This window comes from Macrotis lagotis, chromosome 4, assembly GCF_037893015.1.
Source record: "Macrotis lagotis isolate mMagLag1 chromosome 4, bilby.v1.9.chrom.fasta, whole genome shotgun sequence".
Lineage (NCBI taxonomy): Eukaryota > Metazoa > Chordata > Mammalia > Peramelemorphia > Peramelidae > Macrotis > Macrotis lagotis.
In genome coordinates, this window is record NC_133661.1 from 90,288,457 (window position 1) to 90,360,545 (window position 72,089).

At 35.6% G+C, this 72,089-nt stretch overlaps 1 pseudogene; it reads left to right on the forward strand.

Moving 5' to 3' along the window:
- Positions 1–32,790: 32,790 nt before the first annotated feature.
- LOC141519945 (guanine nucleotide-binding protein G(I)/G(S)/G(O) subunit gamma-5 pseudogene) lies at positions 32,791–33,000 on the forward strand (annotated as a pseudogene).
- Positions 33,001–72,089: the final 39,089 nt, after the last annotated feature.

Below are 72,089 nucleotides of genomic sequence, written 5' to 3' on the forward strand. Positions count from 1 at the left end.
ATAATTCTAATGCACAAGTCTAGCTATGTTAGGCTCCTGTATAAGAGGCTACCTTCCCCCCACCCCCACCCCATTCACCCACCACTAACACTTTGTCCACTACCTTCAACTTCTGATCAGCTGGTACCAAAAAGCTGTAGCCCCTACTTTCCTCAGCAGTCAAAAATAACAAAGACCTAGAAAAGAAAATTTTTAACCACCAAAGACCTTGGCACATTCAAATGGCTCAGTATCAGAAATGCCTATGGTTTTATCAAGAGAAATGATAGGAAGAAAAATGCTTTACCATCTGTTTTCCTACTGCATACCAAGCACCATGAGACTATTCCTTCTGATTTAGTGTTAAAATCTTTGATGTGCATTGTCTCCTCAGTTAAAATGTGAGTTCCTTGAGAGCAGGGAATGCTTTCACTTTTTAAAAATTTTTTTTTGGATTTTTGCAAGGCAATAAGGTTAAGTGACTTGCCCAAGGTCACACAGCAAGGTAATTATCAAGTATCTGAGATCATGCTTCCACTCTCCTATTTGTACTCCTAATCTGAGCACAACATTTTATGTTTAATAAAGATTTAATACTGTTTTTTCCTTTTTATTCATTCATAGCTGATGGATAGAACCTCATGGAACTTCAAAGTTCTGGTAATGTTCACTCCAATGCCATAATAGTAGTAGTAGTAGTAGTAGTAGTAGTAGTAGTAGTAGTAGTAGTAGTAGTAGTAGTAGTAGTAGTAGTAGTAGTAGTAGTAATAGTAGTAGTAGTAGTAGTAGTAGTAGTAGTAGTAGTAGTAGGTCAGTAATGCAATTCAACAATCTGTTGTGTTGGTGTCCTATCACAGAGGAACTGACATGCCTGAGAACCATAAAATGAAAAGTCATAGCTAGGGGAGAGTGACTAGGCTGTCTTCTGGGGTACCATTTTAGAAGGAATCTCCTTTTCAAAGAAGAAATGCCTCTTTTCCAAAAAAAAACTACATCCCTTCCCCACTCCCCCACTTTCAAGGTAGTCATATTACAGGTATAAAGTGATTTAGAATCTTAGGGATTGCTAGATAGCAAAATGAATAGAAAGCCATACTTGGAATCAAGAAGGCTCATCTTTGTGAGTTCAAAAAAATCTGGCTCCAGACAGTTAATTGCTGAGTGATCTTGAACAAATTACTTAGCCCCATTTGCCTCAGTTTCTTCATCTGTTAAATGAGCTGGAGAAAGAAATGGCAACCACTCTAGTATCCTTGTCAAAAAAAAAAACCAACACCAAAAATTCACATGGAGTTATGAAGAGTTACACTGAAATGATTGAACAAAAAAATTGTAAACTTTAATAAAATACTTTATAGGCAAATTTTCCTTTTTGAGCATCATGTATCCCCTCACAAATCTGGAGGATCCTATGGGTTGTTTCTCAGATTAGTGTTTTTTTTTAAAGTTTAATATGAGAAACATAGACTTACAAAGGAAGTTAATGACAACCCCTCCCCCTTTCTAGGCTAATTTCAGGCATACGTTTTGAGAGAATTGATTGTCGAAACCCTTTCTGAGTTTGTATGTGATCTATGGAGGAATGGAGATTGTTGAAATCACACCAGTATAAAACTGGATGTCACACAGACAATCATCTGACAAGGACTTGGAAACCTATGCTTTGGATTTGAACCCATTAATAATGGCATATGATAAAATAAGGTTCCAAAGACACCAATCAGGTCAGCTCCTGAAACTAAGCAATGACACAGAAATGTAGGCTTTGGGGATCTAGTTACAAGAGTGTCCATGGACTCAGTTGCACATGCATGCATTGACACTTGATGCTTTAATTTCTATCAAAATAGCTACAGTCAGTTCTAAGCTGAACTTTCACTTTTGGAATTCAAGGGCATTCATCTTTTATTACTTTGAGAAAGGATTTCCTAATCTGTAAAAGTGTTGTTCAGCCAAAAAGTGAGATCTCAGGGTGTCAGTGGAGTAGAGATCAGAAGACTTGCAAAGAATGGAAACTGTGTCATTAGTCTATGCTGCTTTGGATCTCGAAGGATTGGAGCTTCAAAGAATTTGGATGTCCTTTAAAGTACCTATGGGAGCAAATCTTTACCTTTTCTCTAGTTTGACTTTGCAAGAAAACACATGCCCTTCTTTGAGAAAACTCAACATCAGAATCCTAACAATGGAGTGTAAGATCAATTATAAGCTTTAGATTAGGAAGGGACCCTGGAGGTCATCTAAAGTAATCCCTCATTTTACAGTGAGGCCTGGGTGGTTAAATAAATTTTGTTATTGTTTAGTCATTTCCAACTCCTTAAGGGAGATTTTCTTGGCAAAGATGCTGGGGTGGTTTAACATTTCCTCCTCCACTTCATTTTACAGATGAAGAAACTGAGGCAAATAGTGTTAGATGACTTACTTAGAGTAACGTAGTAGACATCTGATTTCAGACTTGAACTTAGGTCTTTCTGACTCCAAACCTGATGCTCTATCCACTGCACCACCTAGCTGCCCCATTATTTACCTAAGATCAGTTATGAGCAGAAATGGGACCTACCTGGATGTATCACATATTCATCTCAAACTTAACATGTCCAAAAGGTCACTTAGGTGGTACAGTGGATAGAACACTGGTCTTGGAGTCAGGAGGATGGGAGTTGGAATCCATACTCAGATTCTTGATGCTTACCAGCTGTGTGACTTTAGACAAGTCATATAACCTTGATTGCCTCACATCCAGGGCCATCTCCAGTTATCCTGATTCATATCCAATCCACTGGACCCCCAAATAGGACTCATTTTCTTCCTTCTCAAACCTCTCTCTCCCTATAACTTCCTTATGACTGCCTACAATCCTGCAGTCACACAGGTTCATAACCCAAGGTTACCCTTGACTCTTGCCTCAGTCAGTTGCCAAGTTCTGTTGATTCTCATTTCACAATATCTCTTCTTACCTTTCCCCTTTTCTCTGCTCACACAGCCACCACCCCCATTCAAACCTTCATCATCTATTTCAATGACTTCCTTTAGCATCTTAATACTTCCAGTCTCTTCCCTTTCCAATCTATCCTCTATAGAACTGTCAAATTGATATTCCTAAAGTACTGTTTGGACCAACATCACTCTCCTTCTCAAAATGTTTTAGTTTCTTTATATTACCTCTATAATATTTCAAAGGAAGGAAGGTTTCTGAACTCTCATCCCAACTAACAGCAGAGCAATTACAAGAATCACAAAGTACATAGACCTTGAACGTTTTCTACTGTTTCCTCATCAGTACCTTGGGAAAAAAAATTCTGTGGTTGCTTTGAAGGTAGGATCTATTTTCCATTTTTTTTGTCCTGGCACCTAGAAAAATGCTTAACCCACAATAACTTTTTTAAAAGAATGTATATTATGAGAAATAGAATTGAGTTGCATTGGAAGGGGCCTCGAGTATATCTAGTTTAATTCTTTCATTTTTTTTGATAAAAAAATAGTGGTATAGAGAAAATAAATAATTTGGTTTTCAGAGGATATTTCAGAAAACTATTTAATACTAAAAGGATATTGTATATTGGGGAAGATACTCCCAGTGAGCAATGGGATGTTTACCCTCAAAAACCAAAAGCTGGGCAGGGTGACACATTCCTAAAATCTCTGCTAGGGAGGAGGTTGAGATTGAAGGTTGGTGGATCTCTTGAGTTTGGGAGCTTTGAGCTACTGGTTTCTAGTCTCAGTCACATCATATATTGACTGATTGATCTTGGACTACAAGTTTACCTCTCCAGGATGGTTTTGTCATCTGTAAAATAAATTCCTGTGTATCTTTTTGGTCTCTATTGAAAATTATCATGAAGATCAGCAGAGATAATGTATATGAAAGATCTTTATCAACTATAAAGTAGGGGCCTTAATAGTCTCCTAGAATTATGATCCCTATCAATATTGATGTCCCCTCTAATGATGTGAACCCTCTATGTGTGACAATCCTGCGTAATTGTGGGTCCAGGTTTCCCCTTAGTTTTGCCTCAAGAACCCCATCCAGTAGAGTAGAGGCCTTCCCTGGCTTTCTATCTGCTAATGCTGACAAGCATGTAGGCTGTCAGTCATCCTGCACATTCTCTACTTGCCCCCCCTACTATTTTATTTTCAGACATTTCTTTGTGACTATTTTATATCTCTTCATCTTCATAATTCCTTATCTACACCATGTCCAAACCAGATCATTCCCACTGTTTTCCTTTATATAGTCCTTAATGTTAATCCTCTGGAGACTGTGATGTTCCAAGATTCACAGTCAGGATGGAAGAATAAAGGTATTAACAATAGGCATGTGCACAATAATAGGTCCTGGACTATAGATTTTTTTTTTTTGCTATGAGATTTTTAACTTTTTGTATTACTGAAAGTGTTCAATCTTTTCATTATTTTCTTCTATTTATTCAGCAACAGGGTTGTGCCAAAAAATCTCTGCATTTTTTTTTGTATCAATGCTCATTGCCCAGCTATGAAGTGAACTTCTCAGATGGTGCAAAAACTGCGAGGGGTGGGTACGGCATGGTGCTAAACAGCTCTCTCATAACTGCCAAAATGTTGCTTTTAATTTTAATTCATTCCCAGCTTTGGACTTGGCTTATGTACATGTGCCTGTAAAAGTACAGAAATATAGCCATCATAAAAAAACTCACAGACCCACAGTTACACACAACCCCACAGACACACACATACACACACACAGACACACCACCAGCACCACCACCACCAGCACCACCACCACCACCACTACCATTGCCACCACCATCACCACCACTCAGCATGGTATACTGATATTCAAAGAATATTTGAAAAAGGGAATAAATTCAAAAATTCTTAGAATGGAAAAATTGGGTCTGGATGCTGTTAAGGGACAAATGACCGCATCAGATTTTACTCAAAGTTAAGTTACCAGCAATGCTTGGGATAGTTTAGATGTAACCCTGTGGGAGGTAGAGGAATATATTAGATCAGCATTTCCCAGACTCTTTAGTTTGTGATTTTCTTGGAACATTTTGGAACAGAGAAGAAGACAAATTCAAGGCAGAGAGGAGGATAAATCTCCTAATTCCCTTTGCAGTGTTTGTCTTTGCAGCTAGTTATCTATATCTATTTATCTATTTATCTGTCTGTCTGTCTGTCTGTCTGTCTGTCTGCCTGCCTGCCTGCCTATCTATTCAGCTATTCCTTCCTACCTCCAGGTCTCTGGGCAGGAATTTTATACAGGGGACCCTAGAAATAATTATGAGGCACAAAATGCAGAATGCCTACTGGGCAAGCAGAAGTATAGATATCCAGGTGAGGACCAGTCATCACCAAATTTGACAATGCCTCCAGATTCTCAGCATTGCCTCTACCCTGCCTCCCCAGAGCCTTAATCTATAGATGGGATTGGTTTTCTCCTTTTCTATCTCTTCGGTAGTTTCTATGAATTTTGCTTTCCACTCTCTAGCCTCCTGGTCAATTTTAGCAAAAGAAAATGAAAGGGATAATATGTCACAGTGGAAAGGAATACTGGATTGGGAGTTAGATGACCTGGGTTCAAATCTGAGTTCTTCCACTTATTGTGGGACTTTTACAAAATCACTTAACCCCTCTGGGCCTCAACTTCATTTATAAAGAGCAGGTAGATGACTCAGTGGGTAGAGCACTGGATCTGGCATCAGGAAGACTCATCTTCCTGAATGCAAATCTGTCACCTAACACCTAACACCTAACACTCAGTTTCCTCATTTACAAAATGAAACAGAAAAGGAAAATGGCAAACTATTCCAGAATTTCTGCTAAGAAAACACCAAATAGGGTCTTGAAGAGTCAGATATGATTGAAAGACTCATTATAAAAATTAAAGAATTGAACTTGAAGGTTCTTTTCCACACGAATTCTACAATCCTTTAAAATATATTTTAAAAATTATTTATGACACCAATGAGGAAACAAGTAGACTAGAAAACCTCCAGAGTCCTTCTTTCCCCCAGTTATATGTTCTTTTTGATTTTTGTGATTGCTCTGAAGTTAGTTGGAATGAAAGCTCAAACACCTCTCTTTTGGTGGGATTTGTAATTAATCCCTTAATCAATTTTGGAATCATCTTTGGCTCTTCCTTCTCCCTCAATCTTCCACATACAAGTGCTTACCAAATTCTGTTGTTTCTCTCTGCCAACTAATCAAGTCGACCTCATCTCTTATCTACACTGTTGTAATAAGCTGGTAACTATCCTCCTAGTCTCTAAACTCCTTTCTCTAATCTAGCCTCTACACCAGCCATATTGATCTGGTGTTTCCAAGGCAACTGCAGGTAGGACTTGATATTTAATAAATCTAGTAGCTGTTTAGGGGTGAATTAATTAAATATTTGACTGAATATAGACCAAAAATGATGTTATAAATATCCAAATAGCCCTTGGCTGAAAAAGAAATCTTTCTAAGGCATAGCTATAGTGCTGGCTCAATCAAAAATTTTTGTTAACTCCCTCCCTATTGCTTCTAGCATGGAAATCAAACTCTTTAGTTTGGTATTTGAGACCATTCATTCAATGCTCTGGCTCCAAATTAAAGTTCCAAACTTCTTTAACATTATCCTTTTTTCTCATGCTGACTATGACTTATTCTCAAGTTTGGTTAGTAATGAGTGGCTATGAAGGGAAGTGAGATGCAATAATACAGGAAATGCAGATAATAACCAGATTGTGTAGGGTTTTAAGAACCAGGATGTGTAGGTTGTTATTTTATTCTAAAGTCAATTGGGAGCAACCAAAGACTTCTGAGAGGGAGAGAGGGGACAGGTGGTAACAAAGAAAGATCTATGTAATAGGATGATCAATTTGATAGCTATTTGTAAGATGGATTGAGGGAAGGATTGATTGGAATAAGGATGACTTATCAGGAAGCTACTGAAGTATTTCAGGTGAGGGATAATGAAGGTTTTATTTACATTGGTAACTGAATGAGTAGAGGAGACGAGAATGCTATGAGAAGTGTTAGAGAGGGAAGATTTTAAGGCCTAGAAACTGATTAGATATAGTAGAAGAAAAATGGGTAACATTAATATATGAGTTAAAGATCATGACTCTGAGGGGATAGAAAGATGATATTACCATTAATAGAAATGGGAATATTTAGATGAGGTTAGAGCTTGGGGATTTGGGACATTACATTTGAGATGTCTGTGAGATCCTCAGGAAGGATCTAGCAGGTAATTTGTCCTACAGAAGTGGAATACAGGAGAAAGATTAAGGTCTAACATTCTGGAGTATTCTACATTCATTTGATTCTTTAAGATATTTATTTTAAATAATTAATCATCTCTTCATAGCTCAATAGCATTTACATAGATTCTCAAAGCAATATATATAACACATATGTATGTGTATGTAGCTATCCATATCTACTGATAACTATGTGTATATCTTTATGAATATAGAGATATATAATAATTTGATCTCACATGCTATGAGGTAATTGCTATTCTTGTTTTACAGTGGAGAAAACTGAAGCACAGAGAAGTCAAACCCAGAGTCACATAAGGAATATCTAAGGCAAGATTTTATCTCAGGTCTTGCTGATTCCAAGTCTTATCCTTTCTAGGTGGCTCAGTGGATAGAGCACTGGTTTTGGATTCAGGAGGATGGGAGTTCGAATCCCACCTTGGACACGTACCACTTACTAGCTATGTGACCTTGGGCAAGTCACTTCACCCTGACTGCCTCACATCCAGGGCCATCTCCAGTCATCCTGTTTCATATCTGGTCACTGGACCCAGATGACTCTGGAGGAGAAAGTGAGGCTGGTGACTTAGCACAGTATCCTCTCACTCAAATCCAATTCATGTGCTTGTCATGGCATCACTTCCCTGATGTCTTCTTAGAAAATGAAGGACAAACATTATTACTGCACCATGTAGTTACTGTGCCAGTAACCCTGTGAAGAAGCCTTAAACTTATACTGATTAGTACATTTGTAATAATTTCCTGATGCCTAGCTGAGATGAAGAGACACCTATGGACTGGAGTTGGGGAGATGTGATAGGGAGGATGAGGAAATCCCATTGACATTAAAAGATATTAAAGAATAAATATCTTTCAATTAGGGAATGGCTTAATAAACTGTGGTATATGTATGTCATGGAATACTATTGTTCTATTAGATACCAGGAGGGATAGGAATTCAGGGAAGCCTGGAGGGATTTGCATGAACTGATGCTGAGTGAGGATGAGCAGAACCAGAAAAACATTGTACACCCTAACAGCACCTTGGGGGTGATGATCAACCTTGATGGACTCACTCATTCCATCAGTGCAACAATCAGGAGCAATTTGGGTCTGTCTGCAATGGAGAATACTATCTGTATCCAAAAAAGCACTGTGGAGTTTGAACAAAGACCAAGGACTATTATCTTTAACTTAGGAAAAAAAACTGATATCTTATTGTCTGATCTCGCTGTCTCTTACTTTATGTTTCTTCTTTAGGTTTGTGATCTCTCTCTTTTCATACTCAATTTGGATCAATGCATACCATGGAAACAATGTAAAGACTGGCAAATTGCTTTCTGTGGGGGTTGGGGGGAGGGAAGTAAGATTAGGGGGAAAATCATAAAACTCAAAATAAATAAAATCTTAAAAAAAATGAAACCCAGTTCTGAATCCTGAGAACATTTGAACAAGGAAAAAAAGATATTAAAAATAAATCGTGCCTATTTCACAGTTGAATAACAGGCTGTCCTATTGCTGACCTTCAGTAGGCTCAAGGGAATTTTGCCTTTCCCTAGAAAGCTACCAGGTTAGAAAAATTGCCAGAAAAATTGGTGGAATAGGAGGTGTTGTACAACAAAGTAATATGTCCATCAAAGCCATTCAGGGAACTCTTGAGCCCCATTTCTGATCCCTGTCTTGGTTGGAGGGAGTTTGTTTATAATTTGGTGCTTATGTATATCTATCAAGAGGAGGATGGTACAACTTTGAATTATTGATGTTCTTAGGAAAAGGTTGTGAAATGAAACGAGAACCCACTTTAAAGTTTTTTGGTATCCTTGATGTTGAAAAGGGAGATTGAATAATTGTCCAATTGGAAAATTTCTTCAAGATAGGGAATTTGCCATTTGATTCCCTCTCTTAAAGGTTTTTGAAAGACCTAAAGTCTTTAAAAGTTACAGAACAAAGCCTTTAAGGGTTTGGGTCTATGCAAGCCCACAAATGAAAATACAGAGTGAAATCTGATCAAGCCTAGCACTCTGGTAACAAGCTTACTCAGACCCAACAAGATTGCTATAGACTGGAAAATGTAATTTCAACAGGGCCTGAAGAGAAAGACTGCAATAAAGACTAGTTTGTTTTATTATCCATTTTTTTGAGGGGATAGGGAGAGGAGGCTTAGGAAGTATCTTAATGGATGAAATGGGAGATGGTTTTCGAAGACAGAATTTGATAAAAGAAAGCCAGCACAATTTCTCAGAAGTAAAGGTCATGCTTCTTTAATTTTCTGGAATTCATGAAGGTTTTATTGTAACTGTAGAAAAGCCGGAATTGGAGGACTATTAAGGTTTCTAGTTCTTGGTGTCCAAAGAGCATAAGTGATTAAGGCCACTTTGAGAGGATAACAAAACAACTTGGCCAACTGCTTTCCCCTTTTGTTCAGTTAATTAAGTGAAAAGATTGGTCCAATGGATGGATATTACTGTGGTGTTGGTGTTGAGAGCCTATTGCCTACTTATTGAAGAATCAGCACCAGATAGAGAAGACTGATTGAACACAAGGGCTCTTTTCCCAAGCAGGAGCTAGACTTAGAAAGGACTAAAGGATGAAATATTCAGGATATGGGAAAAAATCTGGATTTTTGCCTTTCACGAGTATTGTGAGTTTAATGACTTGCACTTTCCCAGAAGAGGGAGGTTGATTCTCCAGCAAACTCAATTTCTTTCCCTGTTTAAGGGGAAACCAAATTGAAAGTGGCACACCAAACCCCTGTATGTAGAAAGAGAATCTTAGATCCCATGTATCAGAAAAGAACTTAGAGACCATTTCATCCAACAAATGACTAAAATGTAAATTCCCTTAAAAACATTCTGGACAAAAGTGTCAGCCAGACTTTGCTTTAATAAGATCACTAGGAAGATCACTGATAATTGATGGTTTTGAAAACTTGCTTAAATCTATCTTGCTGTGTCTTCTACCTATTGATTCTAGTCAGAACAACTGTAATTCCTCATGTTCTAGTCCTTCAAATGTTTAAAGACACCTGTTGGGTTTCAGTGCTATTCTCCTCTCTCTACACAATCTTCTCTTCATTAGACTAAATCAGTCTTGACCCATTCAGATTTTTGTCCCAAACACTGATTATTTTACTTAACTATAGGAAAAGCTAATACAATTTGAAATACCTGTGGAATGTCATTTTTAGCTTTTAGTTGCTTTGATAGATCTTTTTAAAATATGGTTTTAGGTCTCCCTCCTTTGAGCACACTCCAGCTTGCTAATATCCTTCTTAACAGCCTCAGACCCATCCATTACTCAGGGAATGTCTTCACTAAGCATGTGAAGACTTCCTTGGCAGAATGGTGGATGAGAAAAATTTCCTCCAACAGCCATGAAGACTATGGAGTTCTTAGAGCTTGGACAGGTGTGGAGATGAAAAGGTCATCTATGGTAATAGATGTCATCTTAACTTTTGACTTGCCACTGGACTTCTCTGACTTCAGAAAAAACAGTGAGGTTGACAACTTTACATGTTCCTGCTTAACTTAAATCCAATTCAGTCTCAAGTCAGGACATTACCAATCACATTGTGATGGCATTGATCCACTTTGAAGACAAAGGACAAGCAATATCCTTCTATAAATGTGGTATTCAGAACTGATCAGGGAAGATTACAAATGCATTATTGCATATTTCATTCTGGACATTCTACCACACTCTAAATGAAGTTTAAGACTGAAAAAACTTTGGCAACCATATCACACTGTTGATTCATATGGAGTTGACTTCAACTTCACTTTAAAAGTCAATCATTTCTAATGATCTCTCTCCTTACTTGTAGTTGTGCAATTGAGTTTCTGAGATCAGTGTAGGAACTTTCACTTACCTATATTCAATTTTATATTACTGAATTTGTCCTTTAATGGCAGCTCAAGAAGGAATAGGTCTCTATTACAACTTAGATTGTAAGCCTGTGTGACAGTGAATATGGTAGTGCTTTTCACAGCAATAGGAAAGTTAGGAAATAGGAGGGGATAGGAAGAAGAGATAATAAGCTCAATTTTGGACATGTTAATTTTAAGAAGTATATTGTACATCCAATTAGAGATATCCAATAGGAAATTGGAGATGTATGACTAGAAGTCAGGAAAGAAGTTAAAACTGGATAAATAGAGCTAAGAATTATTGATAAAAAGATAATTGAATCCATGGGAGTTGATGAGATCACCAAGTGAAATGGTGTAGAGGGAGGAGAGAAGAAGGCTCTGAATAGAGTTTTAGAGTCTCTCCCATAGGAAATGGGCATGACCTGGAGGAAGATGTAGCAATGGAGACTGAGGAGAAGAGAACAAGGAGAGAATAGTGTCACAAAACCCTAAAGAGAAGAGAATCTCAAAAAAGAAGGTGATTTACAGAGTCAACAATTGCAGAAGCAGCAAGAAGGATGAAAATTAAGAAAAGACCACTAGCTTTGGCAACTAAGGTTGTTCGTTATTAACTTTGGAAGGGTTGACTTTTGATTGAATGAGGTCAGAAGCCAGACTGTAGAATTATCTTACATATTGAAAAAAGTGTATGTACAGATTGCTCTATAAACATTGCTTGAATTCAGCACAAATATAGTAGAATCCTCAGGAATGAAATCAACATCAGATTTCTACAGACTTAAAAGCTAATAGCAAAACTACAACAACAGCACAACAACAATAATAGTAAATGCTAATATTTATAAAGTGCTTTAGGGTAATCAAAATGTTTTATATTATATTACAATAATCTATCTATCTATCTATCTATCATCTATCTATCGGCACCATGAATAGAGTGTTGGATCTGATTTCAGACCTGTATTTAGACACTTATTGGATATATGAGCCTGGTTAAGTCACTTAACCTCTGCTGGCTTCAGTTTCCTCAATTGCAAAACAGATGATAATGGTATCTAGTTTTCAAGTTGTGAGGATTAAATGAGATATTTGTAAAGCTCTTAACATAATGTCTGTCATATAGTTGATTCCATATAAAAGCTTATTCCTGAAGGGTCAAAAGGTGAGGTCAGGAAACCTGCAGTTTAAGGAGGATAGAAATGGATGCAAATGGAATGTAAAACAGACTGGTCAGAACAGACTTCAGTAGTGGGTACTGGGGAAAGCATGCCTTTTATAAGGTATGGGATATAGGAAGCAGGGGGTAGGATTTTCATAGGGATTAAGAGCCATTTGGGACCTCCATGGAGGATGTGGATTGTTTGGGGTCACAAAGGTGAGATTAGGAGCTGTTCAGAATTTATATGGAGACTAAGATTCATTTTCTCAGGAAAGCATACTCAACAGGGTTTACTTGGGCAAGAGTAGAACCTAGACTTGAATCTAAATTCTAGCCTTTTGTTTCAATTATTTTGAATTTAGAGTCAGTTAGGAGGGAAAGGAACTGCACTTGCATTGGCCAAGGGAAAGCCCCTTGCCTCTAAAGACTATGGGAAACTAATTAGAGTATGATATCTGGGCAAGGAATGGACAGTTTTGCTAATCATACAAGGTTAGCGGTGGTGGCTTGCAATTTGGAAGGAGGGGGTAACAGGGTGTGGAACAACAATTAGCATTTTGATTTGAGACAGTCATTTTGCAATAATATTGTGTGAAAGGACCTAGAGAACCTTTGGATATTAAGGAATAATTAGAAGGACACGACCAAGGGATATTCACAAGGGTCATATGTATCAATGGTTTTATAGAACAAAGTAGATGACAAAAAAGAGGACAATCAAAAACGGAAGCACCAGGGCTACTTAGCAGACTATCAAAGGAAAGCATTTTCTTTTTTTTTAAACAGGAACAATTTAATTATTTGACTTAGACATCAAGAATCTCTAAATAACTTGTAAGAGCAACCAATACCTAGAATTGTAAGAGTAAAGAACATTTTACCAAGAAAAAAACAAAATTTGAACTGTGAACTATTCAATGTCATTATTGATAGGAATATCAAACAAACACTCACATGTACCCCAGAGAGGCAGATTGAATGGTCCAAGCAAGCATCTTTAGATTGCCAGAAAAATCAGAAGACAGTGGGAAACTTTAGAGCATACAAAACAAGGTAACTGCAAAAGGTAGAAGTCCTCAGAAAACACTGTTGGGGTGATGGGAAGTCTTGTTTCATGTATGTACTATCTAAAAAAGTTGGTGATTCCCTTATACCTAAATTGTGGGAGCCATCAAGCAGTCTAGATTGGTTTCTAGGGTCTGGAGCAAGAGTTGAGCCAAGTCAAGAGTTCTTCTGGATCTGACAGAGATGGAACTATCTGCCTTCTTATTTATTATTTTAACAATTTCTACAGTTGTTTTTTAAATATACGTTTCTTTTTGGTTTGTATTAAACAAAAAATTAAAATAGCACATAGAAAAACCAAGAAAACATTAAAAAGTGGCCAAAGATAGCCTTGGAATATAGAACTCCAACAAGGGGGGCGGGAAGAGAAAGGTAAAGAGAAAATCATTTGGAGATTATTATATTGCAAGATTAAACAGTGACATTAAAAAAAGAAGAAACAGTGACACTATAACCTAAATTTCAATATCTGCAAATATTAAGTATTTTCACTTCTTCCCAGTTGCTTTTCTTGCTAATTTCTGAGCTGCAACATTACCTCCATCTTTTGAATAAGCAGGTATATAATTCCACTCAACATTCATGCCTTGAGTCAGATTATCCAGTTTAATGAATTGCTCTCTGTGGACAACATCTTTATTTTTACTTGTTTTTCAGTCATTTCCTTTCCAGTTGTCAATCCACTCATTCATACCCTTGGTGACAAGTTGGCTGTCTGTGCACACTACGATGTTGTCCTTATTTTGGACCTTTGCTTGCTCAACCGCTTTGATTGCTGCTTCTAATGATGCACTTTGGTTTGTCTGTCGTCCAGAATACCTATCACTTATGTTTAGACCATGCTCTGATCTCCAGTGGACACCAATACCCCCTTGTGCCCCTTCTCTTCCATTATTTTTGCAGGTACCCTTGACATAGACAATGTTAGAGTCTGATCCTGGATGGGATTGCCCACAATAGCTTCCATGGACGCTAGTCTGCCCATCATAGTCACAGCTCCAGGGATTGGGTTTCCGACTCCTGTCTAATCTCAAGTGATCCTGACCTTCAGAAAAAGTCAAGCATTTTCTTTTTGAAGAAAATGTGAATGTCTTCAACTTGTGCTCTTTTCCATGATATACTCAGTCCAAAGTCCAGCCTATTGAAAGTTGATAATATGTGTACAACAAAGGAAACAAACAACAATAGCAATACAGGGCAGTATGGATAACTAGACTGTATTCCATGACTTCGATAGTTGAATCAAAGCATCTAGCATAATTTATATAATGGTTACCCAATCCAGGCAGCATTGGTCATATCAGTATGTATGGGAGCACTGCAGGATACCAGGGCATATTGTGCATGCATCCATGTCTTTCATTGGAAATTGGGACATGATTTCTTTTTTTTTTTTTTAGGTTTTTGCAAGGCAATGGGGCTAAGTGGCTTGCCCAAGGCCACACAGCTAGGTAATTAGTCAGATTTGAACTCAGGTACTCCTGACTCCAGGGCCTGGTGCTCTATCCACTGCACCACCTAGCCACCTGACACATTCCTTTTAAAAAAGTAAAGATTTTAAAAAGAAAGACCTTTGTAAAAGCACTATCCACTGCACCACCTAGCCGCCCCAAGTTGGGACATGATTAAAACAAAATCAAATTAGTTTTTGCTAACTCCACACATATACAGCAGGATCAATCATTCTTTATTGTTTTGGCTTTAGGAAACTATCACAGTTAACAGTCAGTCCTGCAAGAACAGATAGGAAACATTCCTTTGCAATGGAACACAATGGAGAAACTGAACCAGAAGGAAACTGTCTTGGACTGAGACTAAAGATTTTCCTTGTAGCCTGTTTTCATACACCTCCACCTCTGACAGTTTAGGTTTACATTTCTTCTGAGTAGTTTGTGACCTTAGCCTGTAGAAGTTCTTCTCAATGGTAGATTACTGACTTAATGATCCATCAGACAATACCTAAAGTCAGACCTTAAAAAAAATTTATCATAGTTCCAAATAGTAAAAATCTTATCAATTACATCTTAAGGCTAGATACAGTTGTTTTAACTCATGAGATGCTATAAGCAATAAAAATTTACCAGTTCAAACATGCATAAGAAATTTCACTTAAAATCCATCACTTGCTTTTTGTTTTCTTCTTCTGCAGTTTTAATTTGTCCTGGTATAAAGACCAAAATCATTAAAAATCATTTCTGTATTAGACAAGAACTTGCAGGTCTGCAACAATGCTAGGTTCGCTGTTTAGTAATTGCATGACTAAAGTTGGTTTATTTCCCAGGGCTAGCTGACCTTGCCTATTACTGAATCAACAGAGATCTCAGAGAAAGGAGTCAGGTAGTTATCCCTGGCAGCCCATCCATCTATCCTGTGGTGCTATTTTTTAACTTTTAGGTTTCACCATTATAGGAAGAATTCAAACAATTTACTTTTTCATAAGTGATAACACTCAGTTGTAGATATAATTTCCTCTTAAATTTATGCAAAGGTACCAAAATAAATCCAGACAGTTACAAAAGGCTGCTAAATAACATTGCTGATTTAAAAACATTTCTCCACTGATTTTTCTGTCTTTTAGTGTCTTTAAACAATAATAAGCTAAGAAATTAACAAATTTCAAATCCATTTGTTTACATTTATCACTGGAAATAACGTCAAATTAGATCTCTAAATTGACAACTTTTGATGATCCATGACTAGATGTTTCTAAAAATTTGTTTTTCTTTTCAAGATTTTCTTTGTAACTCTTTTAATAATTTAATGACTAATCTTTACATTTCTTAACTTAGGCATTCTTCTCATTTTCAACAGTGCAATTCTAATTTCCCAATGACGGGGATCTTTTTATGTTCTTAGGTGACCAAGAAACCCACTTATGGTATAGGTTACCAGGAAACTGTGTCAAGAAAATGACAGTTTGAATCTTGGCCTATTCCTGGGTCAACCAATTTTCAGCTTTTTCACCTTTTCTCAAGTCTAAAGGGAAAATTCTAGCTAACTCATGTTATTAGAATCAAAGATGAACCCTAGTAATATTGGTCTTATCATATATGACATGCAAATATAACAGTGATTTAGAAGATGTGTTAATCTGTAAATATTAGGGAAGATGATGGAAAGTTAAAAGTAGTATCAGCTTACAGAAACTAAAAGCAGAAAAGGAGAATGTAAGCCTACAGAAAGTTTGGCATGAAGTTGAAAACCAGCTCATTCCAAGAGCATATGTAAATGAACCTGGAATGAGGACAAATAGATGCAAAATTAAACAGATTTGTAAGCATTTCTATAACAAGCTATCTTCACCACTGATGACAGTGGAACCGTTCACCATATTTGGTCTCTCAACACCTCAGCTTTTGATGTGATACACATAAGAAGATAGGAAAGGGTAGAATGAGGGGGACTGGAGGACCAAAACAAGTACATACAAGAAATATGAGATAGAATTTTTATGAGATTTATATGAGAAGCAATTGTTAAAGCCCTGGCACATCATTTTTCAATATGAAGAGAAAGAAGAGAATACCCCATCCAAAAAAGGAATAAAAAGTTAGTTACAGTGTTTTTACCCCACAAAAACTTACTTTGAAATAAGTTCAGTAACCAACAGTTCCTATGCCTGCTTTCTCATCATTATTAAATCTTGATGAAAATGATCTATACACTTATCAAGTAATTGTAGATAAAAATGTGAGAAAGGAACAGACAAGATTCCTGGATTATTTTCTATAAAAGATCATATCTTTATAAACACAAGATATATAGGGAAAACAGAGAAAACAAGACTAGCTGTATTTATTATTTATCACTAGAAAGAAGAAGGAATCAGATAAAAATTAGACTTTAAACATCCTCTTTACAGTTTTCCATACTTAAGATTCTATTAGATTATTTAATAGATAAATTACAGAATTAATTTTGTTCAATGAGCCTCAGATCATCGGAGGCATCTAGGTAATGCAGTGAAAAGAGGACTTGGGTTTAAGAATACTTGAGTTCTAATCCAGCCATAGATACTTACCAGCTGTGAGATCCTGGAGAAGTCACTTAACTTTTAAAAAAAATTTATTTATTTAAAGTAATGGGATTAAGTGACTTGCCCAAGGTCACACAGTTAGGCAACTATTAAGTTTCTGAGGTCAAATTTGAACTCAATCCTCCTGACTCCAGGGTTGGTGCTCAATCCACTGCACCACCTAAGGTGTCCCTTAGTAAAATGAGGATTGTTATCATTATCTGCCTCCCAAGGTTGTTGTGAGGATAAAATGAGATAATAGTCATAAAGCATTTAGTGGAGTGTCTGATATAAATTAAACATGCCTAGCTATTATTACAACCCTCAATTTGAATGTAGGCATAAAAGATGTATGTTCACCAAAGGTGTTTAGTGCTGTCATGAAATCCAAATAGAAGAAATTCCCAATAGGGAAATCTTATCATAGATTTAGAATGTGAAGCTCTAAGATCAAAAGGTATAGTAAGAAAGCCCTAGATTTAAGGAGGATAGCAAAGGAGGCAAATGGAATGTAAAGCTATTTATTGAAGGAAGGAACAGTGGACTGGGTCAGAACGGATTCCAGCAACAGGTAGTGGGGAGAGTAAGGTATAGGATATAGGAAAGCATGGTGTGGTGATTTCCATAGTGATTGAGAGTCATTTGGGATCTCCATGGAGGATGTATATTGTTTGGGTTCACCAAAATGAGATTGGGAGTTATTTGGAGTTTCTATGCAGGTTAAAATTGGTTTCTCAGGAAATGATACTCAACAGGACTCACCTGGGCAAGAGTGAAGCCTAGGCTTAGATCTAATAATTCCCTTCCTTACTTCCTAGAGAGCCCATTCTCCTCCCCCAAAACCTGCATGGCTTACATAATATAGTATTTTTATGCTTCTGTTTCTTGCAACTTTTTTTTCCCCAGCTTTTACTTAGTCCAGAAATTTCTCCCCTTCATCATCTTCATTTGGTATAGATTCATCCATGAGAACAGTTCCTTGGAGAGTCAGGGTGAATATCAGTTCTTGGATCTTTTGGAACCCTTTAGAGCTGAGTTCTAATTCCACTTGACACTCAAGTCACCTGTGTGACCTTGGGGTGAAACATTTTTCTCTTTGTCTCTTTCTAATGTGTAAAAATTTAAAGTGTAGAAAGATTCTGATTTGATCAGTCACATAACTGGCCAATATTGAAACTCAGGTTCAGCAACTTCTCTACTCTACCAAGCTGCCATCTTTTCCAGGGGTGAGGAATGATGATATAGATTAGAAGCTCATGAACCGAAATTACAAAAAGACAAAAAGGCAGGTGGGTTGCATTCTGCACCAGTTGAGGGATGCTCATATCTCTGAATTCACAGATCCATCAAAGTATTGAATCTGACAATCTAATGTGGGATAAATCTCTAGCCCCAAACCCCCAAATATGAATCATTTACATGTACAAGGAAGAATGGAATTATTATTGTTATTATTACTATTGTATAAGACAGATGACTGAATGTCCAGGTGAACAGTCAGACATGTGTCTGAGATTAATCCTCTCAAAGATCTTGCCCAAGATTAAAATATTAGTCTGTAATGATCATGCCAGTAAAAATGTTATTTTACCACTATTTTCAATGCCTTTTCCCAAGTAAGAGGAGAAGAGACTCCTTTCCCTCAACTTGCTTTTTAAAAGAAGTTAACTGTCAAAGATTTGTATATTTAGAAATAGCCAAGGGCCACATAAAGTTAAGTAGTGGGCCAGGTCTGCCCCTGGGGCTATGGGTTTCCTACCCCTGCTAGGATATGTGAATATAATTACTCCAAACTGATGCTTTTCCCTGAGGCACAGCCTACCCTTGGTTTAACTACATAGGAAGCAACTCAGCCCAACTATAGGTAAAATTAGAACTCACTATTCAGCTTTTATTGGGCCTCATTTCTTTTCTATGTCAAAGCTATAAGGGGAGCCTAACAAAATCTTGGAAGGCTAGAAACTCAAAAAATGAAACCAGAGATAGATGAGAACTGTCGGCACTGTACTATTCCCTCAAATATCCAACTTTATAACAAGCTTTACAAAATGAATCCGATGAAAATGGTGTCACAATGCTGCCTTTCCAAGAAATTCTCAGTTGGAAGATCTTATGTGAGACTTAATTCTTCTTATTAGTGTAAGACTGAGAATCTTATTCCTTGTTGAATTGGGCCATCAGTTAAAAGATTTAGTTTGTGTTAGAGTTCAAATGCTGGTGCCCTTAGAATGAGACACTACACTAGGAATATTATCAAAGTTCAGTGGTTCTCAAACTTCCTGCAGTCTGACTTTCATTCCCTAAAAAAAAAAAAAGACTTTAAGGCAATTAGTGCAATAAATAAAATTTTCTAAAGCTTTCCTTGATAGTACCAAATAACAAGTTGATTTAAAAATGAAACTGAACCTTTGAAATAACTGCTCTTGTGGCATTTAGGGTGGTGCAGTGGATAGAGCACTGACCCTGGAGGCAAGAGGATCTGCGTTCAAATTCGACCTCAGATATATAATGCTTTTTGGGCAAGTCCAAGTCACTTATCCCCATTGCCTTGCAAAATATAAAAGAAAACAATAAAAAAAGGAATAACTGCTCTCCAGTGTCTGCTTAGGAGTGAATCCTTGATGACCCCTACAGTTTCTTCTTTTCTAAATCAGTCTTTTTATTTCCATTTCAGTAGAATTTTAAAGCCTCTCTAAAAATCAGATCTGTTCCAGTGCCTGCCTTCTTTTTATTATTTTCCATTTCTCTTATATATTACTTGCTTTGTATATAATTGTTTGCATGTTGGTTCTTATATTAGATTGTAAACTCCTTGAGGGTAGGAACTGGCTCAGCACTGTGTCTGGCACCTTATAGGGGTTTAATAAATGTTTATTGATAGACTGAATCTTCTCCCCTCTCCTAGCTATGTTTTTCCAGGGAATTAGTGGTAGAGGAAGTTGGGGTTGCGTAGCTGAATAGGTAAGATCAACTTTTAGTCAATGTGGAATTAAAGAGGAGCTAGAACCACTGTGTTTCGTTGACAAGAATATTATCAGTCCAACACATATCTAAATAAGAATTTTCTCTATAATATTTATAACAAATCATCTTTTAGTTTTGGTTTGAAAAGAGAGAAGGGAAGTTGTTAGCTCTGAAGGTAGCCCATTCTACTTCTGGGTAGGTCTGATTATTAGGAGATTTTTCTTTACATTGAACTAAAATCTGCCTCTCTGAAACTTCAGCCCATCATTTCATGATCCATTACATTGTGACTTTAGAATTAGAAGGAAGTTTAGAGGTTATAATGTCTAGCACTCTCATTTTAGAGAAGAAGGAAATTGAGAACCAGGGAAGAAAAGTGATTTATTTTCTACCCTCTGGAGTAAGCCCAGGCTAATTTATTCTTCTTCCTATGGAACAATCCTTCAAATACATGAAGACAACTATCTTGGTCCATCTATGTCTTCTCTCCCCTAATATCTTCATTTCCTTCTTCTATCACTTCTCATATGGCATGGCTTTGAGACCCTTCCTCATATGAATCACCTTTCTCTGGATATTCTCCAGATGATTTTTAGTTTAACCCATATCTAAATAAAAATTCTGTTGACTGACTGTGAGAGATTATAGTCAGACTATTACTTCTCATAGTTCTTTAAATTTACTGTAAAAAATATAGCTGAAAATTAAAAATGATATTCCAAGAGAGATATTTTCTTCTCTATTCCTTCCTAGTAATAATATTAATAAACATTTTGACCGCTTAGAACTTGAAGCTCAAGTGTTTGAAAAGTTCTTTACACAAATTATCTCATTTTACACTCACCACAACCCTGGGAAGTAAGTATTATTATCATCTTCATTTTGCAGAAGACAAGTAACTTGCTCATGGTCACACAACTAAAAACTTTCCAAGGTCAAATTGGAACTCAGGGTTTCCTGAGTCCAAGATCAGTACTCTATGCACTATACTATCTAGCTTCTTTAGTACTCTTTTATTTTTTGCAAGGCAATGAATGGGGTTAAGTGCCTTGTCCAAGGTCACGCAGCTTGGTAATTATTATGTGTCTAAGGTTGGATATGAACTCAGGTCCTCCTGATTCCAGGGCCGGTGCTCTATCTACTTTGCCATCTAGCTTCCCCTTTTTTAGTACTCTAAAGGAGATCATAAACACAGTAACTATATTTTCCAGGCTACAAAAAGAAAATCCAGGAGAGATGATTTAGCAAAGATTTTTTTTTTCTGATTTGTAAGACAGAATTTTTGAAATAAGTATTGTGTTAGAAAATCTTGGATATGTGGTTTTTTTTTGGTCACCTAATGGAAATGATAGAAAAGGAAGAAGAGAATAATGAACAAATAAAGGAAGAAAGTGGTAGATAATTGGTGCTGATGAAAAGAGATCATATATAGGAATGCAAATTCATGGAATAGCCAAAGGAAAAGATGGCAACTGGATTTCAGTTGACTAAATAAAGAACCAAGAATTATCAAGGCAGCTCCTGCCTCTCCTGTTTCTGATTCTAGATCAGGGTTATAAGCAACCTCAAAAGGAGGAGAACATGGTAGCTCTTTTGAATTCCTGCTTTAAACTGGTGTTTATTGGTAGAACTTTTTGATCAGAGCAGGCACTTAGGATAGGGCAATGACAGTTTTGGTGCTATTCAGATTAATATCCTGAGAACTGAAAGTCCTGCCTCATCCCAAATGGTTCAGTACAGAGACTAATGTTTGATTTGGCCTTTGTGCTAAGAAGACTATTTGACAAAGGTCTTGGAAGCATAAAAGAATAGCAGGCTTTCCACCAGCGGCATGCAACTCTTCATGGGTAGGGGATGGAAATGCAGTTGTAGGATCCCTTAGCAGTTACCAAAATGGAGAGCAGTGTAGGTGTACTTGCATGAACTACTTTGCAGAAATGGAAGGAATCTGTGAAAGACAGTGCCATAAAATTTGATCAGCATGATTTCCCCCTTTAACGTATTAAATTAGGTCCATTTTCTTTCTCTACTGGAATGAGGACTATCTGTGAGTTTGAGGAGTTTTAAAATGAGGTTTGATCAATTTCTCCCATTTATTTCAGTTCCTATGTTTGATGACAAATGCCTCCATATGTGAGTATTTATGTGGTAAGCCGGAATCTATATTGAAAAAAAGGAAAATGAGAAAGCTCAGATTTAATACTTTTGTGTTCAAGAGTTCTCTTTCTCTCTTTTTCTTTCTGTCTGTCTGTCTTTTAAAGTATATTATTCCCAGCTAGTTGGAAATGGAAAGGATTACTGCGGCCTTCCAAATTTGCCTCCCAGATTGGGCTGATGTTAAGACAGCTCTTACCAAGATTCCCCTTTTTGCATAGGAAAAGTCCCATCTCTGAAGTGTATTGGAATTTTTTTCAGGCATTCCAGGAAGGTGATTCACCTGCGTATCTATACTTTGGGGTCTTTAGGTACAGTTATTAGTCAAGAGGCAAAGATATGGCATTGCAATGTTTCCTTATTGGCTCATTTTTACCTAATAAAGGAAATACAGAGGTTCCTGGGCTCAAATAGGCACATATATGATTAGAATTGGTAAAAATGGAGAGAAAGGTTCTTACTTAGTTTCAGAGGTAAAAGCAAAGTAAACAACTAAAACTTAATACTATAGTATTTAATTAATATGAAAGTGAGTTTATCCAGAGAACTCTTACTCTTAAATTGTCTTTCCCCCAGAAATCCTCTCTTCTTCCAAACTTCATTTTTTAATGTTGTTGAAGTCACTGCCATTCTTCCAGCCTCCCAGGTTCACAATCTTGGCATTCTTCTCCACTTTTCACACTCTCTCATCCCACTTAGCCAATTAGTTGTCAGAGTTTGCTTTTTCTATTTTTGCATCACTTGTATTGGTCCTTTCTCTCCACCACACAGCTCCTACCCTTAGGCCCAGGCTTTCATCATCTCTTACCTGGACAACTGCTAAAATTTATAATCTCTTTACCCTAAGACTCTCAATACTACATTCCATTCTATACACTTTGGCCAAAGTGAATTTCCTTAAATATAGATTTTTGACTCCCTACTTAATCACCTCCAGAGGCTTCCTTTATTTTATTTCCTGTAAAATAAAATCTTGATCTGTCTCTTTGACTTTTAAAGTTCTCATAATATGATTCCAACCTATCCTTCTGACTTCACTGGTCATTATTTCCCCCTCTTGCTTCCTAAACTCCAGTCAAATTAGCTATTTGTCTTCTGTCATTGTACTGAATGTCCTCTGTTCATGGAATGCATTAATGCCTTGCCTCTGCCTCATAGAAATCCTCTCTTCCTTGAAAATGCAGCTCAAGTATCTTCTATTTGTTTGTTTGTTTGTTTAGATTTTTGCAAGGCAAATGGGGTTAAGTGGCTTGCCCAAGGCCACACAGCTAGGTAATTATTAAGTGTCTGAGGCTGGATTTGAATTTAGGTACTCCTGACTCCAGGGCCGGTGCTCTACCCACTACACCACCTGGCTGCCCCTCAAGTATCTTCTACACACAACTTTCTTGATTCCTCTCTACTATGACTATCACCTGTTAGTACCCTCCATCCCAAACTATGCTGTATTGAATGACTTTGCATTTATCCTTTTTATATTTATTATGTATAATATTTTATGTATGCTTTTTATCTTCCCTATAAGAAGATAACTCCTTGTCAGATGGATTGTTTCATTCACCCCTGTCTTTGTATTAGTCCACATTCCAGGTTTTAATTAAAGCTTGTTTATAGCTGATTATTCAGCATCCAGAATAAGACCATTCGTTTTTTGCTCAGAATGAGGATTAAAGGTCTGGGGGGGGGAGGTTAGAGAAGTTATGATTTTTCATATTGTTATTTTACATGGGAATGACAACTTAGATTCTAATGATGGAGAGGAAAGAATAAATTCCATGGCCTAAAGACTTTAAGAAGGGAAGAAAAGTCTTAATTCTCAAAATATTCATGTATAAATTTGTATATGCATCTATCTACTTCCCAGAAGGCAATATCAATTCATTTATATTATCCCGAGGGTGACACTTGTATTTTAAGTATATTTAAAGACTTCTAAGAAGCAAACAATTTTATAATAAGAATGGTCATGGAAAGTATTAACTAGACACCATAAATAAATCAAGGTAATTATAATTTAAGGGAACTCAAAACAGTTAATTGATGGTAATGTCTCTAATTGCCTTCATTTTTATTTATGAATTCAATTAACTTATCAATCAGTATTTATTAAGATTTATTCTATACAATGATACCACAATCTCTGAAGAATTAAAGTTGAGGGATTCCCAAAGGCCAACGGAAAGAAACATGATGGTCACAACCATCATATAGGTGAATCACATTACCAATGAATAATTAGACAAGAGAAATAGTGGAAGGATATCATGAAGCAGATGGATATTCCAAAACCATAAGTCAGCCATTTGACAAAAGTGAAAATTTGGATTAACAAATGTGATTAGGTTGGATCCCTGATATAGTCCATGTGTATATATATATATATATATATATATATATATATATATATATATATATGTGCAGTGTCAAGAGAAATGGAAGTAGGCCCCTACTATATTGGGTGGGTATTCCTGGAGTGGATTTAAGGGAATGCCATGGACAAGAATTGCCGAGGATTGTGATCTCTACCTTTGGAGGGAGTAAAGACGTGTGTGTGTGTGTGTGTGTGTGTGTGTGAAATCAAAGATCTATTCGAATATTATATTCTTCATACCATGGGTTTTAGAGATGCCAATGAATCCAGAAGGAACTTATATTCTAATTGAGGAAATTAACTCTAAAAATGAACATGCATCCTCCATGTGAGCAGAGGAAAAATATTTCTTGTACTTTACAAACTCTTACCACAGAGTTCCATAGAAGAGGAAAGGGGTAAAGAATAAATGTTTATATGGTGCCAAATATATTCCAGACAAATATTATCTTTATAAATATTATCTCATGTGATTTTCACAATCACCCTGTGAGGTAGATGCTGTTATTATCCCCATCTTACATTAGAGAAAACTAAGGCAAATAGGGTCACCTAGCTAGTACGTGTCTGAGATTGAATTTATTTAGACTTGGGTCTTTCTGACTCTGGTCCAGTGCTTTATCTATCAGCTAGTGGAGAAGGTATAGCTCTTACCTAGGATAGTTGGGAATAATTCAATAGAATAGGTGAGAGGATTTTGATTGCTAAGATTGCAAACCAGGTATCACAAGCAAGATAAAGGTGAAGTTACTCACTAACTTCTGCCAGTTGCCATTATCTAAAATCAGGACAATTTTGAGAATTTGTGCTATCTGACTTGAACATACATGGCATAGATAGAACTTGTCCAGGACTAGAGCATTAACTGCAGGGAATGTGTACAATTTGGGGGGAGGATAGGGTGAGTGGACTAAAAGGGTAATAAAATGAATTTTTTCCCTTAGTATTGCTGGGAATAGTAAGGGGAGTGAACAGTGAGAATACAGGTTTCTTATCCTTTCTCTGACCCATGATTTCTCCTCCACTTTCCTGTTATTTCTTATCAATGTAACCTGTGATCTAGTATAAGAGTAGAGATTGGCCCTGGGAATGTGCCTTTATCTTATTGTTCTTTCCTGTCTCTTCCTATTGCATCATATTTTTATATAACTCCTTTATTAATGATATTAAAAATCTGAGGAAAAGACATATATAATCTCATTTCTGAATGTATACTTCCTTCCTGTTTTCATGGAGCTTGAGTTCCCATATGACAAATCTCTGAGGTTTGATTAAATGACTTCTCAAACATATCTGCTGTCAAAATAAACTCACTGATTATGAATGTGAGTCTATCATCTTGGGCTTTCTGAGTCTCCTGGCATTCCGTTTCTCTTTTCTCAAGCAGTATTCGCTGTTCTCCATCTGATTGATCAATTTGGCAGTCACTATAGGTTATTTATATGACTGGGCCAACATTATGATTGATTCGGAGTTTCAAGTTTGGGTAAAAGCATTTTTTTTTCCTTTAAAATATCTGTTTTTAGAGTTTCTGTTATTTGGTGAGGTTGGGGAATGTGGTGCTCTGATAGATCCCCTTAAATAAAGTTTTTTAGTGCATGGTTTGGTGATTTTCAAAATATCAGAAGACAGAAAGTACATTAAACATTCAATCTGGGCTTGGTTAATTTTTATTTATAATAATAATTATTAATAATTGCTAAGATTTATATAGCACTTATGATTTTCCAGGTACTACACTAAGTGCTTTACAATTATCATTGATCCCTACAACAACCTTGTGAAGTAGGTATTATTAGTATTATTATCTCCATTTCACAAATGAAGGAACTGAAGCAAACAGAGGTTAACCGATTTGCTCATTCATACAGGTTAGTATGTCACATTTTAACTCAGGTCTTCCTCACTACAGGCTCTGGGGTCTATCCCCTGGACCACTCAACTGCCCTTGTAATTATTACTGATGTTCAGTTGTTTTAGTCATGTCTAACGCTTCATGATCCCACTTGATATTTTCTTGGTAAAGATATTGGAATATTTTACCATTTCCTTCTCTAGCTCATTGTGCAGATGAGGAAACCGAGACAAAGAAAGTTAAGTGATTTGGTCAGTGTTGCCCAGCTAAGAAGTGTTTGAGGCTGTGTTTGAACTCAGGAAAATGAGTCTTTCCTGATTCCAGGGCTAGCACTCTATACACTGGGTCATCTAAATGCCCTTTGCAATTATTTTTATCTTATTATTATTATTGTTAGAGTCATAGTTATTATCATTATCATCATCACTATCATCATCACCATCACTATCACCATCTATGTATCTGCTCATCAAACTCATCAGACCTTTTGAATACCTTTTGTGGGTATGTCTGGGCGAGTGAAAGCCGGTAGCAGCCTTTCCATAGCATTACTTAGGATTGAGTTTAGTATTATTCTTTCACAACATTTAGTTTTTTTACTATTTTCCTGTACTTTCCATTTACATTATTTGATTCAATTCATATTTAATTTGATAGGATTTACTTAATTCACTTTGAATCAGTTCATATGTCTTAAAGTATTTCACTGTAATCATCACGATTGTTTCTCATACTACAGTAATATGTAATACTAATCATGTACCACTTATTGCTTAGTCATTCTGTAGAACGAATGTTCTAGCCCTACTGTGTGTGAGCTCAAGCAAATTTGATAGACCTTGGGAAAAGGTGATAGAGGGAGAATTTGTGAAAGACACAAACAAAAATTGCTCAGGTTGAGAAATATTGGATGGGCCATATCTACCCTGGTAGAGAGAGGCTCCATACTTGTGGAGAGAATTCCCAAATAGTTGAGATCACAAATCCATTGATAAACTCAAGTATTCACAAGGTTCTTTAACATCCTATGCACCCAAAGACACACTCTTTGGAATAAATATACATATATACACATATATGTTCATGTATATATATACACATGTTCATGCATAGGTGTGTATACATGTATGTGCCTCTATATATAGACAAGAATAGATGCACAGAGAGAAAGATCAATAAATTAAATGGAAATTTTAAATAACTGGGCTCTATTTTACATATTTTATCAATTATCTGTGTCTGGGAGTTACCTTTAGTGGAATATTATCCTTTCTCTTCCTCTGCTCCTTCCCCTCCTCCCACACTATCTCCATTCTCTATTCTCCCTGAACGATGAGTCTTTTGGGTCAGAGAATGAAACCCAGGGGTAGCTTTCTGAAGATTTATGATTATTCCTCTTTTGAATCTTTATAATTGAAAGTCCTAAAATTTTAAAGATAAACTTAAAGGTAGTTTTGGATTTCTTTATTGGATTTTAAATGCTTTTTTCATCGTTTAGAAAAAATGCTAGAAGACCAAATTTTGGCATGTTTAATCATTGAAAATCCCAAAGGGAAGAAAAGAGAAATTTCTTTTACTATCCCTCATTGTGGAAGAGTCTGTCTTCTTAACTATTTTTATTACAGATGCAAGTAGCAAACAAAAAACAGCAACAAAAAGTTGCTCATCATTAAATTCGGAGAGACAATATCCCCCAAACATTGGCATGATAAAAATGTAGGTTTTCTTTTCTAAAAGTTTGCTTCCCTTTGAATGACTTGAACTTTTTTTCACAAGATCTAAAACTGGAAGGTATCTGAGAGTCTTTAGGATCAAAGATTTAGAACTAGTTAAGGAACTAAGCATTTATTTAGCATTTACTAAAGACCAGTCACTATATTGTCACTTAAAAATATTATTCCATCACATATGATGGAATAATAATTATAAAGAAATAACATTGACAAAGCATTAGCACAGTATCTGTCTAAATAGTAGGCATTATATACATTTTTATTTTTGTTATCTATTTTGATCTTTACTACAACTTAGTATTATCTCCCATGGTTGTAGTGATATTTATTTGTCTATATATTCTTTCTCTACATTATAGTATAAGTTCTTTGAAGAAAGGGACTGTATTGTTCTGTCTTTTTGTACTATAGGCCTTCCAAAGAAACTGGAACACAGTTGATTTTTAATTAATGCTTGTTGGAGAATTGTATGAGCCATCCTTGATTCCTCCCTTTTCTTTATCTTCCAAATCAAGTAGATTGCCAAATCCTGGCAATCCTCCAGTATTTCTGCACCATCTCATATTCATTACTTTCCACTCCTACAAACTTTTTAGCCTATTTGAGGCTCTCATTACCCCTGTGATGACCTATGGTATTAATCTATTAATGGATTTCCCTGTTTCCTGTCTCCTGGAGGGGCTTGTGTAAGCTTGATGAAATTCTGAGTTATAACTTGCAGGTTTAACCAAAATGGACAGTCATAGTGGAGAGTGTGACACTGGAGAAGGACAAGTTACTATGAAAAGAAAACGCGATGGACAGTATCAAATGATGAAAGATATGATAATAGATTATGAACCCTTCTGGTCAGAAGGTGTCTAAAATACTACTGGGGAAATCAACTTCAACTTCAAGTACCTCTTACCAATGAAGCAACTGGGCCAAAGCTGAAGGAAGTTCAACTTCAGTCTGATGCTGCAAAGATCTATATAGTATTAGGAAACTAGAATGCAGGATCCATAAACCAAGGCAAGCCAAATCTGATCAAACAGGAGATGGAAAGATTAAACATCAACATCTTGAATGTTGGTGAACACTAATAGATGGTAATGGATGAATTTAATTTAGTAAAATCCCTTAAAAGAAATGGAGTAACTCTAAGAGCCAATAAAAGAATGAGGAAAGCAGTACTGGGGTATAATTTCAAAAATGAGAAAATGATATTTGTCCAAATCCAAGGTAAACCATTCAATATCACAGTAATACAAGTCTATACTCCAACCACTAATACTAAAGGGACCAAAATTGATCAGTTTTATGAAGACCTACAATATCTTCTAGACATTATACACACACACACACACACACACAGACACACAGACACACACACACAACCATGTCATATTTATCATGAGGAATTGTAATGCAAGTAGAAATAAAAAGATAATTGAAATAACTAATAAATTTGGCTTTGGAGTAAAGCATGAAACAGGGGAGAGATTAATAGAGTTTTGTCAAGATAACTCTGATCATAGCAAATACTCTTTTTCAATAACCCAAAAGGTGCCTCTACATATGGACATCACCAGATGGTCAATATCAAAATCAGATTAATTATAAACTTTCCAGCTAAAAGTGGAGAAACTCTATTACAGTCAGTTTTAAGAAGAAATGGAGCAGACTATAGCTCAGATCATGAGCTTCTTATTGAAAAAGTTCAGACTTAAATTTAAGAAAGTAGAGAAAACTATCAGCCCATATAGATATGACTTAAATAATATTATTTATGAATATGAAATGGAAACAATGTATAGATTTAAGAAATTAGATTTGGTAGATAAAGTGCTTAAGAATTGTGAAAAAAGATTCGCAATGATGTACAGGAGGCAAAAACTAAAAGAAAGAAAGCAAAATGACTTTACAAATAACTGAGTAAAGAAGGAAAGCAAAAGGGAAGAGATTAAGGGAAAGATAAATTTAGCTGTATTCTGAATTCCAGATAAGATAAAAAAGATAAGAAAATTTTCTTAAATGAGCAATGCAAAGAAGAAAACAATAGAATGGGAGAGACTAGAGATTTCTTCAAGAAAATTAGATATATATCAAGGGAATGTTTCTTGCAAAAAATGGACTTGATAAAACACAGAAATGGTAGGAATTTAACAGAAGCAGAAAAGATTAAGAAGAGGTGGGAAGAATATACAAAAGAACTATAAAAGGAAGATCTTAACATTGCTGATAATCATAATTGTGTGGTTACTGATCTAGAACCAGACATTCTGGACAATGAAGTCAAGTGGACCTTAGGAAGCAGTACTAATAATAAGACCAGTGAAGATGAGAGAATTCCAGCTAAGCTATTTAAAACCCTAAAAGATGATGCTTTTAAAGTATTGTACTAAATATGCCAGCAGATTTCCAAAACTCAACAAGGCCCCTGGGATTGGAAAAAAGTCCATTTATGTACCAATTCTAAGAAAGGGTAATGCCTAGAAATGTCCAAATTACTGAGCAATTATGCTCATTTCACATGCCAAAAAGATTCTGCAAGTTAGGCTTCACCACTATGTAATCTGGGAATTATCAAAAGGGCAGAGAAGGTAGAGGAACTAAAGACCAAAATGCCATCATTTGTATAGTTTTGGAGAAAGCAAAGGAATTCCAGTGGGCGGGGGGGAAGCATTGACTTCTACCCTAAAGCTTTTACCTATATGGATCACATCAAAATGTGACAGGCCCTCAAAGAGAGATGAATATTAGACCATCTTATTTGTCTCCTGAGGAACCTGTATGCAGGTCAAGAAGTGACAGAACCAAACATGCAATAAATGGTTAGTTTAAAATTGGAAAAGGATTATGACAAGATTGTATTATTTATTTAACTTTATTTATTTAACATATGCAGAATAGATCACATGAAATGCCAGACTGGATGGATCAAAAGGTTGTTGGGAGAAATACCAACTACCTCAGACAAAGAAAAAAAAAGGAAGAAAAATTAAGCTTCTTGAAGGGGAAAGAGGAGAGAGTAAAATCTGGTTTGAAGTTTAACATCACAAAACCTAAGGTCATGGCAATTGGTCCTATCACTTTGTGACATATAGAAGGATAAGAAAGGAAATCTGATTTTATATTCCTGGACTCAAAAATCATTACAGATGGTGACCACAACTATAAATTTAAAAGATGCTTGCTCCTTGGAAGGAAAGCTATGGTTAACCTGGACAGCATATGAAAAGAAAACACCTTGCTGATAAAGATTTGAAAAGTCAAAGCTACAGTTTTTCTATAGTAGTAATGTATGGCTTTGTGAATTGGATTATAAGGAAAGCTGAGTGCCACACATTTGATGTTTGTGAATTATGATGCTACTGAAGATTTTGAGAGTCCTTTGGACATCTAGGAGATCAAATCAGTCAATACTTGAAGAAATTAATTCAGACTATTCATTGGAAGATCAAATATTGAAGTTGAAGCAGAGATCAAGATGGATTGATAATGTCATAGAAGCAACGAACATGATCTTGGACAGAGTTTGGGAGATAGTAGAGGAAAAGAAGGGTCTGGTCTGTTTTGATTCATGGCTTCATGAATTGGACCTTACTGGATGAGTGAATAACAAAATTTCTTGTGTCTGCTCTCTCTAGTTCTTCTTTCATGTAACTAACAAATGGTTATTTCCTAAAATTCAATTCTTACCAGGTCATACTATCCTCCTCTCCACTCCATCCCACCCCCATTGTTCAGTGATTCCCCATTGCCTTTAGGATAAAATATAGACTACTTGCTCTGGCATTTAAAACCATCCCCCCCTTCCTAGTCTAATTTAATTTATTTTTCTCTTTATAACAAAATGGTCAACTTCCCAGTTGTTCCCTTATTCTATTTCCAACTTTTCCCCAAATTATCTCCTATGTCTAGAATGTCTATTCTGCTGGTCACTGGCTCATGGGGTCCTTAATTTCTTCAAAGCAAAGCTCAGGGGCCACATTTGACAGAAAAAAAAAAAACTTCCATGATCTCTCTCTCTCCTCAGCCCTTCAGATAATTAGTACTCTCTGACTCTTAAAATTACTTTGAGGGCAGGTTCTGGTTTGTTTGGTCTTTGTATTTGGAGCAATTAGTACAGCACCTTACATCTAGTTGACCCTTAGTAAATGTTGATTAAATTAAATTGAATTGAACTGATTGTTTCTAGATTTTTTTTTGGTAATGTCCTAGGTGAATGGGATTTTCTTTTCTTAAATTTTGATTACTATATCTATTTTTTATTTCACCTTCATTTCCCAATGTATATCTTCCTTCTCCCTTGCCCTAAGAGCCTTCCCTTATAACAAAGAATTAGAAATAAAAGGGAGCAGTCAATGAAGGAGTGAGTTGATGTGACCAACCACTCAAGACAGACGTAGGCTCCTTGTACCATGTCTAACAAATCCAAAGTCATTGCCCTGAGATAGGTGCTACAATGTGTCCAGCTCAAGGCTGCGTTCCACTGCATGAAGATTTCTCATGCTTCTATTCACCTGAAGCAGTTTTGCTTGCAAAATGCCCAAAACAATCCCCTCCTGACTGGGGTATCATCCAGTACTTACTAATCTTTTCAGCCCCAAAAGGTCTATTCATTCCTATAGCAAGATGTTCTTAAGCTCCTTCAAAAGGATCTCTGAATCCAGTTGTCATTTGTGGATCTGTGATATGGTGTGATATGATGTTTTGTGATATGAACTGTGACAATTCAAAAGAGGGAGAGTTCTGAAGCCTGCACAAAAGTTTTATCTATGCATAACAATGTGCTAGGTTAATCATCCAAATTTCTACTTGTGTCAGATTTTCTTAGCTATCTGAATTTTCATCAATTGCTGCTAGGTATACTGGGAAGAATACAATATTCAGATGCAAATTAAAAATAAATCAAGGGAAAACAACAAGAAAATCTAAACAGTACAAAAATCTGGCAATATATATATATGCATATACAGTTATAGTTAGATAGATAGTTTTTTTTATCACATCCATAGTACTCCATTTCTGCAAAGAATGAAGCAGATACATTCTAATCTCTCTCTGTGTCTCTCTCTCCCCTAATCTCAGTGATTATAAATATAAAATGAATGCTCATTTTTCATGGGTTTTTTTGTTATTTGAACTGAAGTCTTTAAGACTCCCAGAACCTCTACCTTCCTTGCTCACTACTCCTCTAGATGCATTGTCTCCCTGTAAAGTAATGTAAGTTCTCTGAGGTTAGGACTATTTTTCATTTTTTTGTATTTGTGTCCTTAGCTCTTAGTACAAAGTACTTAATGAATATTTTTCATTTATTCATTGGAGAAGACTTCAGAGGCAACCTATCCCTAATGGAGAATGCTTCCAGCTACATACCCCTAGGCAAATGGTCCTCTCATCCTACCTTGGAGACTTTTAATGAGTGGAGATGCTGAGATAGCCCTTGAGTAGAACTCAGATGACTAGGTAGCTTTTCTTTGTATCACCTAAATTTTTTTTCTTTACCATTTGTTGCTTTTGCTCTCAGTATTACCTTTTATAATCAAGCAGAATAGCCCTTTCTGAAGTTCTACACAGTGAGGGGAGTATTTCTGTAGAATTACCATGAGCATCATGTGTCTAGACCTGGTTCTTATGACCTAGATTGATTCATACTATAGGATTTGCTCCAAAGCAATCCTTGATAGCATCGTTTATTTTCTCAACAAATTGCACAAGGAAGCAAGTCTACCTTGCCCTCTAGAAACTCCCTATTTTTTTTTTTACTGACACTCATGGTATTGATGATCTATTTAGCTGTAATGGTAATTGCATCAATCAGACTAACCCTGATCTTTGCCTACTTTTTATTGTTCTTCACAAGGAAAATAACATTTTTGGTGAAAAACATCTCAGATGCCTTACTCTAGGTTTTTCCTTTTCTGGCATTGGAACTGTATACTATTTTTTTTGTTGTTTTTTGTAAGGCAAATGGGGTTAAGTGGCTTGCCCAAGGCCACACAGCTAGGTAATTATTAAGTGTCTGAGGCTAGATTTGAACCCAGGTACTCTTGATTCCAGGGCCGGTGCTTTATCCATTGTGCCACCTAGCGGCCCCCTGTATACTATTTTTCTAAAACAAAACAAGTACTTATTTAACTCTCCCTTTCCCTATCTGCCATAAATGGGATGGGGGAGGTGTGGGAAGGGAAAACATTTATTAGACTTTGGGGCACATCTTACTGGGTATTTCCAAAGTGAATTCTCAATGACTCATCACATGTTTTCTTAAATATTCTCTTTCTCCTTTTCCCTCTCTTCCTCTCTCTTAGTATGGGACCACATGGGTATCTCTCTCTCTCTTCTCTCTCTCTCTCTCTCTCTCTCTCTCTCTCTCTCTCTCTCTCCCCCCTACTTTTTTCTCACTTTTTTTCCCTCTTCTCCCTTTCATTCTTTCTTCTTTTCTCAATATATCTACATGTGATGCAGCATGATCTAATGAAAAGAACTATGTCCTTGAAGTATACAAACTCAAGTCGCTTGCCAGTGGCATGACCTTGGGAAAATTCCTTAAGCTTTCTCAGTTTCACTTTCCTCCTCTGTAAAATAGGAATATAATAGAACTTATCTCACAAAGTTGTGAAGATCAAATGAGATATACATTTAAAGCACTTTCCAAACCTTAATGTGATATATGTATATGTGACATATAGCTATATACATCTATATAATGTGATATATATTTAACAAATATATATAATGACATATGTGACTATTATTATTGCACATATGCTTACAGTTTTATGATGCTTGTTCTTTGACTGAATGGCCTATTTAAAGACTGGAACAAAAATGTCAAGCTTACAGAAGTTCAGAAACTTTAAAAAGGCTTATGGGTATATTGACCTGGTTCATGAGGCAGTGATTAGTATAGTGAGGAGGGAGGATAATCTCCCAGAAGGAATACTGAATTTAGACTCAGAGAATCTGGGTTTGAATTGCAGCCCAGCCACCTACTGATTTGTGACTTTTGGCAAATCAATGATCTCTCTTAATTTGTTCATTGAGGGGGCTAGCTTAAATGACCTCAAAAATCCTTTCTGGATCTAAAGATATGATACTGTAACTTTTGAAATCCTTTATTATAGAAATTATAGAACCTCAGAATTGAACAACTATAATATATGATGGGAAAAGGACTGCATTAGGAATAAAGTGGCATTGTACAAATCCTGGCTATTGCTACTTACCACATTGCTTATACCTGGTCTTCTCTTCATCTTTTTGAGCCCCATTTTCCTCTTTATAAATGAAACTATTAGAAGGGTTACCATACTCATGTGCCCCCATCTGAAGAAGCCCATAAATACCTGGAGTCTATCTCTTGTCTCAGTAGCAGTATATAAATGCTGCCATCATCAATCATAATCATCATTTTCGATATTATTATTTAATATAATTCCAAATGATTTTGATTTGTTTACACTTAACAATTATCTTTCAATTCAATCTCTTCACCTCTTTGAACCTCACTAGTTTTTTTTTTTGTTTTTTTTTGTTTTGTTTTTACAAGGTAGTGGGGTTAAGAGGCTTGCCCAAGGCCACACAGCTAGGTAATTATTAAGTGTCTGAGGCTGGATTTGAACTCAGGTACTCCTGACTCCAGAGCCAGTATCCTATCCAATGCTTCACCTAGCCACCCCAAGAACCTCACTAGTCTTAATAAGAAGTCACCTTTAGTCAAAGGGTCACTTTTGGCAGTACACTTTGCAGAATCAGCTATTTTTATGTCTAACATAGACTTGTTGTGGGTTCAGGGTACCATAAGTTTTTGTATTCTTCTCAATATCTACAGGGCAACATTGTCCAAGGGATGTTAAGCCTGTTCTGTTTCTCTTTGCTAAGTTCACAAACACAACAATTTGGCTGTGAGATTCATACTTTCTTAAACATTCTACGTTGAATGGATTTTCTGAAGTTTTCCAACGTCTTTACTCTTAACCAGGAGAGTGAAAGAGAAGTTCTGTCTTGGATCATTTATATTTCTTTTATATGGATTTTAGAGTAGTCAGGTGACCTTTTTATTTTTTTGCCAAAAATGTTTTGTCAATTTTGCAACAGTCATTTCCAGATAGACCTCCAATTCTACTAGATAAATCCCCCCCTCCCTTTAACAATGACTGAATCTGAAAGTGTAGGCAAAATCCCACACTTGTAGGACCTTCGCTTTCTATGAGGTTATTTTCAAATGAGCCATTCTCTCTTCTTTATCAGTTTTGATCATTCTCCAGTACCACTCTATTCCATATAGACTTATAGACATCATGAAAATTACTGAATGAGAGAGGCTAAAAGTTTTAGAGTTTAAAAGGTCAGTGATGCTTGAGTCCAACTCACCTCATTTCATATGTGAAAACTGAGAGCCGACATTGTAAAAGAATTTCCTCAATTTCATGCAACTAATTCCTAGAACTAGTTCCTTGTCCATTATAACACATCTCTTCATGAGCATAATTCATTAAAAAGCTTATTAAGAACTTATGATATGTAAGGCTAGTGATGGGAGATACAATGACAAAAAGAAACAGTATCAACCCTCAAAGAGTTTATATAGAATAGCAAAACTGACTTTTAAAAACTCTCTTGAGAATGTGGTACTCTTCCTGCTCCCAGCCCTTTCCCCTCTCAACTTGTGTTCTATACAAATACAAGGAACTTTTCCATCCCCATTGGTTTTATTTTCATTTTTGAAGGGTTTACCTCCAGCGGATCATTTCCTATCCAGTTGTTTTAGGACAGCAATTCACTACATTAATAGAACATGAGCTAGTAATAATCACAGAGATTTTTAATACCAAACCTAGTAAATATCTAAAGCAGCCATCCCAGTGGGATATAAAGTACTCTTTGTTTCTCCTTGGCCTTATCTACAAGCACAATGTAATCTTGAGGCAGCACACCCACTCTTTACTGTTTTTCTTGGGTTGGGTAAACCTATGCATTAAAACCCTTATGAATTTACATGTTGGAGAGAGGTACATAGTTTAGAGGGGGGAGGAGGTAAGGAACTGCCACTGAGGCCAAGCTGGAAAAGCTCAGTGAGTTGGGCTGCTCTGTGTAACTCTTTGTTATTCCAGACTGTGGAGTGCTAGTCCCAAGCCACACCTAGGCAATGGGAAAGGTTTGCTTTGGCTGTACTCCATAAGTGCCCTTTTAAGGCTGTTTTGGTTGCAAATGCAGAGCTCTTTAAAAACTGCAGCCCAGAAAAAGCTGGGGCCACTAACCTTTACCTGGTCTGTGGATTTAGTTCTTCCTAAGAGGTCATTTGTCCTCAGGGAGTCAGACAGGGATTTTACCTGGGTAAATAGAGGTGTGGTCGTGGATTGCAGGTGAACAGGTGCATATGAATTGGGAGCTCTGGAATTTTTGTTTTTCTATTCTCTTTCTTTGCAGGTGATTTAGGCTCCTTTTATAGTATCTATACAGTGGATAGTGTTCTCCACTTTATTGAAAAAATATAGCTCTCATCAGTCAAATAATAATCACAAGCATTTACCTCATTTGTCACTTCCAACTCTTCTTCTGCCAGTCTCTCTCTCCCTTTTTCTGCAGTCAGCCCCAGTTTGTGGTTCTGTCTCCCCTTTCCCATCTCTTTACCTTTGCTCTAAAGTCAGACTCCCTCCCTGATATCCAGAAGTTCAAAGCAATCTGAATAGGACCCCAACCGGAGAGTTAACCCTCTGGGGCAAACCTCTCTTCTTAGGGATGGGCAAGGAAGAGATGAGAGGCAGTCACAGCCTCTACAGCACATGGTGACCCCACATGGTGACATGCCAACACTTCTGGATTTAAAGTCAAAAATTCTACTACTTACTTGTTCCTGAGATTTGGAGCAAGACAGTTAACTCCCCCCAGCCCAATTTTCCTAGTTGAAACATGAGGGTGACTGCTAAAGTCTCTCTCATAGAGACTTTATAGTCTAGAATCTCCCTAGCTTTAGTGTTTATCCTGGAAGGAAATGTAGGATTTGGATACTACTTTTGAATAAAATATTTCACTGACTAGTATGGATGGGAGGCTTAGATATCCCAGGGGAACTCTTGCTGAGAACCTCAGAATTTGAGGAACCAACATGCTGTGGGAGAAGGAAGGGAGGTGGGGGAGGCTGAGCACTGGAGAGTCCTCCACTCTTCTTGGAAAAGCTTTTATTTGGTCAGGTGTGTTCGAGAGTTGTGAAAGGAATACTTCATTGGGAAAAGAGTTGAGAGTCCTGCAGTGAGTAGGAGGTTAAACTAGGTATCCTCTCATGCCCCTTCCAACTCTTCGACCTCCTAGGAAGGAAAAATATGTATCTAAGGCACTGCCAAAACTCTATCTACACATCCACACAAACTGAGGCAGAAATGGAAACAATTATCCAAAATAACTGATGCACAAAAACAGACCCCTCCACTCAAAGACATTTGGGTTTCAATTAAATGTATATTTTATTCTGTTCTCAATGATCCAGGTCACATTCTCATTTGCCTCTCGTTTTGCAAGTGCAGACAGACCCAGGTTTTAGAAGATCAGAGAGCCTCTGGTAGGAGAGATAGGAAGCTCTTTGATCTTTCAGTCTCCTTACTGAGCAACCTTTTCTAATAAGATTCAGTCCTCCCTGGCTTCAATCCGATATCCCATCCCCCAATCAGGTCAGTGTTCTGGGTGGCTGGCTGTCTCACCCTAGCCTAGGAGCAGGACTGCTACACAGTCCAAAATTCCATCCAATTGACAAACTAACCATTTTGGAGTAAAGCAAACCCAGCTGTTTCCAGAACCATTTTATTTATCAAGATGACTCATTGATTCACAATAACTTCAAGCGCTATTTGCAAACTGTATTCTATTGATATGAATTCTTTTCTTTTTTTTAAATGTATGCCTGAATGTTTTCCTTTCTTTTTTTCTCTTTCTTTCCTTTCTTCCTTTTTCCTTTCTTTCTTTCTCCCTCTTCCTTCCTTCCTTGCTTCCTCCCCCTTCCTCAGATAATACAGAAAAGATCAAAAAAAGTGACTTGAAATAGATGTAGAAAACTCTGACCTCAAATATTTTCACATTGTTGAGGTTCCACTCTTCATTCAGAACAAGTGCATCAAAGTGCTTTTATATAATAAGGTTCAGAGAGCTGGGTTCCCTGGGAATGAAACAAGCTTCCTCACACATCATAGGAACTAGGCCCTTTTTCAAAGGAATGATCTGGTTAAGTTGCATAAATAGGAAAATTTTTGGTGATCCTATAGAATGTATAGTTAATAAAGAATGGAAATATCACAAAGGGGAAAACTGAGCATATGTTTCTGTCCTTGAACATGCCTGTGAATTGTATCAGGTCCTACCCTATTTTAGCATCCTGGACACCCCACCTGCCACTAAAACATAAACACATGCACACACAGACACAAATACTATTTTAATGATCACTTTCAATAAGATGTCTCTTTCAAGAAAAAAACCCCTTTTTTAAAGTAATTCTGTATCAGTATCAAAAGAGGAATGTAAGCAAGGCATTGGCTTGGCATCATCATGGAGGAGATACTGGGCAAAGTTCAGATGAAAGACTTTTCTGTGGTCATGTTATAACCCATTGGTACAATGTAAATTCCTTGAGGACAGGAATGGTTTTTTTGATCTAGTCTTTATAAGATGACTATCCTGGTGCCTTGTACATAAAACATGTATTTAGTAAATATTTATTGAGCTGAATTAAAGAAAGATTGCTTATAGATAGTTTTGATTCCTGTAATGTGCTAATTATAATGGGACTCAGAACTATTGGAAGGTTTCAATGGAACTTTTAACCACAAAAAATGAGTTACCCTAGCAATCCACTCATGGAAAACCAAATGAATAAATTCACATTGCCATAGATTATGTTATTCATTTATATTGACAGTATATAGGACAGATACTTCAGATAAACATTAAACTGAACATTGAATTAAATAGTAGAAAGGGAGTGAGTTTTATTGTGTATGAGAAGTTGCAAGGGACTTTCAAAAGGTCCCAAGCTCCTCCTTGCCATAAAAGGCCATATTTTTAGTGCCAATATTCCTCCAATGATGCAGTCTGGCTATTTAGAAAACAGAATAATGATTATAGGTGACCCATTGTTTGTTGTTTGTCCTTCATTCTCAAAGAAGACCATGACACCAGGGAGATGATGCCATGATATACAAGTGAGATGGATTTAAGTAAGTTTACAAAGTCACTAGCCTCACTTTTTCCTCTGTAGCCATCTGGGTCCAGTGGCCAGACATAGATCAGGATGACTGGAGATGGCCCTGGATGCAATGGGAGACTTTGATTTTTTTAAAGCTAGGTCTTTCCCAAAATGACCTAATAAGCCATGGAAAAAAAATTATGGTGGATAAATTTAAGACAGAGGCATATTGCCATTTATGACTTATCCATGGGAAATGTCAGAAAAGGACAGAGGCCAGTCATGTAGTGAAAATAAGGAATAAACAGATGGACAGCTAGAGCGTTGCATTGTTTTCCACAAAATATGAAAAGACCTAAAGGAAAGCTTTTAACATATTGAATGTTGGAAGATAATTTTGTTAATCATACTCCATCAATTTTAAAGAAACTTTGGCACATTCACCAAGTGCCTTTCATGCTCAGAAATCTTTTTCCAGGAAAGCAGTGATGACCTGTAATGGGAATATCTTGGGAAGACTGGATCATATTAGATGTTTCGTTTGTAACTGGTTCTGGTCTGATGATCATATGGTACATGGCCATTTTTTGGATTGACTTGTGGTTGTAAAAGGTGGCACCTTCAATAGGTCTTAAGGAAGCTCTCTTGGTTGTCTGTCTTGGTGGGTTTCTACTCTTAGTCCATCTCTTCTGTTAATGGGATCTGGTAAGAGATGATGTTCTAAGAGGGGAGAGATTTTGGACCCTCTCCCTTCGCATGTGGACCATGAATAAAGGCCTTGGTTTTTATTTGATTTAATGCTTATTCTTTTCTTTTAGGTGAAGGAATTCTAATTCTGAGACATTGAATTTTGAAAGGTTAGGGAAGCAAATCTGTATTCCCATAGTGTCAGTGCCAGAGAATACAGATATCATATTCACACCAGATTTGCAGTGAACACAAAACTAATGTACTGAAAACTAGGAGTGACTTTTGTGACTGATCCCAGAGATGTTTGAGATGAGGCTTTACCTGGCAGCAGGGTCATATTTGGTCAGCTTGGTAGAGGCACTGCAATGCAGAAACTATGTTAAGTCTGGATATACTCTCCTCACAGACCAAGCTGGGATAGGGGAGAGTGTGCTTTCCAAAGCTTTGGAGATGGGAAGGGGAAATATTTGTATTTTTGTTCTTGATACTCTTAGTAAATATCCCTTTGTAAAAATTAATTGATGTTAATTCATGAAACAGGAATGAGATGCTAGTTTTCTGGCAACTGACTCTCTCTTTCTCTCTCTCTCTCTGGCTCACTCTTGCTCTCTCTCTCTCTCTCTCTCTCTGTGTGTGTGTGTGTGTGTGTAAACCTTGCTGGAATGGGTATTCAGAACCAACAGCATTAGAAAAGAAATATGCCCCTCAGGGGGTTCCTCTTGGAACTCATGGAGTGAATGTAACTAGTTGGGAAGATTTATGTAAATGCATAGATAAGGAAGGAGAAAGCTTGACTGGATTGAGTTATTCTCCAGTGGAGAAAATGACCATAATGATGAAATCTCAGCTTCTTTATATTCAAGTTAGTCATTTCAAAAGAAATGACTTTTTTCTTTTGCGTGGAAATTTTTTCCTTTGAATAAAATTAAACAGAGACAGTTTCTAGATGAACCATAAGTGTCGAGGTCAGGAAATATTATTGTTGAAAGGGGTCATAGAAGTGTAAGACCCTGGACAATTTACTTAAGCACAATCTGTAAAATAAGAGGTTTGGGGTAGATAATATCTTAGGTCCCTTCCAACTCAAAATCCTCTAATTGCATGGTGCTATTTCTCACTACTAAAGAAGAATTAGGAGGGGTGAAAATTTCACCTTAGAAACAGACTTCTTTCTTTTTTAAAGCAAATTTTGCCAAATCTTTCCTAAATAAGCACAAAGAAAGATTTGCAGCATGTTAGGAGACTCCTCTTGTTGGGGCTATGGAAGGGCATAGAGAAGATAGAAAAAGAAAGTGAATTTTCACCTTGGGAGATAGTACTCATGAAATCAAATATCCATTAGAGTGTTGAAATATTTTCTAAGAAAGCAAGCTTTCTTTTTTGGGAAAGAACTTTCCTTTCTTTTCTGATAGTCAGAACCCCAAATCACTACCACAACCAAATAGGTACTTAATTAGCAACAATAATTTTTTTTGCAAGGCAATGAGGTTAAGTGACTTGCCCAAAGTCACACAGCTAGGTAATTATTAAGTATCTGAGGGTGGATTTGAACTCAGGTCCTCCTAGCTCCAAAGCTGGTGCTCAACAATAAAATTTGGTAACACAAATTTCCAGATTTGCTCAATGATCTTTTCCTCTCCTGGATGCAGGTTTGAGAAGGACAACCACAACACAGGCAGCAACATCTCTCCTCCCTGTCCAAAGATCTGAGGCAACCCCTCAGTCCAAAGATCTGAGAGAACTCCAATCAATGTCTTCAGGGCAAAACCAACACCATGTCCTGATGACCTGAAATTTACTTTTGTGCTGAAGTCTTGGCAAGAATGGGTTGAATTAAAGTCTCTAATCCATAACAGTTTGGCTCTTTTCAGGAATTCTATTATTTCCATATCAATTTTTAAAAATTTTCCTTTCCAAGGTTTATGTTATGATGAAGACTAGGAGAAAATTAGGGGGAAAAAACAAAACAAAACAAAGCTACTCTACTACCTGAAGAACTTTCCTTCTCAAAACCACACCTGACTAAAGTTTCTACAAAATGAGATAGATTCAGGACAGTTCTGCATTAGAGTTCAGGAAAAGGCTGACTGGTGGAAAGTCTTTCAAGCAGCCTGAGAGATCCAAGATGTGATTAGTGGTTAATGGGCCTTGAAAGACATCTTTATTTATAACTGCCACAGATCACTGTTGTCATGATATTGATCTTTCCCAATTTTCTATTTTGTCCTTTGAAATTCCCAGAACACAAGAGGTAAGTCTCTGCCTGCAAGGCATGAGTTTTTCAAACTCATTTCCTTTGGAGACTAATGTAGTATATATTTCATTACTATTATTTCGTTTACCTCTCTTTTAGGCCTAAGGCACAGAATAAATTAGGATAGGCAGCTTTAAAGGCAGATGACAGGAAAGAGTTTGGGGGAAAAAGTAAGAAATGTGTTTTAAACTTCTAAGAGATCACTAACACCATAATTAATCAATATATCAAGTATTAAGAATTTGTGATCAATAAAAAATGATCTGATAAAGAAAACACAGAGCCCGAATCTGTGATTTCATTGTCTAGAAAACCTCAGTTTTAAAAATAGATGATGATAATTGATCTTTTACATTAAAGAAGAATGGCTCAGCCTCAAAGCCCTATGTTTATGCTGACATCATTGAGTATGCTGGCTTTTTTTTTTTTGTAAGACTGGTCTGTTTGTGATGAGGATTGTCAACACAAGCTATTTTCTACAGACTTTCTACAGGAGATACTTGTCTTGACTTGAAATGATTTTTTGAAATGCATTGTTGGTTGGACATATATGATGCTGTTATGTTCAGCTGACTGATTTTCCATATTCTTTTGACGGTTTCATAAAGACCTTGGTTAAAGATTTAAAACTGTTTGCAAAGGTTATAAATGTAATGGGAATTTGGTGCCTGCTTAGATTATCGAACATAGTATCATCTAATAGGCATGAATAAAAATCTCCATTTCATAAATAATGTTGTAGATTTTAATTAATAGTCTCGAAGAAAAAAAGTATCATGTCCCTGAAGCTATATTTTGGAACTCTGTTTGTGTGTGTGTGTGTGTGTGTGTGTGTGTGTGTGTGTGTGTGTGTGAGAGAGAGAGAGAGAGAGAGAGAGAGAGAGAGAGAGAGAAACAAGAACATAGAAGGATAGAGCCACATGAGCTATCTATTTCTCCTAGCCACCTGCCTCATTAATCATTTTCCTCTTCTTTCGTCCCGGTCACTTCACATGCTATGGTATATAGCACTTTCTAATCTATTGTGCAACTGCTTGAAAGTTGTCCCTATGACTAAAATAAATGGATTCTGATGTAAAAAATGGCACACTTTACATTAAATGTCTAATTTCAGCTCTATTTTCAAAAAATATTTCAACTATGGGACAGTTTAATGATTCAAAGTATACAGATTTACATCAGCAGCTTCAACTTAAATTGCTGAATCTGACTAATACTGAAAGTTTTCTTTAAGACTTTTATCAGAATTTTTTTTAAAGTTTCAATCCTATAATTGGCTAAGAAGCTGTTTCAGCTCCTTCTTTCCTCTCCCAGTAAAAAGTATAGTGTATCGTGCTTCTGCTAAGTACTTTCTAACTTAAGAAGAATTTTCCTTAAAATTATACTGTATAGACAGTAAGTCTTCCATTTTGTTTTATAGGTGAGGAAACTGAGGTTCAGAAAAAATGCAAATCCTCATCCCAAATTGCAACTAAAACCCCAGGGAAACCATTTTTCCTCTCTGGATCTCAGTTTCTTGCTCATCTGGCAAATGAGATTGTATTAGATTACCTCTGAAGTCTCTTTTAACTCAGTCCTGTGGCTGGGCTCTATCTGTAACTTCCTTTTAAAAAATAAGGTCTTGTTAGATTTGGATATATTGCCTTAGAAGTTCTAAGAAAGAAGAATTTCAAGTGTCTCCTTGAGCCCTCACCACAGCTCTACAAGGTTGATCTGGGGCAAAGAGCAAAGTAACAACACAGAAGCAAATTGAAGCAACAGTATCTGAACCAAGTTCTTCTTCTCCAAAGTAGTGTTTTTACCTCATTAGTATATCTCAAAATAATGTTTTTGAGGCCTCATAGATGTGTGTGTGTGTGTGTATGTGTGTGTGTGTGTGTGTGTGTGTGTGTGTGCATGTGTGAGATAGGGTTGGAGGAAGAAAAGTGGGACAATTTTTTGCTTTCCAGAGTCATAGGATTCTGAACCACTGTTATCTCTTACATACATAGGTTTGTGAGGCATCTTTCATTAGGGTGGTTATCCCCCACAGAATTTTTGTTTTTATTTTTAAAGATGTTTGTTAAAAATTAATTCATAAATCTATTCATCAAACTAAAGAATCAACCATTTTTTAATTAAAAACTAAAATTTGCATAAACATGAATTTTTTTAAATGCCCTTGTTTTGCCATAGTAATGCTAAGGTGCATGCAAGGATATCATCAATGTAGACACTATTTTTAGCTAGATAATGAGCTAACCTGAATTGATCAAAGTAGAGTAAAGTACCATAATCTTCTTGTCCTAGAGAATGAGATGTCACTCATTAGATGTTAAAGAATTAAATTCCTCAATCAGATCTTTATAATTAGCTGACAAAGTTAATTCTTGCTCAAGGTACAAAATCATGAATGAGTTGACATATAGGCATTTGTACTGTTTAAATTGTTTTCTAACATGCCCTAATTTCAAAAAGGCTTTTGCAGATGAATAGTCTGTAGGTCTGGAACATAGAAGCTCAGGTTGATTCCTTTAGGACATCAAATCACCCTCTGCTGATGTCTGAAGTGGTACCTTTAGGTACAGATTCTCCATCATCTCTAAGCAAAGTGGCCCTAGTTTCTAGCTCAGTCAATGGATGAATGGTTATTAAGAAGATATTATAAACCAGGCTCTATACTAAGCATTGTTGATACAAAGAAAGGTAAAAATAATCTGTGTCCTCAGGGAGTTTCTAATGGGATGGGGATGGGGATAATGTCCAAAAACTAAATACATGTATGATATATGGCATCATGGTATCAAGATGGATAATAAAGAACAAAATGGGATAATGGTCGATCATTAGTGTCAAATTGGCAGTTGGGTAAAGTATAAAAGAGGATAAAGACTGAGGAAACACCATTAGGTTTGGCAAAACTAGCAGTTGTGTAGTGGGCAAGTTCAAAAGTCAGATTGCGGAACTTAACTCCAGAAGAAAACCAAATTAGGTGTTTAAATCAAAGTTACAAAAATTTTAAGAGTAATTTAAGTTATATCCCTCAAATCAAATAACTTTATTAAAGTAAAAAATATCTAAAAAGTTAAAGATTATGAAATGAGAATGAAATGAGAGTACTCCAATTTTATAAAATATGCATCAGATGTAGATGTCTTTATAAAGGATTTAACAGAACAATAGGTCTAGAATGATGTACTCAGCAGTTTTCCCATTACAGTCACAATTTTATAAGTCTCTTTTTCAAATTGATAGTCTATGATGGTAATCAATGTGTGTAGCTGTTTGTAAAATGAAGATATTCCCTCCACTTTTGTATCAAACTGATGCTAATAACAGGCATGTCATCAATATGAGTGGATAAGTGCAATATTTATCTGAACGGGCTGAGGGAAATCAATATATATCCTTCTCTATATGCATGCTCATACTCACTATTCTGGTCCACTTCTCATCAAAGTTAGAGTGATTCTGATTTTGACAGTAAGTCAATTGAACATTAGACTTTGAAGAACTTTAATGATTTTTATCATCATTCATAAAATATGATGCATCATATGAAGGACCAAGATGAACTTCAATTAATTTAGTCCATGGATAAGACTTTTATATTTGTGTCAGTTTGGTGAAATGCTTTGGAAATTTCTTGTGAAATTTAGAGAATGATGAAGTAGTTTTCATTTTATGGCACTGATGCCGAACTCCAATAGAAATGGGGACCACAAAACCAAACATAAAGGCCTCATATTAAGCTAGAAAATCATATATATATATTTATTTATTTTTGATTAATATATGAAAATGAAACTACATTTTAATTTTATTCAGGCTACACTTGGGAGTGTTGTGGGCCATATGTGACTCTCAGGTCATATGTTTGAAATCTGTCTTACAGAAATGACTTTCTGCTCTGTTTGTCCATCTTGTAATCAGTGTCTTCAACTGGGATAAGACTTTTTGTAGGGTCTTTTCCATTTTTTGAACATCTCACAGTACTTCCTTCCAAGAAGACATAAAGAATCTAAGTAATACCCAAAGAAAATCAGAAAGTTCTCTTTTCTTCACCTGAACTGCATAGCTTTGTTTAGACAAGATTCAATTAATGAACATGACAATCAACTATTTATAGATAATTTAACTGGTGTGTTTTAGGGTTTTGCAAGGCAAATGGGGTTATGTGGCTTGCCCAAGGCCACACAGCTAGGTAATTATTAAGTGTCTGAGACCGGATTTGAACCCAGGTACTCCTGACTCCAGGGCCGGTGCTTTATCCATTGCACCACCTAGCCGCCCCTAACTGTTTCTTTTTATACAATTAGATCTGCATGTATCTCTACACATAATTAATGTACCATCAAAGGTGACAGACATCACTAATGACCGTCAGTTTTAAGAATGCCAAGAATGTCATTTAAATGTCTCCAAGTAGACAGCATCAACTGTGAATAGTTTTTGAACAGACAAATATTCAGTGGGTTTATGTTTTTACATTGTCAAAATATAATGCCAGAAATGAAATTTGTTCATGGTGTCCATTGTCAGCATTGTTATTTGTTGCAACTGTTTTGCCAGTTTTAGTGAAGACATAATCTTGTTTTACCACATTGTGCAAGGTCACAATTAAATCAATTTGGATACAATTACCTAGGTAATTTAGGATATTATTGAATATGCTTTGCAAATTTAAAATCCTGCTTTTAGACCATTTTGAAAATGATTTAGAAATAGAATTCTATCAAAATTTTGGGACTTTTCCAGAACAGTATGAGTGGGCGGTGGGAAGATTTGCCACCACTGAGGAATCCCTGCTATCTGCTCTCCCTTTACTGACTCTAGGTCATCCCAGAATCCATAAAGGCTTCTTTGACTATTCATGACTGGAAGGAACAAGAGAATATAGTTTTATTCCTTACAGTGACATAGAGAATATTAATTAGTCTTTCCATCATGCTTTGATATGTCCTTTTTCTTGTTTAGACAGATCTCAGTTCCCTTGTCTCAACTGCTAATGTCCTCTCTTCCATACTACCTTACATTTATCCTCTTTATATTTATTCTCTATATTTTTATTCATGCAATTGTCTCTCCCAGTGGAATGCAAGCTCATTGAGAGCAGAAAAAGGTAATATTCTTTCCAGTATATAGCACAGTTGTTGGACTGCAGTATCCATTTAATGAATGCTTTGATTGATGAAGTTCTTGGTTCATAGATTTCCCTTCATTCAAATTTGATGATAGAGAAAAGCTCAACATGAGATTTTGACAAGTGATTTTAAAATATATTAATCCTATGTCATTTTCTGAATCCCTTATTGAGAAATTCTGTTATCAACTTGATCTTTGTTTACTTCTAGATTAGAGGAGATTTGGCAGTAAAAACAAAATATTCCATATTTTTATAGATTTTAAGTCTAATCATTTGTGTTTTTCCTACAGATTAGAATAAAAACTTCTTTGTTCTCTTTTTATTTTCAAGAAACATGCAGCTAGGAGCCACAATGGCTAGAGTACCAGGCTAGAGTTTAAATCTTAACTCATACACTATCCTGGGCAAATCACTTAATCTATGTCTGTCTTGGTTACCTCATTTGTACAATGGGCATAGTACCAGCACCGACCTCCAGGAATGTAGGGAGAATAAAATGAGATAATATTTGTAACGTTCTTTGTGAATTTTAAAGTACTACTTAATGACAGCTTTAGCTATTCTTATTCTTAACATTGAGATTAGTGTTCTAAAATAATTTTTGGAATATTAAGGCTAATCTTAGCAGATGGAATATTTATTGACATGAACAAAGCTTGTTTTTTTTTGGGGGGGGGGTCATGACTCTATGCTTGATCCACTGTACCATCTGGCTTTCGTTTAGTTGAAAGTCATTTTGATTCTAAGTTGGACATTTTTGTTTTCTACAATATCACTTGCTATCTTGCTGATGAGCTTAATCTACATCTCTAATATGGATTCAATTGTATCCCGTGCCCATAAAGTCATCCACTGTGCCAAAACTCTTTGGTTTATCTCTGGACATGTGTTATTACATGAATATTATGAGACAACTAAAACATCTTTTCCAGGGGAGTGAATCCTCTCCAAGTGGAAACCAGAGTTCTTGACTCAGTCTCTAGGAACAACTACAAACTAAGTTATTTCCCATTGCCTCTCTTAAGTATAAACCATCAGTCCTTATTACTGTTAAATTGGAGGAGCAGGACATCTAGGTGGCGAAGTGGATAGAGCACTGACTCTGGAGTCAGGAGGACCTGTGTTCAAATTCTATCTCAGACACTTAAAAATTAACCTAGGTGTGTGATCTTGGAAAAGTCACTTAACCCCATTGCCTTACAGAAAGAAAAACTGTTAATTGCAGTTTTTCCCTCTCTAGGGCTATATTGTGGAGAAAGCCTTAAACTTTGGCATAAACTAATTTAGAATTAGAAGGGGGAATATAGATCAACAAGTCCAATCCTCTCATTTTATGATTGGGGAAACTGAGGGCAAGAGTAGGGCATTTACTTGTACCAGTATTAAAGAGCAATGTAGAGATGTGAGTGATCTGAGTGAAAACTGAGGACTCTTAACATTCTGTTATCCTAGTGTTACAGTGAGACAAGATTCCATAAATCTCATAAGACACTTGTATCATGAGATAATATATATATATGTATATATATACATATATATATATATATATATATATATATATATATATGTATATATGTGTGTCTTGCCAAATTTAACTGGAAATAGCTGGGTAATTTCAGCCAAGATCTTTCACAGTACTGTCATGGAATGGCACCTAAGATTGTTAATCATAACAAAAAGGAAGGCATATCCGTGTCTTCAGTGTTTCTAGACACCATTTGGTTCAATGCAATTCAACAAATATGTATTAAGTACTTACAATGTGATAAGAATTATGCTAGAAACTGGGAATAGAAAGTTGAAATATAAAATGCAATATACACATGTATAATACAAGATAATATGAGAAGGAAAAGAGTACCAGCAATTGGAAATCAGGGAATACTTTATTGAATCAATCAAGCAATTATTAAACTTAACTATGTGCTAGGGTTTATAATATAGGGCACTGTGCTAAGCAGGGAGGACAAAAGCAAAAGCAAAATATGGTCCTTGTCCTCAAGAAGGTTACTTTATAATTGAGAGACAGCAGGTATATAGACTGATACATATGGCATATATATGTATGTATATGTATGTATATGTATATATATATACATACAGATACATATATATACACACATATATATATGCATATATATATATATATATATATGTATATATATATATATATATATATGTGTGTGTGGTTTAGATGGACCATAACCTTTTAAAAGTACAACTTAAACTGGATCTTGAAGGAAAATGTGAATTCTAAATAACTGTGATGGGAAAGTGATACAGTCCAGACATGGTAGTGGTGGGTGGCCTACAGGAATGTCTGGAGGTAAGAAAGGGAATTTTGAGTTTGGGAAGCAAGAAACATAGCTGAGATGAGCACCAGGACACAGGCAATAGGAGATGTACACAGTCAACTAGTTGAGGTCATCAGAGTGGAGAGAAAGGCCATTAAACTGGGGAAAGGAGAGGAAAAACCCAACATTCAATGCTTTCTGATTCTAAGCAGTTATTTTTGCAAACTATATACTAAATTCAGTCTATGCTGCAGAAAGTCTTTCCTGCAAAATTTTGACCACCTGGGGCAAAGACTTTGTTGCCTTGCCCTAGGCATAGCTCTGGTTACACTTGGCATCTTATCTGGTATTGAGAAGGCAGAAATATGTTTTCTTGGGAGAAGTAGCCCTGTAAATAGATAAACTGGAATGATCCTTCCAGCTTTATTGATTTTAATCACAAACCTCAGTTTGACTCAATGCTAATGGATTGTTTAAAATCTTCAGACTATCTAATTGGAGAAATAGAGTTGGAGTCAGTGAAACATTTATTGAGTGGCTACTTTATGCCAGGCACCATACCATTTGCTGAGAATGGAAATAAACTATTACTGAAGGTATAATCAATAAACATTAAGTGAATGCTAGGTGATGTGCTAAATGCTGAGGATACAAAAAGAGGCAAAAGAATCTCTGTCTTCTATGAGCTTACCATCTAAAGGAGAAGACAACACAAAAACAAATATATACAAACTAAGTTACATACAGGATGAAATTTGTGCATTTGTATAGATCTTATAATTATTTTTTGATCCATAATTTATTCTTTCTGAAGATTCTGGACACCAGCATTAAGAAATGAGGCATTTACTGTTGTTCCTAAGACATCACAAAATGAACAAGAAACTCGGTATGCTCATGTTCCTCAATGTTTCCTTTTGCTCTTCCTGAGTGAGAGAAGCAGGAGAAAAATATTGTTGGGGACTTCAGGAAGCTCAGATAGAGTGATACCCTAACTGTCTGGCTAGTTATGGTCTGGTGATGGGCATTTAATTAGTTCCATCAGTTTGTCCTTGAAGAAGAAAGATTGTTTTGGCTCTGGGCTGTTTGCAACTTCAACATGTAATCTTCTATAGAGGATGTAGGGGGTACTTTAAGTAAGACTTTGGGAAGTAAGACTAAATTGGTGTGATAAATTGTAAAGTCAATGTTCTATGTGATATATGTATGAGCACATACACATGCTTATGTATAGACATATGAATATCTGCCTGAATATGCAGTCCATGAATAGGCAATTCTATATGTATGTATGTATGTATGTACACTGTCTATGTATATGTTTGTTCATGTGTTTAAATATGCATATATACACACAGGCATATATTATACATGAACAGGTTTTATTTTGTTTTTGCAAAATGGGTGATATGCATACAAGAAACATGTATCATAAGTGAAACACTGTAGCCCTTTCATTGGGCTTCTTAACAGTATTCCACTGTCTTGCCAAATGTAATATATGCTTTTATTTTTACAGTGTATCTCATGTTTTGCTAGGCACATGATATAAAGACCCAATTGCTGCTGTTTTTAAATATGTTTTTCATTTATTGCTAAGACATTAAATATCCCACATACTTTGGTTAATTCTTCCAATGTTTGACTTCAAAGACAGAAGTATTGCTTGATTAATGAAATAAATCCAGACTGCACAAAGAGTTTAACTCCTTCATCCCAGAGGAGCCCAGAGAACAATAAAAAAAAAATAGAAGAGAAATAATAATTCATTAATAATGAATTAATTTGCTGTTGTTGTGATTGTTGTGTTGCTGTGATTTATAAATCTTTTTATTCAAAATGGCAATGTGAAAAATGGTATATTATTACCCCCAGTTTTTATGATAAGGAAACTGAGGCTCAGAAAAGCCAAGTGACTTTTCCAAAGGTCACAGAGAAAGGACTAATGCCTAAGTCTTCTGATTTGAGTTCCATTGTTCTTTCTACTACACCAAAGAGTGATATTGGCAAGATGAAATGCTGGCAAGAGTGCCATTTCCGTTCAATAAGTGTTTATTAGTATTTACCGAGATCACTAACCTCAGGGACAGGAAGGGTGAGAAAGACAGAAGGGAATGTAAAAAGAAGATAGTATTGCTCCAATTACATTCTGTTTGGAGACAGAGGATATAAGGAGCATGAAATGGTTGCTGAACAACCACAATGCACAAACAAGAACAAGATAATGTATAAACTGTATTATGGCTACTGAAGAGTATTTGGAGTAAGGAAATGACTTAAAGCTTTACTAAGATGCCTGGACTACCCCATGTAATCCAAGAGGCATGAAGTTGGTTAGAGAAGACTAGACTTTAGACTATGAATGTTGGGACCATGTCCTTCTAAAGTTGATTGCTGTCACCTTGTTTCTAGTGCTCCCCTTGAAATTACTTCCTTTAACTTTTTTATTTGGTCTCTGTATACCAATACATGTTCATGCTATTTTCTCAGATCAAAGAAAACTCCTTGAGTGCAAGTATTAGTTCATTTCTGGTTTTGTATTTTCAATGCTAGCACAGTGGCTGACACATACTGGTCCTTAAAAATGCTTGCTTGAATTAAATACATGCTTAATTATATGAAAAAGGGAAGGAATTAATTGCTAAAGGAAGAAACTAGTATTATTGACAATAAAGCCTATGCACAAATAATTCTCAAAAGAATAACCTAAATCCCTCATTTTACGGAAGATGAAAAACTGAGGTTCTAAGAAGGGATATGACTTGTTTAAGGTCACTCAGATGATTAAAGTCAATGTTCTGATTTGAGTTTGTCTCCTAATATGAATACTGGATTTTTCTTTGATATCAAGTGGAGGCTGAGTGACCACTTGTATGGGGTACAGTAGAAGAGATTCTTGCTTTAGAAAGGGATTGGTTGAGATGAGTTCTTTGATATCCTTTTATTCATTAAAGTGAATAGGATAATTAGAATCTTGATTGTTGAAGGGACCAGACCATGTCTGACTAAGAAGCTTATCTAGGGGGCAGCTAGGTGGCACAGTGGATCAAGCACTGGCTCTGGAGTCCGGAGAACCTGAGTTCAGATCCAACCTCAGACACTTAAAATAATTGCCTAGCTGTGTGACCTTGGGCAAGTCACTCTTAACCCCATTGCCTTAAATAAATAATCAAAAAGAAGCCTATCTATCTTGACATATTCATCCAACGATTTCTCTAAGTAGAATACAATGAGCTCCCTTCCTGTTGAAGTACCAATTTCACTTTTGGATGATCTAAATTCTTTTCTTTACATTGAACTGAAACATGATCCATAAGTATCACTCCTTCATTGTTCCTAGTTTGGCTCTTGGGGACAAGTGGAACAAATGTAATCCCTCTTCTAGATGACAGTCCTTCAAATACTTCATAATAATAGCTGCCATTTATGTAGTCCTTTCTAGTTTGCAAAGTTCTTCACATAATATTATCTTTTTCAACCATCTCAATCTATCATGCCTCTCCCTGCCTCCAGTATTTTCTTTTCTAAACTGATCATCAAATAGCTAAGACCCTTCAGCATTCTGGTAATCCTCCTCTAGATGTCTTAAAAATATGCTTCCTAAAACTTGGGGCCCTAAACTAGCTCCTCAGTTTCTCAATAGAGTGGGTGATACTGTATGATCCTGGAATATCTCCCATTTCCATACTAAACATCGGACTACGTTTCTGGATTTCTGTTGCCTTTTTTACACTAAATGAAGTCGATGGATTGCACATGACTGGAATTTTTAACCTGCCTTTCAACTCTCTGGATTGATTGCCTGTTCATAAATTAGAGCTAAAGGCATCTGAGCACATAAGCAGGAACAAGCTATAAACGGGGAACATGCACCCTGCTTTTTTACATTACCAACAGCTTTTTAGAACACATTTATATTGAGCTCAAATGTCAATTAGAAATGTGCCGATCTCTCCGGAGCTGATCCAGAGCCCCAGCTGATACTTGTCATTGGAAAGGCGAAGAAGAGATCAAAGATCAGACCCTATGAGAGGCTTATAGTACTGACATGCAGCAGTGGAGGTTGTTCCCTTGTGTTGTGTTGTGTCTTTGGATTTTGGGGGGGGAGGGTGATAAGGAGATGTTTGCAATTTTAAGTCATAAAATATTCTGTAGTGGGAAAAAAACCCAAACAAATATTGAATTTAAGATTCTGAAGATTCTTCAATACTCATTAACTGTGTTGCATTTGGCAAGTCATTACTTTATTGAGCCTCAGTTTCCTTTACTTTGTAATACTCTTATCCCACTCATATGATCCTCTGATGAATTCTGCTTTGGAAGTAATAGAAAAGACTAGTGTGGAATTTTTTTTAAATGGATGAGTTTGGACAGGGAATGACATTTTAGCTTGGGACAAGTCAGTAATCTCCCCTCCTATAGCAATGCTGCTACAAGTATAATAACTAAGTTGCCTAAATCCAGTGAGGAGAAATTCATGCTCTATTCATGTTAAAAGGATTTACATTTAGTTAAATCCATTTAACTGAAAGTAAGATGAATAAAACTGGATATCAGAAAATGAAAACATGACCATCTATTAACTTAAAACTTGCTCTTGTATCTCCCTATGTGCTTAGTCCATGTAGTCTTTGGGAGAAAGTTCCTCTATATCATCAAAATGAAATTGATTCCTTCTGGATTTCCCAGGAAAAAAAATTGTTCCTAACTGGGAATCATTGGGAACTGAACTTCCAGACTTTTGCTCTGTTGGGAGATTGATAATAGGATTGCGAATATTGTGGACTGAGAATGTATGTACTGTGAACATTGATATTAAACTTTTCTATTTTTCATGTCTAACATTTTGCTTATTAACACTTTTATACAATATTCTCTTATGACTTACATGAAATAGTACAGGTAAGGTACATATGGAATGGGCAGTGGAATGGGGATGTTGAGCCATGAGATTTTATTGGCAGATGAAGATATACGACCTATATCCATGCCACCCACTAAGCAGTAGCAGCAAGGGTCAAGTGACAGCTGAATACTTTGAATAGCTCCACCAGATCACTCTCTGGTTCTGGGTAGCTTACATCACAGCTATAAAATGTCAGCAATAATATTTCTATTCTCCATATCATAGGGTTGTTATGAAGATTGAATATGATAATATATGTAAAGGTCTTTGTGAACCTTCAAGTGCTACATAAATCTTGTCAGATCTACTTCTACTACTTGTCTGCTTGTTTCCATCCACAATGCAACCAGGCTGGTGCAGGATTTCATCACCACTCACCTAGAACTTCGAATTAACCTCAAAGTTGGATGACAGAAAGGTGGTATAATAAAATATTGGATTTAGAGTTAGGAAGTTCCAATTGGGTTCCAATACTAACTCAGACACTTACTACCTGTCTGATCCTGAGCAAATCACTTAACCCCTCTTGGCCTCAGTTCCCTTATCATAAAATGGAGAAAATAATAGCCTCTACTTCTCAGGATTATTGTGAAAATGAAATGAAACTGAACAGGAAAAGCACTTTATAAAACTTAACTAGCTCCATAAATGTTTAAGGTTATTATTTTCCCAATTTTAGTCTCTTCATCTTCCACAAAGCTTCCAAAATAATCATTCTAAGGGACAGATTAAAATGTATCTTACACAAAATCCTCATTTGTTCCCTTTTGTTTTCAGGATGCAGCATCATATAGAAGAAAGTATGCTGGCTTTGGAAGCAGAGGATGTGGGTTTAAGTATGGAAGTGCTATTGCCACAAATTTTGGCCAAGCAATTTTATTCCTTTGTGTTTCATATACTACTTTTGCAAAATTATGGGGTTAGACTTGATAGTTTCTAAAGTTCTTTCTAGGTCTGAAATTAAAAACCTCTAGTTAAAATTCAAATGCCTTTTTGCAGTCTCACATGAACTCATTTTCCAATCTTATTTTACATTATTTTATTGTTTCTATGTTCCCTTCAAGATAGCTACTTTGCTGATATCAATAAACTCTCACTTTCTTACTCATCATTGATGAAGACCACATCTCCCAAGTCAAGAATACTTATAAAATTCTACTTTTTAGAAACTTTCTTCAAGGTTCTGTAAAAGTCTTTGAGTATCTATAGATACTCAATACTTCAAGCATACAATAGTATGTATTTATGAAATGCTTGTTGAATAGCATATATTTGGAACAATTCATATAAAATACTTCAAAATTTGAACTGTTATTTTATTCATTTTACTACTAAAATAATAACATGAGGCAACATAGACTATTGGGTGGAGAACTGATCTTAGTCAGGAAGACTTAGGCTCAAGTCCCACCTATGAACATACTGGCTCTGTGACCCTAGGCAAATCACATGTTCTCTCTGAGCCCCAAGAAGCTCCCAAGACTGAAAGTGGCAGAACAGGAATTGATCTGTATTGATAGAAGGAATTTGCTTACCTGCAGTTTTCTTTAACCAGTGAAATCACACAATCAAACTAAAAATGCTGCTAAAAGAAGGCAATGTTTCATTAGTATAAATAATGAGCTTAATGATTTCCTGGCTTATGCCATTTGGGGTGCATTTACCTTTGAAAAGGTGGGGAGGGGGAAAATATAGCAGGATCATTGCCACTTGGTCAGTCAAGTTATATTGACAGTTGACAGCTGTTTCTGAATTATTTTAGCTCTTTTTGTTTAAGGATGATGACAAAGAAATGGATCTGGTTGTATGGGCCATCTTGGTATGGATGGTTTGGGTAGTATGGTTTCTGTTTTTTTGCAAAGCCTCTGGAATTCAGTAGACTTTCATTTTTTATGGCTACAGAACCATATCTATGTTAGTATCATGATAGTGACTTGCTGACAGATGAGTGCGCCTCTGGGGGCCAAAGGACACCTGGGAGCTCTAACTCATAGTTCCATTGGTGAAAGATCCATGGGGAAGAGAGTGAGAGAGTAGCACTCCCTCCACCAAAAAAAAAAAATACTTCCTATGCTCATGAGTTCTTTGCATATAATTTTCTAAATTATCTTGCTTCTTTTTAGTGTAAAAGATTGATATGTTTATTTAAACCTGCTTTGAACAGTTCTAATATAATCCATATATAGAGCCCATGGAATGAGCAGTTGGCTTCCAAGTAAAGAGTATTCATCATTTTCAGGTTGAGGTGGGGAAGCAGGGCAGTGAGAAAGTCATGCGAATAAAAACACTGAAAATGAAATGTTAGCACAGGGTGGTGAAAGAGCTCGATTTTATTTTGTTTTCACACATTAGGTCTTGCTTCAAGCAGACAAGTCCCAGTGAAAATGTTCTGAAAAGAGGCTTTGTATAGGAGCTGGAGTTCTATCCATCAGATTTGTCATCTCAGGAATGTCGCCAGATGTATTGACTTACTAGCAATTGCACTGGTGCCATCTGGCCTGCTGGAGGCCGTATTAAAGATGGAAAAAACTGAACCGGAGAAATGAAATGTGTTCATCATGCCATTACCCTCGCTGCTTATTTAAAGAAGGGAAAAAATGTAACTTCTTGGCAGGGGGCATGCCATTTGAAAATAAAATAGATGGTTTTCAGGAGTGTGGGTTCCAGAGATCTAAAACCAGCAGTGGTGTTTATATGGAGACTTCAAAGCTGCCTTCTCTGTTGTTGTTTTATGTGTGTTTATGCTCATATGTGTGCACACATACAAACATATATGTATCTTAGACACATATAGACATGTGCAGCTGCATATTTTATGTATACTTATGTACATGTAGATATTATGAGAAAAAATGATCCTAGTTGCATAGGCCATCTTGGTTTGGATGTTTTGGATAATGTGGTTTCTGCTGTTTCTATAAAGACATTTTTAAATAAATCAATATATTATATATATATATATGCACAAATATACACAGATACTTAGATATAAACATTTTCATATACTCATATACACAGGCACTTTCAGAACCTATTCTGTCAAATAGGAAATGTTAGCCCCTTACTAGATTTATTTAAAGACCCTTGGAATTTTGCTCTTTGATTTCCCCAAGACCACTGGAACACCTTTTTTGACCTGCCAATCCCTTGTTGCTTTGGTCATATGACAAGCATTTCTATTTTCCATTCACAATAGCTACACTGACATATGGGACTTGCAAACTGTTTCCTTCCAGAAAAGGCAAATTCATATTTAGCCTCTTTATCACATCCTTTCTCTCTTCTCATTCATCTCACCTAATAGGAATTCAGGAGTCCTGGATCTGGAGTCTGTAGAGTAGAGTTTGGATCCCTATTTTGGTGTGTATTTGAGCAAGTAAGTTTGGGTTCTTTAAGTTCTACTCTTCTCATCCATAAAATGAGAGTGAGCATGTTTGCCTTTTGTAAGTCATAAGTGTGTTGTGGGGATCAAATAAAATAATTTATGTAAAGTGCTTTGGAGTCATTCAGCATCATGCAAGTGTGAGTTATGATGATAGTTTTTACAACAGAGCAAGTTCTTGAGGCCTGGAATAATATTTCAGTTCTCTTTACATGCTCCATCTCTCCCCATATTCCCCAGACTAACCCAAGTCTTTGGAGTTCATGAGACAATAAATTTTTGCTGAATAGAAATGTATAAATGAATGTTTTATAAGTTATTTTGTTGCCTAGATTTAAAACTTAAAAATTCAGGAAGGGTGTAGGTCTTGCATATCAGTCTTAAAATTATAGAATGTCACCATTGGAAAGGAGTGCAGAGGCCATTTGGTACATGGCAGGCCTTATCAAGAATCCCTTTGACATACAATAGACAACTGATCATCAACAATCTTTTCAACCATCTCTTCATTTTCTATCCAGTTGTACTGATTCCATCTTCTTCATCATATCCCCATGCTGGTTACCTTCCTCTCACCTCCACCACCTTTTCAGCTTCCTTTTGTTTCTTATTTATATTGCAAATACCTTAAGGTCAAGTATTGTCTTTCTTTTTCATATCTGTATCTTTAGTGCTTTGCACATATATTAGGCACTTAATAAGCTTATTAATTGATCTATTGCTTTCCAATTTATCAATGATCTGCCTAAAATCTGGTGCTTAAAAAATATGATAGTCCAGATGTGATCTGATCAGGACAGAGAGAAGTAAGCTATCACATTCTTAAACTTTGACACTATGCCAATCTTAACATAGTCTAAGATTTTATTAATTTTGAGGGGGGGGGCTGGTAGAACAAGCTGTTTACTCCTATCAATCCTACAATCTGTTAAAAATTAATTGTTAGTTGAATGTCAAACTTCATTTTGTATTTGTGAAGCTGAGTATTTGAACTCAAATGTAAAACTATTAAATTTTATTGCATCAGTTTTGGCACATTGTTCTAGTATATCAAGATATTAAAATCTTTTGGGGCAATGAATTTGCCATCTGATGTATTCACGTTCTTTCTCAATTTGTCGTCATCCCAAAATGATTTGATAAGCATGCTATCTGTAACTTTATTCAAGTCATTGTTGAAAATGTTAAATGGCATCAAAGCAAGCTTAGATCTCAGGACCACTCCACTGGTGGCTTCCTTCTTAATTGACAAGAAAACATTAATGACTACTATTTGTGTCAGCCCATTCAATCACTTCTTAACTCCAGGTGTATAGCTTTTCAGAGAATCAGAAACTTTGATAAATACTTTGTTAAAATTTGGATAAGCTTTATCTATTGAATTCCCATGATCTAAATCAGGACCATCCAACCTCAGACAATATATTTTGATTTGCTGTTTTAGTGAGAGCTCTGCGGTAGTACAGCATTTTGAACAGCCCTGATCTAAATGTATGATAACATTGTCAAAACAAGAAATAAAATTAGTCTGGCATGGATATTTGTGATCACTACTTAATTTTTAGGTTATTTTCCAACCATCCCTTTGCCATTCTAAGATGGTGGAATAGAAGCAGCAAGCCAATTGAACTCTCTCAATATCCCCTTTCAAATAACTTTAAAAATATTTCCTCAGATCAAATTTTGGAGTATCAGAGCCAGTAAAATGACAGAGTGAGACTTTTTTCCCAGCCTAAGACAATTTAAGGAGAGGTCTGTGACATTGGAGTTGAGGTCTCTCTAGAGCATGGCAGGAGTACCAGGAGTGAACCCTGGAGGCAGGCAAGATAGAAATAGCAACAATAGTAGCAGAAGATTCAGGAAATCTCCACTCTGAGATAGGTGATGAGGTGGTCGGACAACTGGTTAAAAAGAGATTACAGGGGATGCTTTGCTGAAAAAGATTGGCAAGTCTATTTTTCATAAATCATTCTGAGTCATAGTTCCAGGGAGGAGAGGTGTGCTTGTAGTCTACCTTAAGGGAATGAGGACCTTGGTCTCAGTTCTAGGGTCAAGAGCTACAGGGGAGCAGGACCCTTCCTATATAAAGATCAGAATGCAGATCAGCAGATCAGTGACCACATTTCCTTCTCACCTCCCAGAAGTACCCTTGAAAATAGAAGCATGAAAAGGTCTGGAATTTGGGAAAGTGATGCCTCACCCTTGGATAAACAGGGATCAACTTTAATATAAAATTCAAAGTCAAGAAATAGGTTGGAAAAATGAGTATTCATCAAAAGAAGAACATAAAAACTACTATAGCAGTAGAGAAGACCAATACATAAACTCAGAAGAAGTCAACAGAGGGAAAACAGTTACAAGCAAAGCTGAAAAGGGAAAAAAAAGCTAATTGGACTCAAGTGAAAAGAGTGGTAGAAGAACAACTGGATAAAGAAATGAGAGTAAGGGAAGAAAATTATGGAAAGAAAACTGTTTGGTAAAAGAGGTGCAAAAATACTGAAGAAAATAAACAATAAAAAAGAGCAACATAATTGGTGTAATGATAAAAGACTAAAAAATTTACTGAAAAAAACCAATTCCTTAAAAAGTAGAATTGGTTAAATGGGGAAAAAAGAGGTACAAAAGCTCACTGAAAAAACAATTCCTTAAATATCAAAATTGAACAATGAAAGCCAATGTTCTAAGAGATACAATAAAGTCCAAAAAATGAGCAAATAAAAGAAAATGTGAAATATCTCATTGGGAAAACAATTAATTAAGAAAAGAAATATGGGAGAAATATCTTAAGAATTTTTGGACTACCTGAAAACCATGATCAAGAAAAGAGTCTTGAGATCATATTTCAAGAAATTATAATAAAAAATTGTCCTAATTCAATCTAGAAGGTAAATAGAAATTGAAAGAATACATTGATTACCTCATGAAAGAGATCTTGGCTCAAGGAAAAAATATTCCATGCAACCATAAAAAACAACTCAAATATCTAGGAGCTACAGTCAGGATAATAGGAGAGTTAGGCAACTTACACATTAAAGAGGTGGATGACTTGGAATTTGATATTGTGCAAGGCAAAGGAGTTAGTATTACAACCAAGAATAACAAACCAGAAATATTGAGTAGAATCCTTCTGAAAAAAGTTGACATTTAATGAAATAGGTTTCCAAGCATTTCTGATGGAAAGATCAGAGCTGAATAGAATTGACATTCAAACACAAGGCTCATGAGAAGTATTAAAAGATAATATGAAAGTATAATCATAAGACTCAATGGAATTAAACAATTTACATTCCTATATGGGAAGGATGATATATGCAAATCCTTATCATTATTAGAACTATCAAAAGGAGCCTACATAAATAGAAAGCACAGTTATGAGTCAATATATTGGGATGATCCAAAAAAAAATGAAGGGTTGAGAAAGAGGGATGCAGTGGGGGGGGGGGAGGAAGAATAGAGAAAATTTTCTCTTAACAGGAGGAGGAAAAGGGAAAATGGGTGGTGGTGGCAGGCAAACCACTCAGTTTGGAATTGGTTCAAAGCAGGAAGAATACATTCATACATATATACACACACACACACTCAATTGGGTATAGAAATCTATCTTACCCAATAGGAAAGTGGTAGGGGAAGATGATAAAAGATTCTGGAGAATGGATGATATAAGGGAGCGTGGATTAAGAGAAACAATAGTCAGAAGCAAAACAGACTTTTGATGAGGGACAAGATAAAAAGAGAAAATGGGTAACTAGAAGGAATTAAAGTAGAGGAAAACACACAGTTAAGTAGTCATAATTGTTAATATGAATAGGATGGGCTCATCCACACAAAACCCAAGTGAACAGCAGAATAGATTGAAAACTAAAATCCAACATTTTATTGTTTATAAGAGACATACTTAAAGCAGAAAGACAGACATAGTTAAAAAGAAAGACTGGGGCAGAATTTATTATGCTTTAGCTGAACTAGCAATCATAATTTCAGAAAAGCAAAGGCAAAAAATAGACCTAATTAAAAGAGATAATCAGGGAAACAACATTTTACTAAAAGGAATTATAAGCAGTGAAACAACATCAGAAAATTTTACAGCAGGCTTCTTTGATTAAGACCTCATTTATCATGGATATAAGGAACTAAGTCAAAGGTAAGAGCTATTACCCAAATGATAAATTGTCAAGGAACATAAATGAGCAGTTTTCAAAAAGAAAATATTTAAGATACCTGTAGCCATATTAAAAAAATGATCCAAATCACTATTGATGGGAGAAATGCAAATTAAAACAACTTTGAGGTACCATTCATATCTATTAGAAATGAGAATTAGGATGGAATAAAGGAAAATAGTCACATTAATGAAGTATTGATGGAGTAGTGATTCCAGAGAAAATCTTAGAACTTTCTCCAAGGGGTTCTAGCCTTTTGATGTAGCAGTATTTCTATTAACTTTACCACCCAAAGAAATAAAAAAAATGAAAAGGATATATGTGTACAAAAATATTTATAACAATTCTTTTTGTGATGGCAAATATTTTTAAGTCAAGGGATTACTCTTCAATTGGGAAATGGCTAAACAAATTGTGGCATATGATTGTGAAGCAATATTATTGTACTGTAAGAAATGACAAGTGATTTTAGAAAAAATATAAGACCTATATGAACTAATTTAAAGTAAAATGAGTAGAACTGTGCACAATAACAGCAAAGTTGTAATGATCAACTATGAAAGACTTGACTATTCTGATCAACAATATAATTATCCAGACAATTCTGAAGGATTCATTGTAATAAATGCTATCTCCAGAGGGAGAGAGCAAAAAGATAAACTCGGACTGCAAATTGAAACATAATTTTCTCATTGTTTTTTGCTTTTTTTGGAGAGCAATATGACTGTAGGAAATATGTCTTACCTGATTTCACTTGTATAATTTATGTCATTTTGCTTGCCTTTTCAGTGGGAATGGTATGAGAAGGAGATAGGGAGAGAATTTGGAACTCAAAATTGAAAAAGAAAAAAATGTTAAAAAAATGGCTACAGCTAGGTGGCACAGTGCATAGAGCACTGGGCCTGGAGTCAGGAGACCTGAGTTCAAATTTGACCTCAATCACTTAATAATTACCTACCTGTGTGACCTTAGGCAAGTCACTTAGCCCCATTGCATTGCAAAAAGCCAAAATAAATGAATAAATAAATGACACTTAAAAATTTTAAAACCTCAATATATTCTAGAATTTTATTAGGGATGAAAATTAAATTATAAATTAATCTCTCCCTTAATTGACTACTACACAAATTGAGCTATTCTGTCTTTTGTACATAACTCTTCAAAATCTTGTTGGTTGATGACAAGATCAAAATTCTGACTTAAAAGAGGAAGAATTTTTTTTAAGATTTTTGCAAAGCAAATGGGATTAAGTGACTTGCCCAAGGCCACACAGCTAGGTAATTATTAAGTGATTGAGGCCTGAGTTGAACTCAGGATCTCCTGACTCCAGGGACAGTGCTCTATCCACTGTGCCACCTAGCTACCCAGGAAGAGTATTTTCTAAAAGCAATATTGAAGAAATAAATGGAAGAAAACAAGCTTGATAAGCACAACTTTAAGTGTGAATGGGTTAAACAATCTAATAACACAAAATAAAATGGGAAAATGGATAAGTAAAACAACAGCAATAATTTGTTGTATATGAACTACATCTAAAAAGCAAAAATAAATATTGAATGTGAGGTACTAGAATAAAATTTTCTATTCATCAAGCAGCAATAGTAATTATGTTATATGATGAAATAGAAAAATGAGATTATAAATATAGATTAAAATCCATATAACACTAATATTTATAGACTTTAACATTCATTTCAGAGTTGGGCATATCTAGATAAACTTTTGGAGAATTTATAGCTGAAAGAATAGTAGTATTTTCTGAATGGTAAAATTAAAGACACAATTCTCAAGATTGTTACTAATATATAACATGTACCAGAGAAATTAAAAGTAAATGTTAAAAAAAAGCAGCCTCTACCTTTCAAGAAGGAGCAAAAAGAAAATAAAGGGAAGGCTTATTCAAAATATCTAGAAAATTTATAAAATGCTATGGCATTAATCTAGCAAGGTATACTCAAGTCCTATATAGATATTACTATAAAATCTCCTTAAAAGGAGCTATAGATAAAATAACTAAAGGGATATTCTTTTCTATAACAATGAGCTAAATCAATGCAGGAAAATATATGTAAAGAATTTATAGATTTAGTGCTGAATCAATAAATTACATCAGAATATTTAATAGATGTGGGCAAAATAATCCACAATTCATCTGGAGGAACAACGGATGTAGTAGTATCTCAAGGGAGATTTAAAAAATTACCTAGAATTAAGGGGGGAGGATAGGTAACATTTTAAGACCTTAAATTGTACTACAAAGAAATAATCAAAAAAATTATTTGTTACTAATTTTATGAAAAAAATATGCTTAGTAGTATAGACTAGATAAGGAGTAATCAGAAACAACTGAATTAAAAAAAACAAATCTACAAGCATTTGGCAAACCTAAGAATGTAAATTATTGATTGTAATTGTAAATTGTAATTTCTAGAAAAACTGGAAAGCATTTTGGTAGAAATTGAGTTTAGATATTCAGTTTATGTAATATTCTTCAATAAATACAAAATAGAGACATGATATATTAAAAATTAATGCAATAAATGAATTTAAAGAAACTCAGACTTTTCATAACTATAGCAAAGGGGAGAATTCTTAACCAAACAAGGTATTGAAGCCAGTCATAAAGGAAAAAATCAGATAATTTCAATTATGTGAATTGGAAAATGTTTTGCATTAATTAAACTCCATCCATGTTAAAGATCAGTATAAGTTAAAAACAGAAGTAGTCAATTGAGGAAACAACAAAGAAAAGTAACAGAAATATATAATGCCATGAGCCATTCATTAATGGATAAATGAATAAAGAATATGAATAAATAATTCTCAAAGGAATAATTATAAATTATTAGCCGATATAATAATGTTCTAAGTCTGTGTTGGAAAAATAAATGCAAACCAAAAGAACTCTAAGGTTTCAACTTACACTCAACAAATTGGCAAAGTTAAGAAAAGTAAAGAATGGTCAATTTTGGAAGGTATGGAACATGATTTTAGTGAAGTTTTGAATTGCCCAATCATTCTGAAAAGCAATTAGAACTAACTTAAGGTGACTAAAATAACTAGACTCTTTGACTCAGGGATTCCATTGCTAGACATTTGTCCAGTAGATGCCTATGAAATAAGTTCCACATACAGCAAAATATTTCTAACACTCTTTGTAGTAGCAAAGAATTGAAAACAAAGGAGATGATCAACAATTGAGAAAATGAACAAATTATGATTCATTAATGTAATTAATACTACTGAGCTGTATGAAATAGTTAATTTCATGAATTCAAAGAGGTATGCGAAGGCATTAATTTGATGCAAAATGTAGACAAATCAGGAAAACAATATGTTCACTGAATGTAGGAATGTAAATTGAAAGATTTACAATTACAGAACCATGATGATTTTTTGATGAAAATATGTAAATTACTTATCAACTTTATTAATTTTTCAAGGGACAGGTTCATTTTATTTTGTCTATTATCTTATGTTCCTTATAATGAATGTTTATTTAACTCATTCCTTTTCTTTCTAGCATACTCTAAGCATATAATCTATCTTTTATTCATGTATATTATACTCACATGATCTTTATTAATAACAGTAACAGCTCATGTTAATGTAGTATTTTGAAAGGCAAACTATGTACATTATCTCACAATGACCCTGTTCTGTAGGTGTTCTTACTATCCCCATCTAGAGTCATAAAACTACTAGATGTCTGAGCCAGAATTTTTCCTGACTAACACCAGGGATCTCTCTCTACCACATTGCTTTAAAATCCTTCCTCTATGTCTTGGGGACAAATCCCTTACTCACATTTCTATTCAGTCCAACTCCTAGGAAGACTGTAGATCTCTGCCATACTGCATTTCTCTTCTCTTTGTTTCAAGAATCTTCTGAGATACCTCATTTTGAAAAAAAAAAGGACAATTCATATGGAAGGGGAGGGGAGGAAAGGGGAAGAGAAGAGAAAGGGAATATGCATTTTTATGTAGCACCTATTATGTACCCAGACACTAAGCTAAATTCTTTTCAAATATTTCATTTGATTCTCACAATTATCTTGGTGGTTTGTTAAACAACAAATGACTAAACAGTCATTTCAGTCAAATCTGACTCTTCATGACCATCATGGGATTTTATTGGCAAAGATGAGGGTCATTTACTTCTCCAACTCATTTACAGATGAGGAAACTGAGGCAAACAGGGTAAAGTGACTTGCTGAGAGTCACAGAACTAGTGTCTGAGGTCACATTTGAACACAGGTCCTCCTGACTCCAATGCCTACACTCTACTGAGGCAAAGAGAAGTTAAGTGAATTGCTTGAATAAATTTCTGAGGCCAAATTCAAACACAGACCCTAATGGTTCTAGGTCTCACATTCTATTCACTGTGTTGCCTGTCTGTTTAGAACTCATTAAAGCATAATCAAAGCCCTTCAATCCACTACCTACCTACCTTGAAACCATCATGACTTCACTCTGAACCTTTGATCTTTCATTTATTCTTTCTTTGTTCTGTGTACTGAATGGATCCAAGCTTTCTTCTTTAAGAATAGTCTGCATTTCCACTTCTGACAAGAAGAGAATCTCCTCACGTAAGCACCTTCCTCCAATGGAACCATTTGTTATATTACCATTCATCTCCTTCCCATTGCCTCCTGCAATGTCCTAGATTGTTTCCCTTCTTGGACAAAATCTGATTCTTGCTTTTCCTCCATATAGATATAACCAACTTTCCCTATCCTGAACTCCAATCTAAAAAATTGTTCTGGAATGTCAAATTATGGGAAAGTAATTTGTCTGTGTGAAAAGTAAGTTTGGTCATGAGGGAAAGTGATTTTGAGTGGGCTGTATAGAAAGTTTTAAGAGATATGGGCACGGGGAACTTATTGGTTGAGTTTGTAAAACATTTGATTTTTGGTGCATTGTGGCAGGGCATCTATATCAGTACAGGACAGGTCAGAGTCACATCCACCATGTCCCAGAATTGGAAAAATAAGCAATGGAAAAGCTTTGGACATATTAAGTATCATGTTGCTGCTACTTTCTTTTACTTCCTTCCTTCTAGCCTTCCTGCCCTTTTATCCCCACCTCTCTCATTTCCCTTTTCCCTCTTCTCATATCACTGTAATGCCAGAAAACTATCTTGATAATCAGGATGTAGTTGAGCTATTGAGAATTAAGAATTTTATTGTACTTTTAAAATTTCCTCTAAGAACCTATTAGTCATTGGAATGAAGCATTTATGAGGGCTTTTGATTAAAATGGAGTATATTAAGCTTTGCTTCAAGAAACCCTTCAAAGATGGAAGCAGCCAACTCCTAGATAAGTACCTAACACTTCAGGTGATCACGTAACATTTATCTAAATCTCTGGAGTATGCAAAATTGGGCTTTTGATTTCACAAGAACAGGCTTTGTGAAACTTCCTTCTTTTGGTCAGGGCAGAAATACCGTGAGAACAGGAGATGTTGTGTATTTTGGCACAGTAACTGGCCGGAACAAGGAAATAGAGAGATGCGCAAAACTCAAAAAATAATATAAAAAGAGTGAAGTGATACTTTTTGAACCTCAAAATTTTTTGTTCAGGTTCACTAAAAGTTTTGGGCAAAGGATCATGGGGTTTGTTATCTTTTTGTACACAAGGGGATTATGTTAATACTACTTTCCTTACACCTGGACAGTTACACAATTTTTCTCCTCCATTTTTAAGACATAATTTTTCAAAGTTCCTTTCAAAATTTTTTTCCTTAATGAGTCCAATGTTAAGTTGTATTCCATACCCCCAATTTACCTTGTCTATAGCTTGTTTATATATGTAAATAGTTTTCATGTTTTCTCCCCCATTAGGTTGTGGACTCGTTGAGAACAAGGACAATTGTTTTTTGTCCCTCCCCCACCTTTTTTTGGTATCCCTAGAGATTAGAATAGTGCCTGCCGCACAGTAGACACTTAATAAATGTTACTTTACTGAATATTTCTTGAGTTTTTCACAGTCTTTTTTTAACATGAAATTTCAGATGGCTATAAGTAGACATAAATATTATTAAGGAGAAAACTCATAATCATATTGCTGCTAGACTCAGCCTTCATTATAAACTCTCAGTGTCATAATGAGAAAGAGGCCCTGGACAGGTATAGGGAAGAAAAGTGACTTGTAGTTTAATCAAAATTATAGAAGAGGGCATTATTTTTCAATGTGGTTTTGCAATGAATAATTAATTATTCTCTATCCCACTGTTTATTAGTTAATTTAATTATTATTTTAAAGCAATTTGGTCATTCTTTGTTTATAACTTGGAGTTTGCCTAACATTATTCATTCCTGCCCTGTGAGAATCAAGGCTAGTTGCAATTTGAAAGTTCTTCCTCATAAAGATTTTTCTTTAATAGAAGTCCAAGTGGGATCAACCAGTCAAAAAGTCATTATCCAAAGAAGGACTTCTGAAAGATATCTGGAATCCTTCTATTTCCTCCTTTACAGTTTTGCAGAGTTCATCTAATATTCAATTCAACAAACATTTATTGAATGCCTTCTGTGTTCTAAGTACTAATCAACCCTTTCTTCTCCATATCTCATCATTTTGTTTCATCAATTGTAAAATAAGTTGCTTGTATTAGTTGACCTTGGAGATTCCTTTTGGTTTCACATCTATAATGCTCTAACTTTGTGAAGTTATACAGGGGGGATATTAAAAAAAATAAGACATACTTGTATTACCTATACTCTTGGTATGTAAGATTATATAATTAGATTTATAAGGGTCCCCAGAGATCATGTACTTCAACTTCTGGCACTTCCTGTTTGACCTTGGGCCTCAGTTTCATCACCTGAAAAATGGAATAGATAGCTTCTGAATTCTAGCTCTAGGTCAAGGTGTTTATGAATCTGATATTTTTCCAAGTATTTACTCAAGAAATCTCCAAAAGCTTTATTTTTACATCATAGTTACTATTTTCCTAGGTGCAATATATAGAAATCATTGAGGCAAGTAGATAGTATAGTGGACAGAGCCCTAGGCCTGGAGTCAGGAAAACTTGAATTAAAATCTGCACTCAGACTTATTAACCACGTGGCAATGGAAGTCACTTAAAATCTGTCTGCCCTCATTTTTTTGTTTGTAAAATGGAAGTATTATAATAATAGCACCTACCTCCCAAGGTTCTCGAGAATAAAATATTTGTAAAATGCTTCGTAAACTTTAAAATGCTATATAAACACTAGTTGCGATTCTTATTGTTGTTAGAAGTTGTGTAGTAATATTTTCTCAAATCAACAAGCATTTATTAAGTGCTTACTATTTGCCAAGAATTTTGTTAAACACATACTAAAAATATGAGAAAAACAATCCTTGACCTCAAGGAACTTACATTCTAAGGAAATAAAGGGAAAATAGCATATTAAAGGAGACAGAAAAATTGATTGGGGAGTGATAGGGAAAGTACCTTTGTGGGATATAGTAGAGAAAATTGAATATCTAATATTTTGTCTATAAAAAAACTAATTTTGCTTCTCAAGTTAATACTTCTGCTTTTATTTTTGATTTTGTTTATATTCCTAATTTCAGAATTTCTATTTTGGTATTTAGTTGGGTTTTTATTTGTTGCTTTTTAAGCTTTTTTAAGTTACATGACAATTCAATGATCTATTCTTTTTCCTTTTTGTGATGAAAGTCCTCAGAGATTATATTTTCACCTAATGAATGTTTTGGCTTCATTCCAAAAGTTCTGGCATGTTGCCATGGTTTTGTCATTTTTTTTCTAATGAAATTATCTTTCTTTCCATGATTTACTCTTTGACCCAAATAGTCATTATATTATTGAGTCTTCACTTAAGTTTGCATCCTTTTTTCAAATGCTCTGTATTAATTATATTTTTTTGCATAGTGGTCAGCATAGAATGAATATAATATTTCTTCTTTTTCTAATTTGTGAGTTTTATGCTCTACAATATGGTCAAAATTTTAAAATGTGCCAGGGAAAACTTAAAAAACTATTCCTTCATTCAATTTCCATTTTTATAATCACTAGAAATCTGTCATTTCTAACTTTACTAAAACTTTATTCAGGCCCATATTTCTCTCTTATTTAACTTTTAAAAATATTTTTCTTTGTCTGAGGAGCTTCTTAAAATTTCCAACTATTATAGTCTTGATGTTTATTTTTTCTTATTATTTGATTAGTTTTCCCTTTAAATAATTAGCTGCCATGATATTAATGTATTTTAATATTAACTATGTGTGTTCCACTTTTCTTTTTAAATAATGTATTGAAATTTCCTCCATTTTTTTGATTATCAGCTTAACTATTTTTATCTTATTTACCTTGTATAAAATCATTATTGTAACCCCCACTTCACTGAATTCATTTTAGAGATAATAAATTCTGATCTAGACACTCAGTTGAACTATATGTGAATCTTTGTTTCAAGCATTTTTCATGTAAGCTACATAATGCTGGATTTTCCTTTCTAATTCATTTTGCGCTTTCTTCTGTTTCATGAGTGAATTAATTTTGTTCCCTTTCAGGGTTACACCCTGTTAAGCCTTTTTTTTATTTTTACAAATAATAATCAGGTAGGAAAGAAAAGGAATGGACTCAACACTTTTAATCCATAGTTAAAGTGATTTGTCTCACTCTGCCCTTCCTCTTTCTACCCCAATGAGATTCTGATTATTGGTTCTTTTTCCTTTTCTCTTTTTAGTCCCCCCATTCTTATTTACCCTCTGTTTGAAAT